General features: G+C 41.3%; 1 long non-coding RNA gene across 1 annotated transcript; it reads left to right on the forward strand.

Annotated features, from left to right (window-relative positions):
- The first annotated feature begins 43,051 nt into the window (after positions 1-43,051).
- LOC126956762 (uncharacterized) lies at positions 43,052-46,595 on the forward strand. Its single transcript, XR_007726464.1, has 4 exons — positions 43,052-43,206; positions 43,300-43,496; positions 45,214-45,275; positions 45,977-46,595. It is a non-coding gene; the product is annotated as an uncharacterized LOC126956762 (long non-coding RNA).
- Positions 46,596-72,089: the final 25,494 nt, after the last annotated feature.

The raw sequence follows: 72,089 nt of genomic DNA on the forward strand, positions 1-72,089 counted from the left end.
AAGTAGCTAGACCTGCAGAAAAACAAATGCCAGACCTTTGTCACAGCAACTTGGAAAACTTCCGTTTTCAATTTTATGGATATATTCTTGCTACTTAAAGTTTTGCATAAAAGGATGCTACTATAAAATGCATTCTAATTCTTAACTATAAACAACTTTTTATCATGTGCTCCAGTGGATGAAGCAAGTCATGAAGATCTACAAAATTAGCAAAAAGCTAATTATCTAAAGCAGTGTTCCCTGTGCACTCAAGATTATTTTAAGTGATATGAGAGTTGATTTTGGATGATTCATGAATATGGCACTCAATAACATTGAGCCTCATCGTAAAATAGTTTATTTCATTTTCCATTTTCTTTCAGTCTTTCTGACTAGACCCCCACAAGGAGAAAGACTCACTTTGCTACTAGTATATCCTTAATGACCTCCAGTTCCTATAAAAATCTCTTTATAACAGAGATAAAGAAGGCCTGGCATTCAGAGGCCTTCCACAAACCACAGTTTCTACTTAGAACTCAATAACATTATTTTATTTTTATTGTATCTATTTTTATGTTTAACTTCTATTTATGGCAAATGGTTTCCATTTACAGTACAGATATAAAACATCCTAAAATAAATTAAGAATTTTTAAATTAATCAGTTTCAAAGTTATTAAGTAAAAGATGGTTTTTGATGTCCAAAAACATGAAGATGATAGTTTCCACCAAGTAAGGTTAAAATCATGACTCATACACATACAAAATAACAACATTAAATCTTTTATTTATTATTTAATACATTACTGAAGTTAGCAAAACAGGCAGATAGCATAACCAGTTCAAAGTAGGTGCCAAAGACACTCAAATGTATATGGAGTAAAATAATGTTGAAGTGAATGTGGAAATTGATGTAAAACTGACTTTTCCACAGGAGAGAAGCATTGTCTCTTCACTGAACAGAACTGTTTCGCTTTGCTATTTGTTACCTGTAAGTTACAGAGCAATAAAATAATTCAATGGCAGTAAAAATCTCAAATCAAACAACCTGCAAAGTTGTGCTCTGAACAATGCATCGTCTTCCACGGAAGCACTGGTCCAAGTCAATTATAACCGAAATGCTAGGGAGGAAGCACTGAAGAGATGAAAAGGTACATAGTGGAAGGCTTTTCGGCCTCAAATTACTTATCTGTAAATGAAGGACCTGGACAAGATACTTTCTACGATCCTGTAAGTTAGGAAATTCTCATATTCATACTTAAACTCCCAGGACTTTAGCTGCAAAAGAGTGGCATTTTGACAGACTACTTTTTATTTGTGAAGCTCTCAGCATGGAATTAGACTGCTCACCCGTCTTCCCAAAGAAGACGACAGGAAGCTGTCTCCATTTACTCAGACTAGAAGTGTAGTCAATCAGTGATCACCATGCATACACCAGTGGCTTTGTTTGAAAGAGGATGTCTTCCTGTGTGTTCACATTGTAATTAGGACCTTGTTGAAATCTCACAAATATACTTCATTTATCATCATCCTTCTTACTACCATTAATAATCTGAGAAGTCCCAGCTTCCACCGGCTACCATAGTACATCATTAACTTCCTTCTCCCTGAGCTAGCTGCAGGTCCCACTCCTGCTCCGAAAGTTCCTGTGCCAGGGGAGGCATTAACATAGTTATTTTAAAAGTAATTTGATATGAGAATTTCAGAGATGCACAGTTCAATTTTTGTAGCCCCTTCTGAGTTTTTTTGGACAGCCATTTTGAGGAAGCTGGATTAATATAATTTTCATTAAGTTCAAATCGCTCCCTCCTTGAGTGACAGAGGATGGGGGATAGGGACAGGAGTAAAGGTTACCAAGACTATACTTGATGACCTTACACAAGAAAGAGCCCAGGAAGGAGAAAATACTGCCATTTTCTCCTCCAACACTACTCCTCTAATACCTTGGTTCCTTCTATGAGAGCTGGAGTCAGAATCCAAGAGAGTGGGCTTTGCTGCCAGAAAGTCTGGGATCTGCCACTTACCTCAAGCAAGTTCATTCATTTCTCTGCAGCTTCCTGATCTGCTAAATAATATAATAGTAGCCGGGGCCAGGCGTGATGGCTCATGCCTGTAATCCCAGCCCTTAGGGAGGCCAAGGTGGGTAGATCACGCTGTCAGGAGTTCGAGACAGCCTGGCCAACATGGTGAAACCCTATCTCTACTAAAAATACAAAAATTAGCCAGGCATGGTGGCAGGCATCTGTAATCCCAGCTACTCGGGAGGCTGAGGCAGGAGAATCACTTGAACCCAGAAGGCAGAGGTTGCAGTGAGCCGAGATCACACCACTGCACTCTAGCCTGGGCGAAAGAGTGAAACTCCATCTCAAAAAATAAATAAATTAATTAATAATAATAATAATAGAATCACAGAGTTCTCACAAGGCTTAAAGCTAGGCAAGCAAAATACTTAGCATGATGGCAGTAAGCACTTTAATGTTAGCTGTGGTGCAGTTGTAGTTCTATGTCACTGCCTGACTGTACTCGGTATTGAAAAACACAAGTAACCACAAAAATAAGCATTATTTCATTGTCATTCAACAGGCATGTCTGTCTTATCAATTTTTATTATTTTCCACTATAAAAATAATGAAGAGGCCCAGCATAGTGGCTCATGCCTGTAATCCCAGAACTTTGAGAGGCCGAGGCAGGCAGATCATGTGAGGTCAGGAGTTCGAGACGAGCCTGGCCAACATGGTGAAACCCCATATCTACTAAAAATACACACACAAAAAAAAATTAGCTGGGCATGATAATGCATGCCTGTAATCCCAGCTACTCTGGAGGCTGAGGCAGGAGAATCACTTGAACCTGCGAGGCAGAGGTTGCATTGAGCCAAGAATGTGCCACTGCACTCCAGGCTGGGTGACAGAGGGAGACCCCATCTCAAAAAATTATTATTATTATAATGAATAATACAAGTTTATTATTTTTGCAGTTGATGTTAGAAAGTATGTATACCAGAGTATTAGGACTAATTTCTGCAGCATGGAATTAAAAGGATAATTTTACTTTAAACTTGCAATGTTATAGATTTGTTGTTTCTTAACCTATGTGTGTTGTATATGTGTTTGTGTGTAATTATTATACATTTTTTAAGTAGGGTTGGACATGGGAGTTCACACCTATAATCTCAGCACTTTGGGAGGCCACGGCAGGAGGATCACTTGAGCTCAGGTGTTTATGAGACCAGCCTGGGTAAACTAGTGAGACTCCATCTCTACAAAAAATAGAAAAACTTAGCCAGGCATGGTGGCAAACACCTGTAGTCCCACCTACTCGGGGACTGAGGTGGGAGGATCACTTGAACCTGGGAGATTGAGGTTGCAGTGAGCCGTAATTGTACCACTGTACTCCAGTCTTGGTGACAGAGCAAGACCTTATGAAGAAAAAAATTGAGTTTCTATTTTGAAAACAACTTGCAGGAACACAAAAAAGGGGGACAAGAAGACTCATCCACCTACTACACCAGCTATCATTGTTCTAATGCCTTTGAAAACCCAGGGAGGTGTGACTCCTAAGGAAACTTAATTAAAGATCCTGGATACAAGTGTAACTGAGGGCTGGAGTTCTTAAAATCTGGAAGGTCATGGAGCCCAAAAGAATCTGATAAAAGCTGTGGATCTTTCTTCAAGGAATGTGAATACACAAAATAGCTGCCTACAGCTGCAGGGTGTCCTAACCTCTTGAGGTTCGTGTAGGTACAACAAACACTAACATCAATTCAGGTATACCACTAACAAGGTCCTTCCGCTACCTGCCTATTTGATGAAAGGTTTACCAAGAAGGTCCCATGACCAAAAATATCTTCCCCATGGTCCTGATACCAGTGCCTAATATCTCACTATTAGAAATTCTTTGGAGTCATAAATCATTCTATTACAAAAATATATGCACATGTATGACTATTGCAGCACTATTCACAATACCAAGACATGGAATCAACCCAAATGCCCATCAATGATAGACTGGATAAAGAAAACGTGGTACATATAAACCATGGAATACTATATAGCCATAAAAAGGAACGAGTTCGTGTCCTCTGCAGGGATATGGATGGAGCTGAGAGCCATTATCCTCAGCAAACTAACGAAGGAACAGAAAACCAAACACTGCATGTTCTCCCTTATAAGTGGGGGCTGAACAATCAGAACACATGGACACAGGGAGGGGAACAACACACACACTGGGCCTGTCGATGGGGGTGGAGGCTGGGGACAAAGAGCATGAGGAAAAATAGCTAACGCATGCTGGGCTTAACACCTAGGTGAGAGGTTGCCAGGTGCAGCAAACCACCACGGTATACGTTTACCTGTGTAACAAAACTGCACATCCTGCATATGTACCCTGGAACTTAAAACAAAAATTTAAAAAAAAATTGCTAATGGAAAAGGTGTTTGAATAAAATTAAAATGCAGTTAAAAAAACTTGTATTTATTTTAAAAAGAGAGAAAGAAACTCCTTTGTGTCAAGGCGTTATTACCTATAAAGCTGCAAGAAGTTCTGAGAGATTTAACACATTAAGCTCGTATCATTCATTCATTCATTTTACCAACAGATATTTACTGGGCACCTACTATATTCCAGGTGTAAACAAGACAGTTCTCTTTGAACTCAGAATCTAGGGCGTAGGAGAAAATGGGCAGAGAAATGGATAATAAATGCATAGACAAATGTATTAGTAATGTCATTGGTTGATGATGAGTGCTATGAAGGAAAAAAGACAAAGCCATGGAATGGAAAGGCTTGTCAGAGAGCACAGTCACATCGGGTGCTCAAGGAGCCTCCCTGTAGACCTGACAAGTGAGGATAAGCCAATGCATTGAAAGATGGGAGGAAAGGCAAGTCCATCATGGAAAAAATGTAATTGAAGCTGCACATCACATTCTCTCTCAGATGAGGGCAGCTTCTAAAAACAGGAAGGAAGCAAAGTCCAGAAAAAATATATATTGCAGAGAGAAGGAAGGATATAATCACAGAGAAGGCACAAATAGGGAAACACTTTGAAAAAGATAGGTAGGGAACAGAGTTAAGAGGCCAGACCTGATTGGGATTACACCTTGGAATAGTTAGAATCCTTTCAGCTGCAAGTGATACACATCTGACTCAAACTGTCTTAAACAATAAGGAATGTCACTGGCTTAGGCAAGGTGAAATTTGGAAGTGATGCAGGATTTGGGCGTGGTACCATCAGGGCTCTAGCTCTGTTTTCCTTGATTCTCAGCTGTGTCCTCCTCAGTAGAGAGAGAGGTAAAGATCAATATAGATGATAGGAAGGTATAGAAAGAGATACAGATAGAGCTGTAGGTATAACTATGCATCTGGTATTTCCAGGCTTTTCTATTTCTCTTTGTCCCCAAAATGTTTATAGCTTTGTTCACTAGGTTTCTTCCTCTCCCCAGCTCTTTGGGACAAGTCCTGCTCTCATCAGACTAGTTCCTTAGACTTCATGACATAAGGCAGCAGGGATAGATGAACAAAGACTAGAATGAAGATGTAATTTTCTGGGAACTTTATAAAATTGTAGAAAAGGAGAAGCCACAAGGAATGAAGGAATTAGATGATTAGACAAGAGGGGTATTTTTAGAAAAGCTTTTGTGGCATATGTATCCCCTTCCGAATGTTTGGGAAACAGACTCTTCAATAAATGGTGCTGGAAAAACTGGATGTCTACATGCAAAAGGATGAGACTGCACCCTTAGCTTTTACCACACAAAAAATTGAACTTAAAATGGGTTAAAATTTTAAATGTTAAGACTTGAAACTGTAAAACTCCCAGAAGAAAGCATAGGGGAAAAGTCTTTGACACTGATCCTGGCAATGATCTTTTGGATATGACAGCAAAAGCACAGGCAAAAAATAAATAAAAATAAATAAACAATGGGATTATATCAAGCTAAAAGCCTCTGCACAGCCAAGGAAACAATCAGCAAAATGAAAAGGCAACCTACAGAATGGAAGAAAATGTTTGCAAACCATATATCTGATAAAGGATTAATAATCCAAAATACATAAGGAACTCGCACAATCGCAAAAAAGCAAATAACCCAATTTAAAAATGGGAAAAGGATCTGAATGGACATATTTCCAACGAAGACATACTAATGGCCAATATATCTATGAAAAGATGCTCAACATTCACCATCATCAGGGAAATGCAAATCAAAAGCACAGTGAGATATTATCTCACATTTGTTAGCATGGCTATTATTTACAAAATAAGAAATATAACAAATGGTAAGGATGTGGAGAAAAGGGAACCCTGGTGCACTGTTGATGGGAATGTAAGTTAGTACAACCATTATGGAAAACAGTATGGAGGCTCCTCAAAAAAGTAAAAGTGGAACTCCCATATGATCCAGCAATCCCACTTATAGGTATACATCCAAAGGAAAGGAAATCAGCATCTCAAGAAGATACCTGCACTCCCATGTTCACTGCAACATTATTCACAATAGTCAGGATATGGAAACAACCTAAACATCCACCAGTATATGAAAGGATAAAGAAAGTGTGGCACATATGTACAATGGAATATTTTTCAGTTGCCATCTGTAGCAACATGGATGAACCTGGAGGACATTACACTAGGTGAAACACGCCAGACACAGAAAGATAAATACTGTACGATCTTATTTATATGTGGAATCTGAAACAGTCTAATTCACAGAAGCAGAGAGTAGAATGGTGATTATGAGGGGCCGAGGGGAGGGGAACATGGAAGGTGATGGTAAAAGGGCACACGGTTTCAGTTATGTCAGATAAATAAGTTCTGGTGATCTACTATACAGCATGGTGCCTACAGCTACCAATATGGTACCACATGCTTACAATTTGCTAAGAGGATAGATCTTATGTTAAGTACTCTTATCACAAAAATTGAAGAAAAAGAAGAGAGAAAAGAGCAGGAGGGGAAGAAGAAGGTTATAAAGAAAAAGAAGAAAGAGGAGATGACAAAGATGAAAGAGAAGGAGGAAAGGGCAAGAGGAAACTTGAGGAGGGGAGGGATATATTTATGGCCTTAAAGATGGCGATGGTTACACAGGTGTATACTTATCCCCAAACTCATCAAGTTGTATATATTAAATATGCACAGTTTTCAAAACTAAAATTGGGTTTAATGTTTTTTAAAAGGTTTGAGCAATCCTAATAAAGAACTTGAGTTATTTTGAATTGACATTTTTGGGTTTTTAACTAAGTTCTTTGATTGCAACATAGCTCTGAGACAGGCCTATGTAAGTCCTGGCTTCAGTAGGGTTACACACCCAGCCACAAACATACACACACACACACACACACACACGGCATAAGCTCAACAACCCTGTTTCCCACAACCTTTAGGGACAAGCTTGTCATGATCTGCTCCAATTCTGACCTTGTCTAGGCATGTCAAAAGGAAAAAGACTGGAATTTTGGCAAGCCACTTTTTAAAGGTCATTGACCTCTAGTTTACACTACAGTTCAAACCACAACTCTGTACCATAAATCATTATTATTAAAAGCAGCTTGGGTGCAGTGTAAAGGTCATGGATTTATAAGCAAGAGATATGGGCTGAAATCGCTGTTCTATAGCTCACTAGCTGAGTGATCGCTACCATGCTTCTTAACATCCCTTTAACATCTGTTTGAAAGGCATAATAGTGCCAACTTTAACAGGTTACTGCAAAACTGTGGACTCCATACATGTATGAGCTTTACATGTAGAATATTCTTTATTCGTTTTTGTATTTTTAAGACATAGCTCACGGATGGCAAATACACAGTCCTAATGCTGCAACTCCCTATGCATGGAAAACAAAGCTAATAAATAATTGTAATCTGTGCCACAAAATCTAAAATGTAGGCACATTAAATAAGGAAATATTGTTGAGCAAATGAATGAATGAGCCTAGTGCTCTAAGCAGTCACTACCAACTGATCAGAGCTGGCTTTTGAGAAGATGCACAATAGCTACCCTTGGTACTGGCCTTTATTCCAACCTTATCACAATGTATGTAACTGATTGCTTGTCCATGCCCTAGGGATCTACCACCCATTTTTGTAAATAAAATTTTACTGGAACACAGCCATACTCATTTGTCTACATATTTTTTATGGTTGCTTTCACACTTGTGTGGTAGAGTTTAGTAGTTATAACAGAGAACCACATAGCTCACAAAGCTTTATAATTTTAGCCTTTATTTTAAAGTTTGCAAATCCCAGCTCCAGACCATGACTACCTTTAAGGTAGAAGCTATGTGCTTCACCTTCTTATCCCTAGCATCTAGCAAACAGACCTAAAGGATAATTATTTTAACACATGTTGGGGACTCCAAGAACACTGATTACATATGAAATGATAAGTTCACTAGAATTAACCATTCAGATTCTTATCTGGGCTCTCAGGTGTTGAAAAACAAGACAAGCCACTTTCATCAGGAGAAGGGCCATGGCAAGCATCAGAGGCCCAAAGACAAACTGCCAAGTAGTGGTCTAAGGCATTTGGGGTAAGGATGTAAAACTGAGTGCGAAAGGAGACCCCAGACCAAGAAGACAGCATGGACGGAGTATGAAGGAGCAACTCCAAAGTCCAACCTGGTCTTCACTCTACTTCTGCTGAAAACGGGCACTGCCAAGTCTTTTGGTTGAGAACCTCAAAGTATCCTCTGTGGACAGTTTACATCAAAATCATCTGAAGAGTTTGTTCACGTAAAAATGCCTAGGAATTATCTGAGACTTGAGACTGTATAAACCCCAAGGGTGGAGTCCAGGACTCTGCCTGGTTAACAAGCTCCCCAGGTGCTTTTCCTACTCATTCATTTTTACAACCACTGACTTCAAGAGTATGCACTCTTCCCAAGTGAGAGTTCCTAATAAATATTTATCTCAAATGGCTCCCTTGTCACACATATTTTCATCCACAGACTTAAGAGCAATGCATTCTTCCTGAAGATCTGATTATTATTTGTTGAGAGATGCTTTTACTGTGTCCACACAATGCCAAATGCCTGCTCAACCCAACCAAAACTACCAGGAGAAGGTTTGCCTCAATAAACTGGCCAGTCAGAAATTGATTGATGATCCAAGAGTCTCAAGAAGACACAGGCTCGGGGAGAGACAAGGGCAATGGGGGGAGTGCAATGGAATGACTGTGTCTTACTGGAAAGTATCTTTTCCCCAAAATAACCAAGATAAATGATTTGTGACTGTGACATAGGACAAAGGATTTCAATATAACAGAGACGACTACGGAAAAAATGGAACCAGTATAGTAAATCACTCTGTGGAGAAAAAACAAAAAGGAAACAGTTCAGAATGAGTGCCTCCAGAGATAAAAATCACCTCTCTGAGATATTTTTGTGAAAAAAAATTCCTTTAGAAATATTGGGAAATAATTTATAGTAGGAAAAAAAAAGTCATTATAAACCAAATGGTCTTCCCACATGATAGCAAAGTATATATTTAACATGGGCTCATTATACTTCATTTACTATAAATTCTAACTAGGTTTTTCTTTGCTGCCAAGGTTTAGCCCCAAGGGTGTTAACTCTAAAGCCAACCCATTCTTCTCAAGGCTATAAACATCCATGAAAGGGGTTAAGAAATGAAAATAGACTCCTCCCCCACCCCTGCCCATGAGACTCATTTCTAGACTTTTCAATGGCAGCCATTCATTACTTGTGTACCCAGTATATTCATGCTAACTATCAACTATGCCCACTCAGACTCTAGAAGCAGAATTCAGAAACAACATACATGCCAAAACATTTTTAAAGAACTGCAAAATGAGTAAAATGGCATTAGGAAAAACTAAGTAATCGTCTGGGAAAATAATGTTTAATTCCAAAACCACTCCCTATACCTAAAAGTAGTTTAGACGAATCAAAGATTAAACCAGAAAATATGTAGCCATAAAGGTTCTAGTAGAAAACTTGAGGGAAAATGCTATAATTTTATCATGGAGAAAGCATGTCTGTGTGTAACATAAAATTCAGATGCCAAAATGAAGTATAGATGAATTTTACTCCACAAAATTCTACATAAAAGAAAATACTGGAAGAAAAAACAAGGATAAATAACAAACTGGAGGAAACTAGGTAGCAAAGCAAATTATAGATCAAAGACTATTTTTATTAATATACAAAGAGTTCTTAGAAATCAATAAGAAAAAGTCCAACTGCAGAAGGAAAAATTGCCAAGGACATAGATACTTCACAATTAACTAAAATGGCTTATAGACATATTAAATTTACTCAGTTTCCTTATAATAAGAGAAATGAACATTCAAAACTATACTGAAATACCATCTTTCACTGATCAGATTGACAAAGACCAAAAAAACCTTGTAGCAACTAGTATTGAAGGTGGGGAAAACAGTCCTTATTGATGGAAACGTAAATTGATTTAATCTCTGAGAAAGGCAATCTGGCAATGTGTATCAAAATTAAAAATGCACATATCCTTTAACCCAATAATTAAACTTCTAATGATTCATGCTGAAATTTACCTACATATGTGTATAATAGCGGGGATCACCATTGTATCACTGCTTATCATAGAAAGGACTGAAACAATCTGAATGTCTGTCAACAGAGGGCTGGTAAAAAAAAATCATGGTAAATACATACAGTAGAATACATTACAAAGTTACTAAAATTAAAGAAGTAGCTCTATGTAATTATGCAGACAGAAGTTCAAGTATATTTATCAAGCCAAACAGGTGCAAGATGATGTATTCATATATGATTATGTATCAGGAAATATTTCTGGCAGAAAAATTGAGAAACAGATAATAGTGGTTGCCTGTGGAGAGAAATGAGTGGTTGGTGAATAAGGGTGGGAGAGAGATTTTCTACTATATATATTTGTACTTTTTGAATTCTGAACCATGGGCATGTACTACCTATTCAAAAGATATTTTTTAATGAGCTGCAAAAAATCAGACAAAAATTCAAACCCTCTCATCGTATTCTAAAACGGTCGTGAAGGTAGGTTTAGACCTGCAGGATGTGAGTAGTATCACTAGGCAGGAAAATTTTTAAGATATTAATTAGTATTCTGCTTTATTTTTCCCTATTTCTCTTTCCCAAACACATATTGTGGCCCTTAATAACTCCTTGCCTTAGGGTGTTTTGCAGGATAGAAAGCAGAAGCTGCTTAAGTCAATGGTTCGTTCCAACTTTTGTAAAGCCTCAGCACTTTGAAGAGATTGGAGGAGGAGACTCAACAGGAAGGAGAAGGTGTGCATTTGAGGGTAATAAGAGAATGACCAGGAAAGAGGAAAGTTTTTGTAAGCGGAAAGAGATGACATTGGGCAACAGCAAAGCTCAACGGCTAAACATCCGGCAGGCTAAGGGAGTCTTAACCCAGGATGCAGGGGCTCCCAAAGAGTCCTAAACCCCAAGAGCCAGTTAACAAAAGGGCCAACGGAAGCAGTGAGAGCTGACCTCTATGAACCAATGGGGCCACTTCCAGCTGACTCTAAGAAAAAGTCTAGACTCTTGGGAAATTCCTGGTGGAGGTGAGGGGGTAGGGCACAGCAAGGAAAGTTAAACTCCCAGAGGGTCAGGTTTTCCTCTAGCCATTGGAATGCAGGACTTACAGTTGAATTACATAGCTGGTTTGGGGGGATAAAGATTCCTCCCCATTACATTGCAGGGTGCACTGTTAAGCAGCTGGTGGACAGTAGGTGCTCAACATATTAGTCCCACTGCCCAAAGTCTTTGATGGCACCATGTGGAAATATCTTTCTTTTTTTTTTTTTTTTTTTTTTTTTTTCGAGACAAGGTCTCTCGCTTTGTCACCCAGTCTGGAGTGCAGTGATGCAGTCTCAGTTCACTGCAGCTTGACCTACTAGGCTCAAGTGATCCTCTCACCTCCCAAGTAGCTGAGACCACAGACCTGTGCCACCACGTCCAGCTAATTTTTTTATTTTTTGTAGAGATGGGATGTCACCATATTGCCCAGGCTGGTCTCAAACTCATGAGCTCAGGCAATCCTCCTGCCTCAAGCTGCAGTGATGAGATTACAGGCTTGATCTCTTTTCTACTGTGTTGTGTACCTCTTCTTTTCCTTTGTTTTTTATAATCTACCTTGGCCTGTTTCTATCACTTTTTCTTCTCCTGATGCCCAGGATAAACACATACTAAGGAATGAGCAAGAATGGTTTACCACTATCAAAATCACACAAAGATGACAATGCTCTCTTGAGCTTACCGATTCTATGCCCAGAATCTAAATAATTTTCTCAAAATGGCTGCCTCTTCTTACTGGATTGCTCCATGAAGCTTGGGGGGATGTTAAGCCTGAGGCAGACAGTGCAGGCGACCCTCTGAGACAGCACAGGAGACTTCTAAATGAGCTATTTCTCTTTCGACCAAGTATAAAACAGGTCTGTGAATCTGGCACCACCACGCCTCTCAACAGGGGTTGAGGTCCATCTTCAGTAAGAGTCATCACAAGGACATAGGATGAGGGGCAGTGAGGGGCACCAGCGTCAGTCATCAAAGAAATGCTGCTTGGCTGTCTAAAGAAACATAATGGAGAAACGGGGAAGTAAGTGGGGAACTGAGACCCTGTGTGTAGGGAGACCGCTGCAATGCTTAATTTAAAAAACCATAAAAGACCCAAAATCTCTCTCCTGAGGACCGGAAACAGCACTCTAAAATCATATGGATAAACTTGCCTTTGGTGAAGGCAGTGCTTCTCACACTGAGCCCCATGTTTGTCCTGAGGACTCTGTGCACACTTTCTCCAGGACCCAAGAGTTTCAAGAAGATTTTTTCATCGTGTATTCTTACTTCAGTGAGAATTTTAAAAGGGGAAAAAAAAAAGTTCCAGCAGCTATAAGACCAAAACTTCTCCTTAGCACTGACAATTTGCAGTGGAAAGTTTCTTAACTAAGAGGTGGTTGTCTTCTCTGGAGTCAAGATAATATTTTTTCTTTAAAAAGAGGACATATGTTTTAAAAAAAAAAAAAGGGGGGGTGATCCCTCCCACACCCAGCCCAAGCCAGGCATGACAATTTTTCTACCTCAGCAAGCGGGGTAGGAGGCTACCAGTCCCCTTAAGCCTGAGCGGACTCATGGTCACTGCTCACCAAGAATAGAAATCTCATGGACCCATGACCCAGCCTCCAAGGCGGCCTCAGTGGCAGTGAACTGCCTCAACTACCAGTGGGGGACACCCCACAAGGTATTTCTGAGGCAGAGAGTTAAACAAGCCAGCACGGAGAATATTCCAGGAAGAGGACATAAGTATCACCTCAAATGCTCTGTGGAATGAGTTATTCTAAAACAAGTTACAGTGAACTGCATAGCTGAATTCCCTTATCTTACAGTGGGACAAGATACTGCACCAGAAATCAACGTCACATGTGAAGGAGAAATGGAAAGAGCCCAGATGGAGAAAACAACACATCTGATCAAAAACTCAAGTCCATGAAGGAATCACTAGAAGCACAAAATGTTCCAGACATTTTGAGAAATGTATCTCCAAAAATGAAGCCAGGTCAACATTTAGCCTGGGTTACCTGTTGTTATATAACATGGAAAATTCTACTGAAAACACCTGGTATAAAAGTGGTAAAATTAAACTGTCAAGAAAATGCAAAAAAATGACTTTATTGAATAGACTATAACATTCTACTTCATGACATTGCATCCCGGGACATTGATTCCTTGGCAAATGCAAGTTCTTTGGCACTGACAAGATGGTGCTAAAGTAAAATGTAATCTCTCTCTGCCAAGGGAAGTCAACTGGAATAAACAGAAACCCTAACACTGGGATGAAGCATAAACATGCCTATGAATGTGTGGATGCCAGTCTTCATTGGTATCCAGCTTAAGGGGACAAGCATATCTCAAAGTGTCACTTGGTATAAATGTCTTGATTATAGAACTAGATAGATTCCATAATACAAGGTGTCACTACGTAAAAAACATCTTCATAACACTAATAGTGGTATGTATATCCCACAATAAAATGTTTCCATTTCCAGCCTCAAAAGAAAAAAAAGGAAAAAGAAAATATGGCATATACAGAGAATGGAATACAATTTAGCCATAAAAAAGAATAAAATCCTGTTATTCGTGGCAACATGGATGAGCCTAGTGGACAATATGTTAAGTGAAGTGTCAGGCACGAGAAGACAAATACCACACGTTCTCCCTCATAGATGGAAACTTTTTAAAAATACGCTTATAGAAGCAGAGAGTAGAACTGTGGTTTTAGAGACTGGGAAGGATGGGGAGTGGGGAGGATATGGAGAGGCTGGTTAACAGACACAAAACTACATAGAAGGAATGAGTTTCCATGTTCTGCTGCTATATACGGTGAATGCGGTTAGCTATAGCGTATATTTTAAGAATACTAGAAGGGAGGATTTTGAATGCTCACAACACAAATGATAAATGTTTGAGGTGATGACTATGCTAATTACCCTGATTTGATCATTACACATTGTATACATGTGTGAAAATATCACTCTGTATCCCATAGATATGTACAATAACTATGTGTCGAATAAGAAGAAAAAGAAAAAAAAAATGGTCCATATATTACACAAGTTTAAGAAGTTCTGGTTTTAAGCATTGTCTTTTCAGGAAAGTGGGGTAAAATGTGAATGTTCCCATGATCTCCCGTCAGTAGCACTGACTACTTAATGCCCAGTTACAACTTTAGGTCGGTGCCTGTGGCACCCTAAACTTGAGCTGCGTGTTCCAACTGCCAGTGTGAACACCAGCATCCCATGAGCCCCAAATGTAAAATGGCCTTAGACGTCTGCTCTTCTTTCCTCCATCCGTTTTTCCAGGCCTGCCTTCTCCCTGACCGCATCCAACATATCTTCTGTGCCATATACTTTACCACTTATCCGTAAACTGTTTGAATTGCTCACTGTTGATCAACCTGTATTCCTCTTGTCTACCCAAGAAGACTGTAAGATCCTGTGTGTACACCCTAGAAAAGCACATGCTGTTAATAATAATTTCTCTTATTTTCAACTACAAAGCGCTTTCATGCATAGTCTCTCATTTTACTCAAACATCAATCCTATTGGGCAAATTGGACATGAATTACTATAAACTTCTATCAAGATAAGGAAACTGAGGTCCAGAAAAGTTTGGTAATTGGATTTGAACCCATTAAGTGAACTCACAAACATGCTAATAGACTCTGTAATCTTCTGACCTCCATACTGATCTGAACGTCTGTTTGATATTACCTGATTTCCCTTAAAACTATTCTTCAAAGAAATAGTGGACATCCAGTCCGGCAACCTCACTGCCGAGCCTTCATATTACTCATCCAGATTGTAACTATATAGTTATTTTCTGATTATAAGCCTGATCCAAAGTGAGTGCTTAATAAATACTTGCTAAATGAATTCTACCTCCTGCACTGACTCTAAGTTTTAGTAGAGTGATGGCAAACCTGCTTTGCTCATTATCAAATCCCCAGCTCCTAACTAGTGCCTCAGAGTAGGCCTTTATGAAATATTTATTGATAAACAAATGAATCAATCAATTAGTCAATGCCTAAGTGCCCTCCTTTGAAAAGCATCCATGAGGCCCACAATCAGATTTCTTTTAAAAATCCACTTTCTGTTAACCCCCCAAACCAGGGCAGTGAACCCAAAGCAGAATAAAATTACTTCTAAGAAAATGAACTGTTCCCCAGTTGCAAATTGGCTCTGGCTGCTGCTGCTGCTTCTCCCCCATTGACACTCTTTTCAGGCAGCGATTTCAGGTGATGGCATTATCATCGGCGGAATTCAATAAAGCGGCTGGCTTTCCCCCCATCCATGTTTATTTTCTATAATCCGTCTTACAGCGGGAGACCATTACCCAGTCAAACAACGTTCAATTTCATCGGCATTACCGCTTCAAGGAAACAGGCAAAGGGTTCGCACAAACGTGTGTGTAGTAAATTTAGTCTTTTAATAGGTTCATTCTTTATTAGGTATTTATTTCGGGAGGCAAAGTCCTAATTAGATTAAGCGGAGAAGCTAAAAAGCTATGGAAACCCACAGAGAGATTCCAGAATTAGATGGATTTGGTTTAGCTTTCCAGTTTCCCCTTTATTTTCTTCAGTTGGCTGGAGAAATCCACACAGCCGTCTCCAGCCCCTCAGATAAGAGTTTGTGAAATGAAACCCCGCCAACGTTTTGTGTGAGGAAGTCGCATTTGTCTTTCTCCTACGCAAAGTTATTGTGGGGCTAGAATCGAGGAAAAAGCAGCTCCCGGAGCCAGTGGTGAACCCAATTTACTGTGGCAGATGAATATAACAAAGGTGGTGGTCTAGATGTTTGGCCTCAAGGCACAATTCGATTTTCAGCTGTTTCAAAGCTATTATGTCAAAGGCTGTTTGCATAAACATAAAGTTGCCGGGGTGATCTTGGGCAGGCAGGAGTGGAGACGTCTGCCCTCTACTGCTCAAAATGGAAATAGCGGCTGGACGTCCCCTCAACCCAGAATTATAGCTACAAAAACGTCAGCAAGTCCCAAATAACAGGCCATCTCCAGAACCTTCTGAAACTTTTTCCCTTAAGCTTTAAAACCAGAGTGATTATTCAGTTTTGTGTCGAGGGGGGAAATGCAGTAGACTGAGGATGTGATGAGTTGATGGATGATGTGGGAACCTATGAAAAAGCTATTTCCCTTCTTAGAATTTGAAAGAAAATTCCTTTCACCCGCCCATCCACCCACACATACATATTTATATCATCACACTGATATTTAATATGTTTTTTTAACATAGAAAGAAGAAACAGACAATGACTCACAGGAAACAAATCAATACATTTCAGAATGGGCTAAAAATGTCACCATAAAAAAATGCTTAATGTTTATGAGGGCAAGTGTAAGGGCATATCTTCTCAGTTTCATGTTGGAATTTAGTAATTTCTTCATGTTCTGCCTCTCTTTGTTCTTTTGTTTAATAAAAACTGTGCCAAGCTATATGGTAAGCACCTTACACTCTCAGAGAGACACCAACAACGTGTAAATGTTCCTTCCAAATACAGATCTTTTTTGGTGAAATACAGCATGGGCCACTGCTGGGGGGGACTTTTCAGATGGGGTGCCCCAGACAAAGAGGAAGGTCAAATGCAAATAGGGGGAAGATGTGGTCTGAGGGACGCTGATGTAAAATCCAGGCGGTCCAGAACCAAACCTGGAGCAGAAAAACACCCATCAGATGACATTGATCCCAAATGGCACAGAATTAATCCCCAATTTGGTTTTGTAAACTAATCTTCCTATATCCAGAGTTATCCTTAAAATGTTTTATATTGTAAAATGTCTAATCTTTGTTCCTTACAAAACACAATATATTCCCTCGGGACACCCAGGTACCCAACAAGGCCCTGGCATGAAGACTGGATGACATAAATACACACGCGGTGCTCACATTCCAGTGAAGTTTATAGTTCAGTGAAAGAGACTGGCATTCAGCAGATAAAACAATCCAGTCATTTACGAAATGAAGGTGATTAAAAAATGGTGCTCATAAGCCGGGCACGGTGGTTAACGCCTGTAATCCTAGCACTTTGGGAGGCCAAGCCGGGCGGATCACCTGAGGTCAGGAGTTTGAGACCAGCCTGGCCAACATGGTGAAACCCTGTCTCTACTAAAACTACAAAAACTAGCCAGGCATGGTGGCAGGCACCTGGAATCCCAGCTACTCGGGAAGCTGAGGCAGGAGAATCCCTTGGACCAAGGAGGCGAAGACTGCAGTAAGCTGAGATCGCACCATTGCACTCCAGCCATTGCACTCCAGCCTAGGTGACAAGAGACTCCATCTCAAAAAAAAAAAAAGATGCTCATAGGGCATGTTTAATAGAATACCTGCACTAAGATAATCCCTAATATGGCAAAATAATGGTCTATAATAATTTTTAAAAATCTATTTATTGGTGTATTTCCTCATTCTAGGCACTGAGGTCTTCATATGGTTTTGGTTGAATCCTCACCACACCCCATGAGGTAAGCATATTATCATCCCTTTTTACTGATGAATAAACTGAGGTTTAAAGAAGTAACATAACTTGTCCAAGAGCATACAGCTAGTAGGTGGCTCATACCTGTCTAAGTCCAAACTCAACATGCTTCAGTGCTTCCTACTTTCCTAGTTAGCTAACTATTCTAGAACATTCAGTCAATGAGTTTCAGAATCAACACATTCCCATTAAGCAGAGCTACTGTATTTTCTTAAAGTTTCACAAGCCAAAAAGAGTTAACTATTTTCAAGAAATGGAGGAATGGGTGCTGACAGCTGGGGTAGTTAGTAGACAAGTATGGTTTCTAAGGCCAGAATGCTTGGATTCAAATCTCAGAGCTACCAGTTACTATCTGGATGACATTGGGGCAAGCTTTTTCATCTTCCAATACTTAGGTCTCCTCACTTGTGAAATAGGAATGATAATAATAGGATCTACCTTGTGGGGTTGTGTATTTGACGCACTTAGAACAGTATTTGGAAGACAGTACGTACCCTACAGGTGCTTCTGCATTTTGGATTTATAATGAAAGCACAGATGATGGTCTACCTCAAGGGGCTCTTGAGAAGATTAAATGAGATAACGTTTGTAAGGTGTAAGGAATATGTAACTGTTGAATGAAATCCTTCCCTGGCTGCCCATGACTGGGAAGAGGACTTGGTAGCCACAATCACCCTGGCGTCAGCAATCACCACTTTGAGATGAACCAGGCACAGGTCCCCATCTAGATGGTTGAGGCCAAAGGCTTTGGTCTAACTGAAGAATGGTCTTATGTTGCACAGTAATTTGCTTTTGTTAGCTAAGCCTCCAGTGTTGGGATTCTGCAGAACCACTCTGTGAAAAAAAATAACTAAATCACAAAAGGCAAGGGGTTATTTGCTTTCTTCCCACATTCCCATATTCCCAGTGGTCTACCTTACCCCCGCAACCCACCCCCCACAGAAACAGGAACTCAGGCGGTGAGTAAACTCATGTCTTCCCAGTTGGTACATTAAAGGATAGGAAGGCAGGACAGAATAGTAATCAGGGACATAAAATTCAAAGGCAGGAAAATTTGGGTTCAAAATTCAGTTCCACTTCTTAATTAGAGATGGAAACAGTATGTTTCTTACAGGTTTGATGGAAGAATGAAATATAGCATTAAAAAGTGCTCATCACTTAAAATAACATAAAAATAATAACGGCCAGTATTTACTGAGTGCTGACAGTGTCAAGAGCCTTCTATACCACATTTATGCGTCGCAACGACCTAGCACATATATGGCTGTTAGTCCCATTTTACAGATGATGTTTGGGATAATTGAGTCATTTGCTGCTACAGCCAAGATTTAAAGTCAAGTCTGACTGGGACTGGGACATAATATTCTGTAAATGATAGCTATTATTTCCCTTTGTGTCATCAATTCCTCAATTATTCAAACCATTAAATTTTTTTCATTTTTAAATTTGTGGGTACACAGTAAATTTATGTATTTATGGGGCACATGAGATGCTTTGATATACGCATGCAATGCATAATAATCATACCATGGAAAATGGGGTATCTATCCCCTCAAGTATTTATCCTTGGTGCTACAATCCAATTATACTCTTAGTTATCTCAAAATGTACAATTACATTATTGTTGACTATAGTCACCCTATCTAGCAAATGCTAGGTTTTAGTTATTCTAACTACTTTTTGTACTTATTAGCCTCCCTTCAACCCCGTCACATCCCTTCCCCTGGTAACCAACCTTCTATTCTCTATGTCCATGAGTTCAATTGTTTTAATTTTTAGATCCCACAAATAAGTGAGAACATGTGATGTTTGTCTTTCTGTGCTTTGCTTATTTCACTTAACATAATGATTTCCAGTTCCACCCGTGTTGTTGCTAATGAAAGGATCTCAATCTTCTTTATGGTTGAATAGTACCCCATTGTGTATATATACCACATTTTCTTTATCCATTTATCTGTTGGACACTTAGGTTGCTTCCAAATCTTAGCTATTGTGAACAGTGCTGCCACAAACATGGGAATGCAGGTATCTCTTCAATATACTAATTTCCATTAAATATTTCATTTGTGCCTTATTTGTGGAGCCCAGGCCTATGAGGAAAACCAGGCAGGATAACACATGGTTCTTACCTTCATGGAGCTTTTAGTTTTATTGTTTAGACAAGACACAGCACCTGATGAGTTACTGCTCCCATCTCCATATCCTCCCAGATATAACTAGTGTTTTCTACATATGCTATTCAACTTTCTCCCTCACAGTGGACTCCCAACCACCACATCTGTGCTGCATGAAGTTAATATCATTCACCATCAGTATATTAGTTAGGAGTTCTGAAGCTAATTCAATGTATTTGGGGTATGATGGTGAAACCATATATTCACCACTCTATGTGCTTAGCACAGAGATCTATTATTTTCCCCCAATATCTATACATCCTTCTCCAAGTGATAGTATCCCAGCTTTGCTCTGGAGCCTCCCATTCTCAGTCCATGAGCTTTGGGGAAAGTTGCTTCCACTCCAGGCTCCAACAGAAGGGGTTGCTGAGCACTATGTAACCGTGGCCAATCAAAAAGCTGCATTCTCCAGGCTAAACAATTGGTTCAAGGCTGGGCTTATAACCTAATCAGCACCAAAGAGGCTTTTTCTGAGAGTGATGAGAGAAAAGCATCATGTGTTCCCCTGGGTCTGCTAGCTGTAAGGAGAATTTGAGTCTAGAACTTCCAGGGCCATCACCAGGAACCTGGGAATGAAGCCAGCATGCAAGAGACACAGCTGAGAAATGAAGAGAAAGCAAGTCCTCATGACATCAGCTGAGCCCTTGGACCATGTCACTCCTAAAACATACCACTGGAGAGAGACAGTTTGTACTTTTCTATAGAAACTTCTTCTCTACTTAAGCCAGTCTGAATTAGGTATGTATCACTTTCAACCAAATTAACCTGTACTTAGAGTGTTCAATAGATATAATGCACATTATTAATAGTAGTAGAAGTGGAAACTGGTTTTATATAGTCTTCTACACTTATCATCATCGGTATCATTGTCACATCCCTGTGAAGTTTCTCTCCAGAGTTGGGAGTGGTGTCTGAAAAATCGAATGAGAAAATCTGCATCAAAAACTGAGTGTGAACAAACCAATTCCACTAAGCCTTGACTCCAGCAATGCAAAACATAATGTTGGCTTCAGCGTCCAACCGGTATAAACTCTTTCCATGCTAAGACAAAATCATGCAAGACCAAGACTTCTGTGTGCAATTTATGTTGAACCAAAGTAACTTAATTTCTTAATCCCCAAGCAACCGATTTGAGAAAAGCGAAGCCTAAAACCGAAAGCAGTTTTCTTTTCAGGAATGCAGACAGTGTGAGTGAAAGCAGTGTGTTTTTAAACAGGATGGTTGTTTGAGAAATTCACTGATGTGTTTTTCCTTCCTGTTTTTTTCTCTTTCCTTTTTCCTATGTCCAATCGTGGACTGAGCCCTGTGCTTTCTTGCCTAAGGGAAGGTCTGTAAACTGTAAAACACTTTCTTCCCTGGCTTTTATTTTCAAAAGGCTGCACTGGTCATGGTGGCAACATGGCAGCCCCTGGGTATTTTACTTTGCCCTACACAGAGTAATTTTAAATGTGTAAGCCAACATTTAATCCAAAAGAGATGACTCATTTTAAAAAAGATGGATTTCTGGCTTTTCTTGGAAAATCAGAAGACACACCAGCACAGGTCAGCATGACTGACAGCAGTTCACCAGGACTGAGTAGCAGACTCTTCACATGGACCAAGTGCTTTCTAATGTTCCAAGCCCCTGCCAAGCTCCTGTGCTCACTTCCATTCCTACCTGGCCTGTTCAGGCACTTAAATTTGCAATTCTTCATCTAAACCTACAGAAGAGAGTAAGCCAGGAGCCCTAGTGGATAGGAAAGTAGAGTTGGAGACTAGAGGAAATTCCTCTAATGAAAGTAAGGAGAGAAATAAATTTTTTCAAGATTAAGGAGGATATTCCCAAAGGCTGAGAGAGAAAACAAGAGGGATTTCGGACCCTGAGCAGCAGTGACCCAAGGGGACTGGCTGGTTGTGTTCCAGAGAAACAGCAAGACTTCAGAAAGGAATGGTTGTGTAGCTCTCTACTTTGACAGTGATTTTCTTATTCCAACTGTGGCACAAAAGCAGCAGGACAGGAATCACACCTCATAGAATGGGCTAAACAGTGTCTCAGCATCCAAGGCTCACTAATGGCCTATGACCTGGGGTCCTCCCAAATCCTTTGACTCTATTGCAGATACCCTTAGTCCTTCTGGGGATGGGGGAAAAGATGGTCTTTGGGACTAAGCAAGACTGAAGTTCTAGCCCACCAGGGAAATGTGGTTTGGGGTTGTTTTTAAGGAAAAAAGACTACAATATTTTTTGAGCATATGAGATTGAGAACCGCTGCAATTTGAAAGTGCTCCAGTAAGTCACATGCATACCCCCACCCCCGCACTCCAACTTGAGGGAAAAAAAAAAGTTCTTTCTCCCTTGGTTTTTCTCTGGTTTTTTTTTTGTTGTTGTTTTTAACACTTCTGGGCAAGTTTTCTCAGATGGCCATTCCTGTTTGGCCCAGCCCTATGGCTGCCATGGCCTTGGCCTACAGAAGCCTGGGTTTGAGAGTGTCCTTAGTCCCAAGATGTTTGGAAGTTTCTGTTGCTCTGACCTGGACACTGTGATCCTGACACAGAGCAACAATCCCCACATTCCTCACATACTGGACGAAGCCCAGCTGATAGCTTCTTAGCTGACAATAGAGTTCATCTGAGGCAAGTCTGTAGAATGGGATGTCAAGATACACCCTGCGATCTCTCTAGAAGTGAGAAGAAAGTGTAGTTTTCTCTGGTTGCTCAGGAAGCAATGTTTTCATGTGGGCATCAGGAGCACCAGCTTTAACGTCAGACAAACTGAGGTCAGATCCTGGATCTGCCACTTATTGGCTTTTCTTAACCTTAGGCAGCCTCAGTTTCCTCACAATAATAGTACTTGCCTCTCAGATCTGTTGGGAGGATTCAATGAGATGATGGATGGAAACAGTCTAGTTCAATACCTGTTCATAGTAAGAACTCAACAAAGGGTTAGCTGTTAAAATAATAATCCTTAATGGAAAACAGCCCAGGCCCCCCAGGAATTCAGAAGTTGGATAATGAAACCAGCTAAACCAACATCTGCCCAGTGATTTCATCTATAGAACATACATTAAAGAAAACAAAGGACACAGCACCAGCACGTGGCTGTTCCAGACTCTACTAAATCCAATATAAATATTGATTTTCCCCTCACTGCCCATAGGAGAGAACCAGAGCTTCGCTGCGCTCAAGGAAGATAGAAGCCAATAGATGTAAGGTGTCTAAGAAAGGAATTCCACAGGGCCCGTTGTCAGCTGTTCCAGAGAATAGGAAGGAGCCAAGCAGAAAGAAAAGATTAACCTGAAAGCGAAGTCAGCCAGGGGAGAAAAACAGTCAGGCCAGAGCCATCAAACAAAATTGTGGGCCAGGCATGGTGGCTCACGCCTGTAATCCCAGCACCTTGGGAAGCCGAGGTGGGCAGATCATGAGGCCAGGAGTTCAAGACCAGCCTGGTCAACATGGTGAAACCCCGTCTCTACTAAAAATACAAAAGTTAGCCGGGCATGGTGGTACACACCCATAGTACCAGCTACTCAGGAGAATCACTTGAACCTGGGAGGTGGAGGTTGCAGTAAGCCAAGATTGTACCACTGCACTCCAGCCTGGGCGACAGACCAAGACTCCGTCTCAGGGAAAAAAAAAAAAAAAAAAAAATTGTAAAGACCAAGGTTTTGTTCAGCCTTTTGTTATTCTCTTTCTTTTTTGATGTTAGGGCATGCCCTCCTGACTAGGCACCCAGCGATTCATGCTGCCCTTCTGATGACCAGGTCTGGAAGTCAGCGACATTCTCTCTCAAGCAAACTCACACACTCTGAACCTTCAAGAAACATACCTGTCCCCCGTCAAAACCTGCCACATGTTCTCTTTGCTTCAGATTCTGCTTCTTATTAATCTGAAAAATTAATGTATTCTAAAGTACTATGAAAGGATGGAGGTTCCCTCCACTACCACTTCTATTGACTCTGCCTTTTTTTTGTAGATAGAAGAAAAGGCATAAACATTTTCACTATAACGTGCATGCACAGAGAAATCACCAGAGAATAATTACCCAATGGGGTACAGAATAACCCAGTGGGGTTCAGAAGCTTATATACTCTTTTTCACAGGGGAGGAAGGAGATGAAGAATACAGACAATTCTTTTGAGGAGCTGCAAATGATTATTAGGGAATATGAATGAACAGAAATTAACTATAGATTCTCTTTGAAATTTGAATGAGCCCCCAGTGGCAGGCATTATCTTCCAAAAAAGTCCATCCAAGTGTGGTTGCATTCTTCAGTCTTCTTTTCTGAGATAGATAATGAGATTTCAAGGAAGGGAGGAAGATAATTGTATTTCTTTGCTTAGTTGGGGGTGAGGATGGGAGGCAGACAAGGTTAGAGGGGCATTGACTCTGAGGCCACTTCTAAGACCTTCCAGTATGTCCAGACTTCAAGGTATCATTTTCTGAACCCCAACATTACCTGTCTGAAACTTCCCTAGAAGTTTTGTATTTTAAAAGCTGAGTTAGTGGCTGTGCAGAGAAAAATTGAGTTAATAGCCAAGTGGCAAACGATCCCATTAAACCAGTCTCCCGTTTCTAGAAATAGGTCAGTTCAATTAAACAGTCATGTCTCATTTCAGAAGATGGCGCTGCAGATGGGCTCTCAAAGCTGGGCCTCTATATACAGTGCAGGCAAACAGATCTTTAATAAGAGGCCTTTCTATGGAAACAGAAGAAAAACAAAGGTGAAGGCCCAGAGTAGTTAATATGATTTGGATCTGTGTCCCCTCCAAATCTCATGTTGAAATGTGATCCCCATTGTTGGAGGTGGGGCCTAGAGGGAAGTGACTGGATTGTTGGGGTGGATCCTTCATGAACGGCTTATCACCATCCTCTTGGTGATGGATGAGTTTTCACTCAGTTCACACAAGATCTGGTTGTGTAAAAGAATCTGGGACCTCCCCCCCTTCTCTCTCTTGTTCCTGTTCTCACCATGTGATGTGCCCGCTCCCGCTTTGCCTCTGCCATGGTTGGAAGCTTCCTGAGCTTCGCCAGAAGCTGAGGCAACCTGCTGCCATGCTTCCTATACAGCAAACCATGAGCCAAATAAACCTCTTTTCCTTGTAAATTACCCAGTGCCTCAGGTATTCCTTGATGGTGACACAAAAAAGGACTATCACTGTAGTCTATAAACTAGTTTTTCTAGAGTTTCTGAAGTATCTTCAGTTGTCATAGGCAGGCAGTGACAATCTGACATATTTTCCTGGATTGTAGTTTGAATCAGATGTTCCAGTTAAGAAAGAAATGTGTCTCAGAGCAGTCTGAAGAATGTAAGCAAAATGTATCAGGCCCAAAGTGACAGGAGCATGAGACTTCAATCTGGTCCCTCACAGCTGTGCCCAGGGGTAATTGTTTCAAGCCATTTTGTTTTTTCTTTCTTTCCCTGTTGTTCCCAGACTAGCTGATAAATTTCCTAAAATGTTACCACAAGTTGCACAACATGACCCTCACCCATTATCTTCATGTTCCTGGAATTTGTGATACAAAGAACAATGAACACCAAATCGATGGCTTCTGTTATTTTAATAAACCAATGTAAATTCTTGATAAACAAGTTAAGAACTATCATTTTTTCGTTTCAAAACTCACTTGTAACTGCTGCTAATTGGAGGATATATTCAGGGCAACTTGAATTATGTCTTCCAGGCTGTAGTCTTCAAACTTGACACAAATAAACTCTCTACTTATATTAATTTTGCCTCAGTTGCTTCCATTAGGTCAATACAGTGGACTTTCTGAGTAGTTCATCCATCAACAAGCACAGAGGTTGTTTACGTGTAAGTTTCTGTGATGATTTCTCCCAAAGTTTATATAAAGTTGTCTAGCTTCAGTTTACAGGGCTTTAAAAAAAAAAAAAAAAAAAAGCACAGTTTTAATTTCTAGTATCAAATCTGCATTTTTTACAAGGCTCTTAGTACCCCCAAGAGCTGCTTTATACCTACCTCACAAGTGACTAAGGCTTGGTGTGAAGTGGACAGCCCTGGAATCACAGTTTGGTTATAAACTGTGAAGTGCTCCATAAACATGGCAAGGCACTTGCTTCATGAGAGGCATTGTTTTACACTCCAAGGCAGGATGCCCCCCAGCTCTGTGTAGGCAAAGCCTCCCATCCCAAACTCCTCCTAAACTGAGCCTCAGACATACAGAGACTACAAAGAAGACAAACTTGGCCTAACTACTGATCTCCTGTCAAGAGAATCCACTGCCCACAGAAAAACGCAACTTGTAAAGTCATCTCTCTGGTCTTCTCATAACATGCAAACATCTATGAAAAGATACAGGAGAATTTCCTTTTGAATTAACATCTAAGATTTATTTCTTTATGAAGTCATCTGGGACTTCTCAGGCCCTTTAAATCTAAAGAGGATTGCCTCAAATTCCCAATTCTTGTGGTATGGGGGAAGCCCTACATCTCCCCCAAGATTTCTGTAATTTCCAGGAGCTTACTCTCTCTTACCTGCTTTTCCCTGACTCCCAAGTCCAACAGATTATCTCTGCTATCCACTAAAGGGACCCAGATGTAAATTTCAGCCCCTCCTCAAGTTGCTCCCAAAGAATCCACTCAGAGAGCTAATGGTGAACAATGAGGATTTAACTGAAGATCTCAGAGAGAAGACAGCATGTGCCCTCCAGCAAGCTACATGAGAAGTCACATTGAATGACCTCTATTGACTGACCCACTGGATGAATCCATGCTACCCATGACCTTATACAACTTTTAACTGATGCCCCAATCTGATGCCCCAACTGGCTTGTGGCAGTTGTGCTGGTCTGGTGATTATGTAATTCAATTCAGTATAAATAAGCAGACAAAAATAGAAGTACGAGAATACAGCTCTCATTTCTATCAAAATGAAGTTGAATGCTTTGAACAGGCTTAGAGAATTTACCGTCAGGTTCAATCTTTGGGGGAAAAAGATCACTATAAAAGATAAGGGGATAAGAGTAAACCTCTGGAAGGATTCTGTCCTGAGATTATTTCTCAAGTTTTTTTTTTTTAAGTTGGTGCTCCAATTAAAAAAACTAAAAACTGGAATTCATAGATAATGTGTTACGGATGGAGTGCCTGCTGAAAGAAATTCCAATAGCAGACACTGGCCAGAAAACCAACTTTGGCCAGACATCAGATGATGAGTAAAAAGCACATACTTTATGTGTCTCAGGTTAAAATAAAACATATAAATGTGTTTCTTATGATATCCTGATTTAACCTTTTGTTTTCATTAACTATGCTACTGCTCCTGTCACATCCAATTGGAAGGCTTCTGCTAGTGTTAATTAATAGCTGACAGTGCTGTTTTCAAAATCCTTTTTCAGGCACCCCACCCCCAGAAAGTATCCTACCCAACTCTTTCCCCACCCAACACCCAGCTGCCCCCATAATTTCAGATCTTTGCCCCTCTGTCATGCAGAATAAGCTAAAACTCTCTGACTCCAACTCTCAAACTTGTAATCAGAAAACCTCACCAGGGTTTTTACTCAGCAGGAAAATGATAACAGCGAACACTAATGTAGTGCTCACTTTGTGCCAAGCTCTGCACTAAGTGCCTTATATTATATGTGTTAACTTAACAATCCTATGAGATAGGTAGCATTTTACAAAGAAGGATCTGATGCACAGAAAGGTTAATTAATTTGCTCATTGTCACAGAGCTAGTAAGCAGCAATTGTACCCCAGATCATCATCTTAATCATGCTGAGATGACAAAGATTTTCCACCCAGCATATTCTGCCTTCCTCTGTAAATGTCAGTTTAAAAACTGCAACAACCAAAAAGAAAAGAACCCCTCACTATTGTGCAATACATTGACATGCATATTTATTTCTATACTAATACTTATCAAATACCTACTATGTAGGTCAGGCACTGTATTAGTTCTGGGGACAGAGACAGACTCAGTATCTGTCCTCATAGAGTTTACAGACAGTTTGGAGTGGCAGACACTGAACAAGTAATTATAAATATGACAGGCACAAGCAGTTAACAAATTCTTCTTTATAAAGAGTGGCAAGAAAAGTCACAAACTGGAAAGAGATATTTGCTACATATATAAGCAAAAAAGCTAAGCAGAAGACCAAAAAAAGAGAAAATTAGCAAAAGACATGAACAAGCACTTCACAAAAAAGGAAACAATGACTAGCAATAAACAGATGAAAAGATGTTCAACCTTGTAAGTAATAAGAACAAAAGCTTAATCTCAGTGAGATACTGTTTTACATCTACTAGATAGTCAGAAACTAACAAGCCTGACCATACCAAGCACTGGTGAGGATGTGGAGCAATGGGAACTCCTCTACACTGCTGGTGGGGCTATAACTTCCATAAACACCTTGGAAAACAATCAACATCAAGTAGAAAATACATCTGTTCTCCAACCCAACAATTCCGCTCCTGAATGTACATGTTGGAGGAACTCTTGTCAATGTATGTGTACCAGGAAAACATGTTGAGAATGTTGATAGTATTGTTTGTAATCAGAAAATAAAGACAAAACATGAAACAACTCAAATGTCCATCAATGATATGATGGATAAATAGGTTGGATGTCTGTATTCAGTGGAGCACTGTACAACAGTGACAATAAACAGCACAGAGGTGTCTTCAAAATTGTTGATAACATTCTAGTTAAGCTGTTAGTGAATATGTGGTTGGTTATTTTATTAACACTCTTTTTACTGGCCTGATTTGTTATATTCAGTCATTTGTATGTATATTTCACTGTATTTTCTAAATACCAAAAAAAAAGAGAAAGATCTAGGCAAGCATATACAGTTTTCAATATTTTTTCTGTAATATCTCCCAGACTCTGATAGGTCCATGCCCTGCCTCAATTCTTCATATAGTGGAATAGTAAATAAGTTCAGTCAATTCAATCAATATGGACCACCAAACCAGATCACTGTGACCTTAAATTGGATTTGGAAGAAAGGCCTGAATTAATTAAGTGAATGAATTTCAACACAGAGTCTGCCTCATTTTATGCTACATAGACATAGGCTCTAATCTTCATTTTATTGATCAATGTTCTAATCTACTGAAAGCTCAGTTTGGAAGTGATTAGTGGGCCGCAGATCCCTTACCACCTACTTCCTGAGTTTCTTCATAAGATCTTCACAAGTTTTGCCAAAAGAATAAGTATTTGGAATCTGGATGATTTGGGGGAGCTTGTGTTCTTCACCAGGAACTCATGGATAGGCTTCAAAAAGTCCAAGAAATTCCTGAAAATGTATGTAAAACATTGCATGTGTATGTTTATGTTGAGCGTGTATCATTAGAGGAAGAGTGCCTGTTACCATCATTTAAGTTTCAAATGTGACGATCTAAAGAGTTACCAGAATTAATGGGGTGACCAATCATGCCTGTTTGCTTGTGGCTATTCCAGTTGTAGACTAAAAGTCCTGGGTCTTGGGAAACCCCTCAAATCTGGGATATAATCAGACAGGGTTGCCAGATAAAATGCAGAACACGTACTTAAATTTCAATTTAAGATAATGAATAATTTTTTAGCATAAGTTTGTCCTGAGAAATATTTATTGTTTATCTAAATTCAAATTTAACCAGGAAGCCTGAACTGTTTTTTGCAAAATTTGACAATGTTACCCTAATAGATTAAGTAGAACTAGTAATAGTAGTAGCAATAGCAGTAACCAACAGTTGAGTGCTTCCTTCATGCCAAGCACAATTTCTTTTTCAATCCTAAGCACATCATAGGGGATTGGGATTACCATCATTCCCTTTTTATGGGTGCAGTAACTAAAGATGGAAAAGGTGAAATAGCTTCCCAATATCATGCAGTTAGTCAGTGGCAAAGTCAGATTCAAATCCACCAAAATCTGTTCCATAAAAGGGGAAATGGGACAAGCTGTATCTCAAAATGTCAAAGGGCTGAGTTTGCCACTTGGACCTCCCCTCCAACTCCCCTTTAAGTCAGTAAGTCATCCCTAGGCTCTGAGCGCCCTGGAAGAGGCTGTGCATCAGAGGTTTCCAGACGCGAAGCATTAGCACCACGGCTTGGCAAGCATCCTGTTTCCCAAACTCTGCCTAACTCCCCCACTTTTCTCACAGGCTTTATCAGGGAGAATTTCCCTGATGTCTTTCAGCCCAAGAGACTTGACAGCTGCTTCAAACACCAGCTGAAATTCATTTGCCTCCTTGAGCTGCTTCCTGTTCTCCAAAATCTATTATCACTTTGCCCAGATATTCTGCAGGTTAGAATGGGACGTGCATGGGAGTGACCAGCTGTGCTGATTTACCCACAACTGAAGAGTCTCCAAGGCTACAAGACTTAAATTCCGAAAATGGAGAAGTCCCTGGAAGGCTGGGACAGCTGATCACCTTACCTGCCTGGCAGATTCACCACTCGCTTTCATTAATATTATCTCATTCGATCCTCAGCACAACCCTGGGACAAAACTCATTTTACAGATGAGGGAACTGAATCAGAGATATTCAGTAATTGCCCAATGTGCATGGTTGTGAAGCACAGAGCTAACTAAGCCTACCAGGTGTGTCTCCCTCAAAACTGGACTCAGACATGAATGCCCTGGGCTCTGGAGTCAGAATGCCTCAATCTGAACCTTGAGGCTCACCTTGGGTCACTTTATCAACCTCTCCTAGCACTCCAACTCCCTTATCTGTAAAAATGATTATATTAAAACCTACCATCCCATCTTGTGGAGATTGAAATAATGCGTTCAAAGCACTCAGCACAATACCTGGTGCTTAGTAAGTGTTCACTAACAGAAGCTATTATTACTCCAACCTATTGCTAAGAGAATGAAGTATGAAAACAGGTCTGTCTTCTTTAACACCATCCTCAAAGATTGGAAATATCCCCCAAAATGTCCTTCTTTCCCCTTACAGCTATTTATCTATCAATCATCAAAGTTGTTTCCTAATTTTTGTTTTTAAGAGAGAATATTTCTCTGTCCCCAAGGCTGGAATGCAGTGGCATGATCACAGCTCACTGTAATCTCAAGCTCCTTGGCTCAAGGGTTCCTCTTGCCTCAACCTCCCAAAGAGCTGGGATTACAGGTGTGAGCCGCCTCACCCTGCCTTTTCCTAAATATTTTTAAAAGTTACATTTTCAGCTTTTACTGTCTCTTGCAAGTACCATATTCTGATTGCAAGCTGCGTCTACCAGGGCTTCCTTTTATTTTACCTCTGTTTAGCTGTATCTTTCACAGCTCAAAGGGAGTAAAATGAGTCAGGGTTTACTTAAAGAACAAATCCTTCTTGACCCCACCCACCCCCTTACATAACCTAAGCACAGGACTACATCTGCCATAGCTGCTTCAATCAACTCTGAGTCACCTCTGGTGCCAAATTAATGCAAGTGCTCAATACCCTTTGGTTGACTTTATTAAATAATATCAATTTTACCATTATCAATCATTTTTGCTATTCTGTATCTGAAATAAACCACTCCACTTTCTCATTTCTCCTGGAAAATATGACCATATTCTATGAGCCCTGTTTTACAGTAATTTTTAATTCCCATCTTATGTTTCATAATTTTCAAATGTTTACACTCAGGTAATGCTATTCACCAACACACTCATAAGAATAAAATTGTTCAGAATAACTAGAAATCAAGGAACAAATAAAGCTGATGTAGAAGAAATACCAAACCAGAAGTCAGAAGAACTAGAGACCAGATTTGCCATTAACCAGATTTGCCATTAATTAGCTCTGTGTCTTTGGGGAGAAGAAAGGGAATGAGAACATTTGTGTAGCCCTTGCTATGAGCCTACTCTGTATTAAACACTTTCTACAGATTTTTTAAAATTTAATTCCCCTGCCAAGAAGCTATTTCTCTCCCAGTTTTTTAAAGTGAAGAAACTAATGCTCAGGGAGTTTCAGCATTTGACCCAAATTATACCCAGTAGGAAAGCCAAGATTTGAACCCATGTCTATTGACTAGAAAGCACAGATTCTTCTCATTTTTCTCACCACCACCAAGTTGCCTCCTTAAAATATGAGACTGTAATAAAAATTGTTTTGTTTCATCAGTCTCTAGCATATGGGCCCAACAAACTTCCCTTGAATCAGTTCATGTCATCAATGTAAGCCCTCGTTTTCCTCCAGATAAAATGATCTAGATGATGCCTTTTACATTTTAAATCCTGTGACTTGGTGCCAATGTGCTGAGGTTCACTCTAAAACAGGGCTGCTAGTTGGAGCCCTTGAAAGAAGGCAGCCTGTGTGTTCAAGCATCCATCCCTCTAGCATTATCAATCTGCCACATTAATACGCTAATGGCAAGGGAAGAACTGTGGAACTAATTCCATGTATCATTCAAGCAAAGGTATCCAGGTAGCACCAAGATTCTAGGGAATCAAAATCAACATGATTATGTGACTTGGAATGTGTTGTGGCAGGAGAACAGGAAAGGTTTTCTTCCGTGACAACTCCTTAACAGGTCGTTCACTCCAAACAGTCCAACAGAAAGAAAGCTCTTCTCCCCATTTTCTTCTGGCGTTGGCATTGTCCAATGGAGAAAGCGCATTGGCAGCCTCCGCCAGCCCTCCAGGAGCCCATCAAAAAGTAATAACCCGGATGCCTTGGGGCTGGGGAAATCTGTTGCTGTCAGAATCCCCACCCAGCTCTCAAGTGTTGGCTGGCTTGAATAGATGGGGCTAAAAGAATGTTCCAGTTGGCTTTTTCAGAATCTTGACTAATTGACCCATCTGGTGGAAGACAAAATCCATGTCATTTTGGGCCCGAGGATCTCAAATAAGCTGCCGGCACGTGCGGGATGAAAATATTTGTTGGCATGTCGGTAATGACGACAGGACAGCTTAGCACATCTGCCAGAATGGACCTTGATATAGAACATCCTAAATGTAAAATCATCCTTTTTCCCCCCATGACTCCTGCTCTGCCAGCCCCTAAAACCAAATGTATGCTTACTTTTATTTTCTTTTTAACATTTACTGCTCAAATAAGGGCATTCCTAACTTCCTCTTTTTACACAATTCCTTTACTAAGAACAAGCCTAACATATCAAAATAGTACATCACCAACATGATTCAATTTTCATGGCCCTTCAAAGTCCTCTTGTCTTAGGTCTCATGCCTTCCACCCACCAACCAAAAAATATGTTAAACCCTGGTCTGCCACAGTGGCTGATACTCCCATTATGTACTTGCTTTGGATTCAATGTGTATTTGCCTCTCTATGATGCAAAAAGCAGAATGTGTTACCTGAGATTCCTCAGAAGCTGACTCAGAGAGGAAGGTATATGGGCAAGAGATTTGTTAAGGAAATGCTCCCAGGAGAAATTGGTAAGGGAGAAGAAGGAAGTGGGGAGAAGCTGAGCAAAGGCTTGATTTCTGGCCTTCTCCCATGGAGAGCAGCTCCAACCCAACTCCACAGAGAACCCGGGAGTGAAAGTTGGGTACCTCAGAGTTTGTCTGCATTTGAGGCAAGGAAGATAGGCTTTTATGCCTCTACACAAGTCAGCTGTTTACTAAGAACAGCTCCTGGTGGGTAAACCCACAGGTGTTTCCACCTATCTGAGATTTGGGACAAAGCCACTTCAGTTACCCAAAGGTGTCCTTTGAAGAAAGTGACTGGAACAGGTCACAGAAGCAAAAGCAATCAGGGGAAGGAGAGGGAAATGAATCCAAAGGGATCTGAGTGGAGCCTGACAGTGTCTGCCACATACAGGAAGCTTTTCTCAACCTTCTGTGGGTTCATGGAAAATAACCAGGTTAGCCTTAAAAGACAACAGGATCCAGGAGGAAGGGCACAGATGGCAGGAAAGTGAAATGCAAGAAGTGTTTAATGTCTGTGTCTCTACTAGTCACAGGTCTCCTTGAGAGCAAGGACATAGAAATTTTAAAAGCTGACACACCCCTGGAGAAGCAGACAGGAAGAAGGTGACACCAATACTGCATGGCCTATGCCAGGAGTATTGATCCATTTATTCACTCACTCAACAACCTTTTCTGGAGAACTCACATGACATGTTGGAAATGCCCTAATGAATAATATAGAGAAGGTACCTACTCTTATGGAGTTTCCATTCTGGCAGGGGAAACCAAATGTAATCCAGTGAACCAATTCAGATAATGTAAGATGGTAACAAATGCTAGAATAGCAATAAAAAGGAGTAACAAGGTCGGGTGTGGTGACTCATGCCTGCAATCCCTGCATTTTGGGAGGCCAAGGCAGAAGGATCATTTAAAGCCAGAAGTTCAAGACCAGCCTGGGCAACAAAGTGAAAGCCTGTGTCTACAAAAAATTTGCTTTAATTAGCCAAGCATGGTGGCACGTGCCAGCAGTCCCAGATACTCAGAAGGCTGAGGCAGGAGAATCACTTCAGCCTAGGAGTTCGTGGCTGCAGTGAGCAATGCACACAGTTAAAAAAAAAAAAAAAAAAAAAAAAAAACAACATAAACAGTGATGGGGTGAGGTGGGGGCTGTTCTAGAAAGAGTGGGCAAGAAAAGGCTTCCCTGGGGGTGTCATTTGAGGAGAGACTTGACTAAAGTAGGGAACACATCCATTTGAGAGAAGTTATATGGTCTACTTTTGTTTCTTAAAACATTGCTGCAACTATTATGTGGAGGATGAACTGTTTATTGAAATGGAATAGAAATAGACCAGTCTGGAGATTTTTGCCCAAAAACAGGGGAGATGGTCATGCCTTAACTGTGGGTAACAGTCATGGAGATGACGAGGCGGAGAAAAGATAAAGAAACACACTGCAGAGAGGGAAAGGACATCACCCAGTATACAATCCCAGGAGCTGCATTTGAAGGGGAGGGTAATGGGATCCAAAAACTACTTTAGGGCATGCCAGTCCTCTTCCCTTAACAAGTCTGTGTGTCCATTTCAAAAACAATCAGGTTCATCAAGTCAAAGTCAACATCCAAATGCATCAACAGCATAAAGGATCTTGAACTCGGCTAGAGCCCCAGTGCTATCCTATCCAGAGCCCAAGTCCAAATTCCTGTAGAACAGGGTTCAGCAAGCTTTTCCTTGTAAAGGGCCAGGCAGTAAATATTTTTGGCTTTGCAGCCCTACGTTCTCTGTGACAACCATTCAACTTGAAGGAATGTAAATGCAACCATAGGCAATATGTAAATGATGGATATGGCTGTGTTCCAGTCAAACTTTTTTATGCACGATTAAATTCTAATTTCATTTTGTTTTCTCATGCCACAAAATATTATTCTTTTGCTTTTTTTCAACCATTTAAATTGTCAAAACCATACTCAGCTTATAGGATGTACAAAAACAGGCAATGGGCAGATTTGGCCCACAAGTCATAGTTTGCAGACCCGTGCTCTAGGAGATTGCTGGCCAGGAGAGAAGGACCTCTAGCAGCCCCCTCCCTATTTGTTTTTTTATGTAGCATCACTCCTGTGGGCCCAATATGTCATACTGCATATCTTACATATAAATATAAGCCAGATTTTTACTACCCTCCATGGAGTTCCGCTGGGGACTCAAGGGTCTAATAGTGAGAGCGAGTACATTTCGCCAACAATTCCCGCTCTCCATAATGGAATTTAATTATTTGGCCTGAAAAGCATTTAAGCCTCACTATACAAAAGGAGTCAGATAAATAAATAATAAAGGGGCACATTTTGATAGCACCTGCCTCAAAGATCTTAAAGGCACTGTCATGCCTGCTTTAATATTTTATGGTGTAGAAATGTGATTGTTACCAGGTCATAAAAATATACTGCTTTTTATACCAGGTCAAAATTGAGGGCCAATAGCCCTATCTTGTGGCAGGATTCAGAGAGCCAGCCAGGAAGGAGGATAGAGTTACCTTTTTCACAATCTGAAGGGAGCTATTTAAAGATATGTACCAGATAAATGCATATTGGGTATTTTTATTGTGTTTCTTTTTCCTTCTGCATTTTAAAACAGAAGATTTCAGAGTCTGCCAGCAGCTGGTGCAACATTCATTATTTACCACTGAAAAACCAAGAATCTCAGCCTCTGACCCTCTATTATTGCTTAGGCATATTCTGGGAAGAGCTGAGAGGCAGGCAGGTGTTTCCTGGAGCCAGTAACACATGGTTTCTCCTGCAAACACTCAAATCTTCAAGTTGGAGTGACGCTAGTGATGATCTACCCCAAGACCCTACGTCCTAGAAGGAAGACTCCTGCAGCGTCACTGACTGAAGACCATCCCGTCAAACGTAGCCCCTCCCTGGGCAGCCTTTGTCATCGCCAAAGAAAGAGCTGGTTGTTGTTAAATCTTCATAAAAATCCTGGGCAGTAGGAACAATTCCAATGTCTACTTTACAGATAAGGAAACTGAGGTTAGATAACTTGCCCAAAAGTGACACAGCTGGGAAGGGCAGGGCTGGAGTGGAAACCACAAGGAGACTGTAACCAGCCCGCTCACCATCTTTGCCTCCCACCCCCTCCTAATGATTTTGTGTAACAAGGCAAGATCCTCCTTCATATGTGAGCTGCCCTGGTTCCTACCCAAGGAAAATGACAATTTCCAAGACTGAGATGAAAAAAAGAACGAGAGAGTGGAGTAACAGTTCCCCAGCTAGAGTTAGGTATTCACAAAGTTAATAACTGATGTACAAGCAAGCAGAGAAAGGTTTTTGGCACCACTCTATATAACACAGAGATTAATTAATACTAGATTACAATGGAATTCCTATAGAATTACACTTGATCCAGACCCCAGAACAACAAAGGAATTCAACATGATTAATGCTTTGGATAGCAAGGAATGTCAGAATGATTTACCTCCTATTACTAAAAAGGGCTGCCAGATTGCTTTAAAAAAGCTCTGCTTGACCCAGGACGTTGCTATCTCCAGTGCAATCAGCGTTCTGAGTTTACTCATTTGACAGGAGCATGACTCTTTGCCAACTGCACTTGGTTTTATGTCTCCCTTTTCCCCCTTTTTCTTCCCTATCCCACCCTCTCTCCCAGTTTCATTCCAGGCCAATAAAGTGATGTCGGAGAGGAGGCATTGTGAAATTCCCAGCAAGTCCAGATGGGTAACCTGGGCTGTTCAGGACCACTTACAGGCACGGAGGCAGCACATGCAAAACCAGCCCGAACAGCAGTGCCAGCCCTTCCACCAGGGCTGCAGGGGTGCCTTTATTTTATCTTCATTTTTCCTCTTCTGAAAAAAATCTCTGCTGGTGAGTCATTTGTGGCTATAGGTGTTTAAAGCATTTATATGAGGAGAACGACAGATTGATGTCTTTAGCACAGCCTGCCTGCTCTGGTCTAGGAGAGGTCAGGAGGATGACAAGAATACTAAGGCTTAAGACGACAGAGTTGGCGCCAACATGCATTTAAGCAGAGACTAAGAGTCCAGAATTCCTGGACATCATAAAGAATCTATTATCATTGTGGTCACTCTCAGCAAGACTGATTTCATTACCATCTGTCTTCATCCACTGCTGCTTGGTGAATAAATATTAAATATGGAACTTTTCCTGCACTCAAGTCACTGAGGCCGAGAGGGAAGCAGTTATGTAACCATGTGATCCCCACACACCTCATAGCCAGGAAGAAAAAGGGGGTTGGGTTGGGAGACCCGGGGGAGGGAGACACATTGGGGTGAGGTAAGATCATTAGCTCTACCGAGTCGAAAACAAGAGTTCAGTTCTCGGTTGAGTAATAATTCTCTTCTCAAGGTGGGCGAAATTTAAGCAATCATCTCTCGAAAATTGGTCATTACCACTGGCTAATAACTGATTTGTTAGTTAATAGCCCAAGGTGAAGCCAAGGGCAGCAAATGCCGTGGCATACCATTTTTCAATGGCAAGATTAACAGATTTCAAGGGCATTATTGCTATTATGAACCATATTTGATTGATTTATAACAACGCTAATATGTTTTATTTTAAAAAGTGGGTGCAATGTCCTGGAAAAACTCATCATTGCCTGGTTTTTGAAGTTGAATAGTCACTGTATGATGTCCAAGAGAGACATCCTCTGGTCTGGTTCTGGGCATTGCTAAGGTCTAGGCTGGCCCTGGGTGGCTTGGATAGTGTGAGTTTAGAGAATTCAGGGAACCATTACTCAGAGAGGCCCAGGGTATTTAATTACAACAATGTCGCCTCTTCCCCTAAGCATATCCTGATTACATTTTTTTAAAACCTGCCATTATAAAGTCTAGAAGGATAAACAGCAAGATTTTAAGTGGCATCTCTGAAGAGTAGGATTTCTATAAGGGAAGACAAGACTTTTATTTCCTACTTTTCAACTTCTGTTTTTCTCTTGAAGTTTTAATAAAATTTTGGTTAAAAAAAAAAAAAATTACGAGTGCCCCCTAGGGAATCCTGAGGCTTGGGGTGGGCCCTAACATCTACTGGTAAGGCAAGTCATCCCACTGGTAAGGCAAGTAAAACAAGCGCCCCCAATCCCTAGGCCACACACCAGTACTGGTCCGTGGTCTGTTAGGAACCAGGCCACCCAGGATGTGAGCAGGCAAGTGACCATTACCGCCTGAGCTTCGCCTCCTGTCATCTTTTTTTTTTTTTTTTTTTTTTACTTTGAGGGAGTCTTGCTCTGTCACCTGGGCTGGAGTGCAATGACATGATCTTGGCTCACCGCAACCTCCACCTCCCGAGTTCAAATCATTCTCCTGCCTCAGCCTCCTGGGTAGCTAAGAATACAAGCACCCACCACCACGCCCAATTTTTGTATTTTTAGTATAGACGGGTTTTGCCATGTTGGCCAGCTGGTCTCAAACTCCTGACCTCAGGTGATCTACCCACCTTGGCCTCCCAAAGTGCTGGGATTACAGGTGTGAGCCACCACACCTGGCCTTACCTCCTGTCAGATGGTGGCGGCATTACATTCTCCTAGGAGTGTGAACCCTGTTGTGAGCTGCACGTGGTTGGCAGGGGAGGGCAGGGATCTAGGTTGCATGCTCCTTATAAGAATCTAACTAATGGCTGATGATCTGTGGTGGAACAGTTAAATCCTGAAACCATCCCCGCACAACAGGCTTGCAAGTGTGACTGAGCCCGAGGGAGAGAAGTTACCATGGTGTGGTAGGGCAGAGGGTCCCACTGGGAGCTGCCCTGGCCTTTGGCTGAAGTCGAAGTTTTCCCAGGGAGGCTGCAATCATATCCCCTTTGCTTCCTGCAGCAACCCACCTCTCCCTTCTTCCTTGATCACACAACTCCAGTTTCAGGCTTCAAAGGAAGCAGGGACCTCCCCATTCCCAAGGATAAATCTTAATGAATCTAAGCTAATCGTAGTAATTCCAATTACTTCTAGTGAGTGGTTTAAGGGTGGGCATGTGGCCCAGTTTGAGCCAGTAAGATTAAGAGAAGATCTGTAGAGGGATTTCCGGAAAAAAAAAAAAATTTGTGAGATGGAGTCTTGCTCTGTCGCCCAGGCTGGAATGCAGTGGCAAAATCTCAGCTCACTCCCAGGTTCAAGCAATTCTCCTGCCTCAGCCTCCAGAGTAGCTGGGACTATAGGCGCACGTAGCACCATGCCCAGCTAATTTTTGTGTTTTTAGTAGAGAGAGGGTTTTACTATGTTGGCCAGGCTGATCTCAAACTCCTGACCTCAGGTGATCCACCCACCTCAGCCTCCCAAAGTGCTGGGATTACAGGCATTAGCCACCTCACCCAGCCTGCAAAAAAGTTTTCTTACTCTTAAAAGCAAATGTGTGAGAAGAAAGCCCATTTTTCTGCTCACAGCATGGCTGGTGAGGAAGTGATGGCTGGAGCCACTGCGGCTTTCCCACAATCACGAAAAGATGTCAGTCTGAGGACAAAGGCAAATATGCTATACATAGCAGGGCAGAAAGATGGGAATAACCCAGGTGCTGCACTTGGTTGAGCCTCAAATGAACCCACCCTGCAACTACCCTATCTCCAAACTTACAATTCGACATAATGATGTCTAGACTGTTTACACTACTTCTCATTGAGTGTTTTTCCACTCACAGCTGAACATTTCCTGTCTGCACACTCCCCTAGTCTGCCTTAAGGAACACGGAATAAGGAAAAAGGCCTACAAAGAAGGAAGTGAAGACGGGGTCACAACAGAACCCGGGGGCACAGGGTTTAGAAAATCCAGAGAGCATTTTAGTGAGTTCCACACAACTGAATGATTCATTTATACCTTAAAGATTAGGTGGAGTCTTTTCCATGGCAAACACAAAATGAATGTGCACATTAGCCAGAAAAATAAACATCTACCTATGCCACAGCCCTCAAAAAAAGGGAAAAAAATCAGACTGCAGCCAATGGAAATCAGTTGGCACATCCAGCAAAAATTAAGTCAGGAGGAATGTGTTACAATCACTCTAGACTCTCAGCTTCACTGAATTTGTCTTTCAGAGAAACATGTTTGTGGGGAAATAGCATTTAGTGAATGTGGTCGCCTGGCTCTCCCCCAGTGAAGACGGAAAATAAAAGGTGAGGATTCATAAGTGATTCGCTCATTAAGTAAACATTTCCTCACTGCCTGTGTCAGGTACAAGTGCTGTATGTCAGGACAACTCAGGACAACGGAGTAATTGATGATGTCTCTGCCTTCAAAGAGCTCACAGTCTGTAGTTAGCTAATAAAAGATGGCTGGGGGCTAATGTAAAATAGAAGCTTTATTACACGGGTAAGCAAGACAGATACATACAGGTTACCACCGAACTCAAGACCACAGAGCCTATCAGTTACTGGCTAACAACTCACAGGTGCCTGAAATCAGCAGTTCTGAGTTCAGGGGATAGAGCAGTACTACTTTTCCTCTTTCTTTCTTTTAGCTCTAGCTGAGTCAGGCATTTTCCAGAAGCTGAAGGTTGATGCTGAACTGCTGAAGCTGGAGGAGCCAGATGAAAAAGAGCATGGTGAGGAGGAGTATCAGGCTATGACACACATGTTATTTTGGAAAAACTTTTCATATGATTATTTATTTTTCTAATCCACCATTTTTGGAATAAGCTGAGATTAGCCCAACTAATGTTAACATCAGTTCTAGGCTTGAATCCAAACAGACTTTTCAAGATCTCTAAATTCCTTCAGAGATGCTTAGAGGGATAGAATCCAGCTGAATCATAGTCTCCCAACCAGCTCTTCCTTACCCGTGGTAAGTACCCTCATTCTTTTTTTTTTTTTTTTTTTTTTTTTTTGAGATGGAGTCTCGCTCTGTGACCCAGGCTGGAGTGCAGTGGCCCGATCTCAGCTCACTGCAAGCTCCGCCTCCTGGGTTCACGCCATTCTCCTGCCTCAGCCTCCCGAGTAGCTGGGACTACAGGCGCCCGCCACCTCGCCCAGCTAGTTTTTTGTATTTTTTTTTTTTAGTAGAGACGGGGTTTCACCGTGTTAGCCAGGATGGTCTCGATCTCCTGATCTCGTGATCCGCCCGTCTCGGCCTCCCAAAGTGCTGGGATTACAGGCTTGAGCCACCGCGCCCGGCCAAGTACCCTCATTCTAAACATTTCCATCTCTCCTCACCCTCTCTGCCTCCATCAAAATTCCATCTCACTGTTGTGTCATCTCTTTAACATTGTATGTTCTTCTCAGAATCTGAGATACTAAATGCTACTAATAGGTATGAATTGGTTAATCTGGTACCTCCGCCAGGTAACATACATGTATTTTTACAGGAACTTTACCTGAGGTAGTTTTCTAACCCTCTGGTTAATGATTCTCATGGTGAGGATTTTTAAGTATTCTGGAAAATTAATGAAGAAAGTTGGGAAAATACTCCTAAAAGCACATCCGGCCAAGCCATTTGAATTCACTTATGTGTAGGGTAGGGTGGGTCACCTCCTGAGTTATCCAAATACATGCTGTGAGTTTGCATGAAACACTTCTCCTGAAAAGTAACTCACATGTTAACAATCTTGCTCCAGAAGATTCCTGTGCTCACCCAATGTTTGCTACGAGCCTAGGAGTGTGGCAGTCATAGAATGCACTGTTAAATTGAGTTTAGACATTCATTTCCCTTTAGGGGAGAGCAAGATGTTCTGCTTAATGATGGTTGCCTTCGCCTGCATATGAGACAGGCAAGCCAACCACGATAAACAGCACCAAAATCTCAGAGGCTTAAAACAGTAAAGATTTGTTTCACATGACATTTAAGCAGCTCTTTTCCAACTGATGATTCAGAAAGCAGGTTCCTTTGATTTGGGGTTCTGCATAAACGGACAAGTCTGCACAAATTCACAGCTTACAAAGTTTCCCGGGCTTCATTTCTGAGTCAGGGGTGCAGAGAAGGAAGAACAAGGAGTCAGAGGAGGTCTTAGAGGCCAGGACTGGAATGGGCAACATAATACTTCGACCCACATGTTGGTGGCCAGAACTCAGTCACGTGCACACCTGAGTGCAGAGGAGGCTGGGAAAGGTAGTTTCACTGTGTGCATGGTGAGGAAGTAACAAGAGTAAGTGAGCGGAACCTGCCATACCCTGAAACCTGGAGGGCTAATGGAGAACTATGCATTCCCTCCAAACAGGCCCCTTACTCTACTGACCCCCAGCTGCAACAGACCACATCTGACCAGACTCCAGTCTAATTTTTAAACCACTCCCCCGGCGAGTTTCAGTTTGTAAGACTAAAAGCAGGATCCTTGGAGAAATAAAGACTGAAGAGCTGGATATTCTCTTATGATAGATTCTTCTGACAAAAATTATCTTCAGTTTGAGAAAAATTATACGCCTTTTAGTGCCTTTCACTTTCCCAGAAAACATGATTTTCCTCTTTAGAAATCAATTCCACTCCCCAAAACTATATCCATGGATACCTAAGGTCTGAGAACCATATGCAAATATAAGATATTTAGGCTTCTGGAGAAACCGGCCTCAAAGCTCCCTGTTTGAGTTTGATTAGCTTTCCCTGCTGTGTACCAACAGAATTTTTGTTGTTGTTGTTTGTTGGCCACTTCACAGAAAACTACAGTCAAAGGAGGACTAATCCAAGGGATTGCAAAGACTCTTTGGTCCAGACATCAGTTTATCTAGGCAGTCACCACTGATGGTCCAAGTTCATCCACTTGGTCCTGAGAAAACCTTCTCAAAGTGCCTGGGGGAAAATCCGTGGTTTCACTGAGACACCAATGAGGTGATGTCTGGTTTGTATTCAACAGGATAATTATTCAATAACAAATTATTAATTTATGCCAGAAACTAAAGTATGGATGCTGTCAAATTACAGCATGAATAATAGGGAAGACGACACCTTGGATGACACTTTGAGAATCTGATAGAATTGATTCCCCCTCTCACCTGGCACCATCCGGGCAGAACCAAAGACCAGCTTGCCTGCTTGATCTGAGCAGCACAGAGTGACAGAGAAAACGACTGTTTTGTGAATGATCAACCTCACTCAAAGTTGACATTTTAACATTGCAGGTAAAGGTGAATTTGACTAGTGAAAATGTTACAAGCAAAAAATTTTTTGGAAGGCTTTAAGATTTAAAGGGTCTTTTTAGGTCACAAGCTTTTTATCTTTGAAATCTCTGGATTTAATGAGTACTTACTATTTGCCATGAAATATTCTAGAAGACTTTTTATTTTTATTTTTATTTTTTTAAGACGGAGTCTTGCTCTGCTGGCCAGGCTAGAGTGCAGTGGCACAATCTTGGCTCACTGCAACCTCCACCTCCAGGGTTCAAGCGATTCTCCTGCCTCAGCCTCCTGAGAAGCTGAGACCACAGGCGTGCACCACCACACCCGGCTAATTTTTTCTATTTTTAGTAGAGATGGGGTTTCCCCACGTTGGCCAGGCTGGTCTCAAACTCCTGACCTCAAGTGATCCACCCACTTCAGCCTCCCAAAGTGCTGGGATTACAGGAGTGAGCCACCACACGCAGCCCGATTCTAGAAGACGTTAAATGGTTTATTCCATTGACTATTTAGAGTAATCCAATGACATAGATACAATTCCTGTCTCCATTTTGCAGATGAGGAAAAATGATATATTCGTTTAAGGTAGCATTAATAATACCTCATATTTGTATCAGGTACTGCAGGTTATAAAAATATTTTTACTTGCATTATTTCTTTTGATCCTTACAACAACATAAGAGATAGATGAAGTATGTCATATTTTTCCATTTTATAGATGAGAAAACTGACACTAGGAGGAGTTTAATTAGCTGATCAACATCCCTTAGGAAATGTTGGGACCAGGACTCAAATCTCAATCTCCTGACTTCCAACCTCATTGCTCTTTCTACTACAACACACTACTCTTTTGAGAAAAGCACCCATAACACATTACTCATTAGAGAAAAGCCCTTTCTTTTCAAGAGAGTGGACTAAAGCAAAAAATTAAATGTGTAGCCTATCTTTGTACCTTTTAGTAGTGTCTACCCAAAGGTAATATGAAAAGAAAAGATAGACCATGCAAAATACTGTCTGAATAGTCACTTTCTTTGGTAGATAGAAGAGAATGTTCATAGGAGAGTCAGCTCCATTGGGTCCACCTATGAGCGCAAATGAATTGGACTCGATGTGGACCCACAAGCATTGAGCATATAGAGAACTCAGCAATAAATTTCAGAGCCCCACTGGGCAAAGTGCCTCACGCTTGTAATCCCAGCACTCTGAGAGCCTGAGGCAGGTGGATCACCTGAGGTCAGAAGTTCGAGACCAGCCTGGCCAACATGGTAAAACCCAGTCTCTACTAAAAATATAAAAATTAGCCAGGCATGGTGGTGAGTGCCTGTAATCCCAGCTACTTGGGAGGCTGAGTCAGGAGAATTACTTGAACCTGGGAGGTGGAGGTTGCAGTGAGCCAAAATCGCACCACTGCTCCAGTCTGGGTGACAGAGTGAGACTCCATCTCAAAATTTAAAAAAAAATTCAGAGCCCCAGAGGTATGAAATTCTGAATAAAGTCTGCCTCCCCTCCTGCAAGAAGGCCTTTTCAACATCCCCAGCCCACAATGGTCTTCCTTCTTATAAATGTATCTCTCTCTCAAAGTCTACACCACACAATCTACTGCCTGAATGATATCTGAGTTTTATCACCTTCTATTTATCACAGAAATACATGTCTAGCCAGACTGATTATTAACTCCTCGAAAGCAAAAACCATGTCTCTCTCTTACTTTTGTATTCACCAGATGATCAGCACCATTATGAGGCCATATGAGTAACTGCTAAAACTTGAGGGATATTTCTAATGGTAAGAGTCATTCCATCAAAATACTAATATTATATGATTAAAACTAACCACTTATAAGCTTATCACACTGTATTGAGAATTTATTCTACAGAATTATGTTTCAGTGTGTCTAATCTGACCCATGTTTTAGCCAGAGCTACATAATAAAGAAACATGTTTAAGACAGTTTCCCTGCATGTAGATAATATCATTTAAAACCTAGTACTAAATTTTGAACTCCCAGAAATGAGAGAATGAGAAGGCTGGTTAAATATTTGGTATTTATACATAGTACATAGAAGTAAATCATAATAAAGGTACATTGTAGACATTTTCATCCAGCAATTTTAATGAAAACAAGCCTTTAAATCTCTATTACTGTTTCAAGAAAAATGGCACTATTTTCACAACTTAGTTACCTAATGAACTGTGCATGTCTTTTCCTTTGTCTTGGAGGATGAGCAGAAATGAATAGGAGAAGCCATGCTTGGCAATAATATTACTGATTACTAGGACATCTTTTGTTACTGCCTTTACTATACAGACCTTGAATGATTTACACCTCAAGTTTGTGACCATCAATATATAAGAATATATAGTGGACAGCATAAAAAGGTTGATGGTCAGAAACAACCAGCAGAAAACCCTATTCATTTCCATTTATCATCCTAGGAACACAGGATAAGAACAAATAATAACTCCCTGTTCTTTATCTTCCACAGAAATGTCTTCCCATTATCTCTCTCCATCTGAGAACCAAGGCCATGTCCCTGGACATAAAAACCCACTTACTTGGGCAAAGCATCCTGGGTAACCAGAAGTCAGCATGCTAAACCTTTGTGTGGGTATATGCCTATTGTATGCACATCTGCCAAGATCTTAGGATGCCCGTAACTGCCAAATGGATATGGCTACATATTAAAGCTACTGTTCATAATCATACTCAATAGTACAAGAAATCATCCACAAGCAAGTTCATGACTGCAGTTCTTGACCTAACTAGTCTCTCTGACTCACTGGCATCATGAGCTTAGGAATATTTATGACCACGATCTAGAAATGCAAGTGGGAAGAAAAATAGACTTCTTCACGAAGCCAGGGCAAATCCCAAGTCTAGAGAATGGAGGCTGCCTGCCAGCCAGCCACAGGAAAAGGGTACACAGTGACCAAGATCTTTATTTGCAAAACTGAGCTTAAAAACAAAACAAAACAAAAACAACCAAGATTCTGCTACCTGTTAAATACTTATCGACAAAGAAAAGTGGTGGAGAAGTCTAGCAACATAAGTGGAAGATTACAGGACAGAATGTTATTCCAACGTAGCCTTGGGTTTAATTTAAAATGCGTGATCCGCAAAGTCAGCTTAGTTAGGGGAAAGAGGGAACCCTGAGTTTAGACTCTAGTCCTGACTTTGCACAAACTTGTTAACAGCCTTAAGCATGTGAGTGAAACTCTGTGCCTGTGTTGCCTTACCCTTCAAATGATAAGACAATAGAATCATCTACGATAGTCATTTGTTATTTTTTTTTTCTTTTTTTGAGACAGGGTCTCACTCTGTCACCCAGGCTGGAGTGCAATGCTGCCATCATGGTTCACTGCAGCCTCCATCTCCTGGGCTCAAGCAGTCTTTGCCACCTCAGACTCCTGAGTAACTGGAACTACAGGGATGTACACTACACCTTGCTAAATTTTTTATATTTGGAGAGGTGGGGTCTCACTATGTTGCTCAGGCTGACCTCAAACTCCTGGCCTCAAGCAATCCTCCTGCCTCAGCCTCCCAAAATGCTTGGATTTACAGGCACAAACCACTGCGTCTGGCCTCTGTTACATTTTTTAAAATATAATAATTATGCTTGTTGTCCAAAGGTTTGACAGTTTACCCAATGGTTACTTCAACATTTTGAAGTGGATGCCATAAAGTCCTACAAATTTCTTTTATTTCAATAGGTTTTTGGGGAACAGGTGGTGTTTGGTTATGTGAATGAGTTTAGTTGTTGTATTTGTCCATTCTTACACTGCTCTGAAGAAATACTCAAGACTGGGTAATTTATAAAGGAAAGAGGTTTGATTGGCTCACAGTTCAGCATGGTTGGGGAGGCCTCAGGAAACTTACAATCACGGCAGAAGGGGAAGTAAACACATCCTTCACATGGCAGCAGCAAGGAGAAGAAAGAGCTGAGCAAAGGAGGAAGTGCCTTATAAAACCATCAGATCTCATTAGAACTTACTCACTATCACAAGAATAGCATGGGGGAAACCACCCCCATGATTCAGTTACCTCCCACCAGTCCCTCCCACCACACATGGGGATTATGGGAACTACAATTCAAGAGGAGATTTGGATGGGGACACAGCCAAACCATATCAGTGGTGGTTTCTGAGATTTTAGTGCACCCATCATCTGAGCAGTGTACACTGTACTCAATGTATAGTTTTATCCCTCACCCCCCTCCCGCCCTTTCCCCAAGTCCCCAAAATCCATTGTATTATTCTTATGTTGTTGCATCCTCATAGCTTAGTTCCCACTTATGAGTGAGAACATACGATGTTTGGTTTTCAACTCCTACAAATTTTTATAGCCGGTTATGCCTTAAGTCCAGGATATTCTAAGACAGCATTTCTCAAAGTATGTGTTACAAAGTACAAATCCAAAAATAATCCACAAAACAAAGGCTCTGTGATGAAATAGATTTGGAAAACACTGCATATCATAACTTCACTTTTGGATATTCAATATCTACTTTAGCATATTAGAGGTTCTGAGAAGTCCTGAAGTAAAGAAATCACAGCTTTGTTTAGCTCACACCCCTGAGTCCTACTGACTTCCTTCTGTGCCTCTTTGTCTGAAGTCTCTGTTTCTCCCTCTCTCTAAGCCTTAGAAGGCTGTTCTGCCTGCTTGCAGAGCAGGCCTGAAATACCAAGAAATTAACACATACCCAAGAACACTCCTTAACCAATAACTGATGGGAGTTAAGGTATCCCAGCTCCCTTGCTTCTTCATGGGGATAACTGAGTCATACACTTAACACTGTCTCCTATCATTTCCTCATGCAGTTAAGTTAGTTCCAGCCACCCACAGTGGTTGCTGGCTTGAGAAGCTCCCCTTAATCAAGTGCCTTCCATTCCCTGCTTCCTCATTCCCATCTCCCAGATAAACTAACTACTAGCACACACATTCAACTGAAGAGTCTATTTCTGGGTCAGCCCAAACTAATATGCCCAGAATTTCTCACACATGTCTAATGATAGACCTTTACATCACACTTTTTCAATTAGTCAAAACTCCAGAATCAATCCCAAGTGGTTGATCCAAGTGGCGAGTGAGAGAAGCCCCAAAAAAACTGGTGAAAACAGAAAAAAAGTAGTTTATTTAAGACCAGGACAAGACTGGCTTTAGGCCTGGCAGGACTCCGGGGCTTGGACAGTATCATCATGACTCACTGTCTCCATTTCTGGACGCTACACCTTTGTGTTGCCTTCATTCAAGTAGGCTCCTTTCACAAAGCAGAAAGATGACCATCTGCATTGAGCTTACATTCTCTCTTTTCAGCAGCCCCAATGGAAAAAAGGGACCTCTCTCCCTCTCTCAATAATTCCAAAGAGCCTAGAAGAAATCTCGCTGGACTGTCTTTTGTCAATAGTCATTGCAGCACCAATTCTTGAGACTGGGGAGAAGGAATGTACTGACTTCATAGTCCTGAGCCACGTGCCTACCTCTGGAGCTGTGCATATGGCCCTCAGTCACACCCAAACCACATGGACCAGTGATGATGAGGGTTATTGCTTCCAGCAGAAGGAAATGCCTTCAAGGCACAAATAACAGACATCCAGTCTACTCTTTAAACTATGGGACTCACTTGGGGAGATGCTTTTCTACAGCATTCACAACTACTTCCTCCAAAATTCCTGAGAAAGTCTTTCTCAGAAAAATCTGAAAGTGAAGTTCAAAGAGTGAAGAATTTTGATAACTTTACATCACCCTAATAAACTTTTTATACATGATTTTATTGATACCACTAATTCTCTACTTGCTTTTCTGGTTTGGGTACATTTAAAGAAGTATTGATCATTACGTTTGGCATTGCTTGCCAAAAGAAAAGGTACTCCATCGATTCCTTTCCGTCAACCCTGATCCTCATGATTAATTCTTTACTATCCAGTCAAGAAAGGTGATTGAGTAGCCTTAAGCAAATGGGAGATACACACAGCAATTGAAAAAACTAAGAAAAATGGTGGTTAAAATGTATTCCATAAACCACCCATCCACTACTGGAAATGTTTTTGTTTTGTTTTATTTACTTTGTCTTTCCCACAGGGGAAAAAAAAATTAAAACCCAGCAAAGAAAAAAAAAAGATTTACCTGCACATTGTGGTTTTATTGGTGTTCCTATAATTTATTACAATGAAAGAAATTAATTTATAGATGACAAACATGGGATCATCACATGAAGCAAAGGAAAACACACCAAGAATGTTCTAATTGGCAAGAAAACATTCATCTGTGGCTGGAATAGCCAAAGAGAAGGGCAAGTTCTACATACCAGCCCTGAAAAGCATTATTGGTTTTTAAATTACAAGTCTTTCCAATTTTTTTTCTATCTTTTTTTCCTCTCTGTTCCTATGGTCTCCCCACAAAGGAATCCCACTGAGGAATCTTGTCTATATTATCGGGGGAGCTGTTATACCACTTCCTTCCAACTTCCTTTGATCATTTTCTACTTTTCAAGAGAAGGGCCCCCTGGCATTTCTATTGACTCCCTTGACAAACATACTATTGATGTTTATCATAAAAAAGATTCAGTATTAAAATTACACGATTTCAGAGTTTCTTGGTCTACCAATATGGAGCCTACCAAGGTCAATTCGATTTTCAAACAGAAAGTGGGTCCTCTTTGAAATTTCAGTTGTGGTCTCCACTATGCTCACACATGTGCACACTTGGCTAGAAGCATGGATTAAGTGCTACTGCCCCAAGTGACTGCACCCCTGCCACCCAAGTGCACTCTATATGAGCACACCTTCATGTTTATGAGACTCTACTTTCTCTCAGGTACCTTGGAACAGCCTCACCAACCAACCTATGTAGCCCAGGAAGGAGGAACTTACATATGAAAATATGAAAAGGTTCAACCATACTCCAAAATAAATGGGACATCAGTTCCATTCAGCTACTTAAAAGCATTCTTTTAAAGAATATTAATGATATAGGAAAATGCCAACAATATATTTTTTTTAAAGACTGAGAAGAAAGACACAAAATATTAACTGTAACATTCTATCTCTGGGTGATAAAAGTCTCAGTGTTTTTTGTTTTCCTCCATGGTTTCCTGATTTTCCCACATTTTCTGCAATGAGTATCTGTTACTTTATAATCAGGTAAAAATAACAAATACTAAATTTTTTTAGAGATTGAAAAGTACAGCAAGCCTCTGATAAAAGTCTATAGTCTTTGACATTATAAAAGTGCTACAACTGGTGAGACCAAGCAGGTCATCACTACAAAAATCAGAGCCTTGGACCGGGTGCAGTGCCTCACACCACTGGGTTCGGTGGCTGAGGCAGGTGGATCACCTGAGGTTGGAAGTTCGAGTCCAGCCTGGCCAACATAGCAAACCCCATCTCTACTAAAAAAAAAAAAAAATACAAAAAAAATTAGCTGGGCATGGCGGTGGCACCTGTAATCCCAGCTACTCAGGAGGCTGAGGCACAAGAATCGCTTGAACCTGGGAGGTCATGCCACTGCGCTCCAGCCTGAATGACACAGCAGGACTCCGTCTCAAAAAATTAGAAAAATAAATCAGAGCCTTGGATTCCCTTCCATTATATCAAATGCTTGTCACCACACCCTGTTATATAGCTCCCCAATAATACTGCAACCTCCTATCAATATCATATCTCAACTTTATTGTCCCAAAAATGCTTAGTGCTTTGCACAAAATAGGTGTTCAAGAAATGTATTGTGAATTAACTAATAACATCATGGTGGTAATAGGATAGGTGTCTACCATCAGGGAATAGTAAGAACTAAGGGTACAGGGACACTGGAGCCTTAAAACTTTAGGTAAATGGCCAGGTGCAGTGGCTCACACCTGTAATCCCAGCATTTGGGAGGCCAAGGCAGGCGGATCACAAGGTCAGGGGATGGAGACCATCCTGGCCAACGTGGTGAAACCCCGTCTCTACTAAAATTACAAAAATTAGCTGGGCGTGGTGGCATGCGCCTGTAGTCCCAGCTACTCAGGAGGCTGAGGTAGGAGAATCTCTTGAACCCAGGAGGTGGAGGTTGCAGTGAGCTGAGATTGCGCCACCACACTCCAGCCTGGCGACAGAGCGAGGCAAGACTCATGGGATTAGGGGGTTAAAACAAGCATCTAGGAAATCAGTTGAATCAACGGCCCTGACAGCCAAGATAGCAAAGCAGGCTGAGTCTGCTTTTGACTTTTTTCTAAGCAGGGTGGTCCCAGGAGCAAGTGTGCTTTGTGGTTACCCAGAGTGGCCCCCTGCATACACCAGTTCCAGATGGTTTGACTGAAAACAATTTTGCCACAGAAACTGAACAATTCAGGCCAACAATAGAAGACTCGTTGAAACAACCCAGTCCCACAATAGAATGCCTTTTGAAAGGTTTTTTATTGTTTTCCCCCATTCCAAAAACAATGCATTCTCATTACAGAAACATTTAGATGACTAATAAACATATCAAACTTATGTCCAAAACTGAGCTCCTGATCTTGCCTCCTGAACTTTTTCTTACTATAGACTTCTCCATTTCAATTAACTTAGTTCTAACCTTCTATTTGTTTAGGCCAAGAAACTTGGATTCCTTTCTGACTACTCTATCTCATAACTCCATGTTCTGTGTATGTAAGCAAGTTCTGCAGACCATAACTTCAAAATATATCAATAGTGTAACCACTAACCACTGTTCCCCACTTCCACTGCTATCACCTTGATCCAAGCCCCCACCACCTCTCACCCATAGTATCCTGCTTCCACCATTGTCCCCGCTACAGGTTACTCCCAAAGAGGCAGTCACAGTGATACACATAAAACATAAGATAGATTATGTCACTTCTCTGCTCAGCACCCCCAATGACTTTCTAGCTGGCTAAGTGAAAGTCTAAGTCTTCACAATGGCCTATAAGGCTACACATGTCCTGGCTCTCTTGTTACCTCTCTAACTTACCTTCTCCTACTCTTCCCCATGGTTGATTCTGTACCAGTCCTCTGACCTCCTTGCCTCACTATACACAGACACAGACACAGACACAGACACACACACACACACCAGGCATGCTCCTCTAGCAAGGCTTTTGTACTTGCTATTCTTTCTGCTGGCTCGCTTCCCCACCCCCCACCCCCAATATCCACCACCTGGTTCAGGCCCTCATTTCCTTTAGATGTTTACTCAAAAGTAACCTCAACAGTCAGACCTCCCCTGGTGACCCTATTCAAAATTGGAATCCCTCCCCAACATGCTGTAGCCCCCTTCCCTGCTTCATTTATCTTCTTAGTGCTTGTCACTGTTTAGTCTATGATATATCTTACTTAATTCTTTTGTCTGCTTCCTAATCCTACAAGTATGTACCTTCATTTGGGGCAAATTTTTCTTTTTTCTTTATTGTTATACCCTCAACATAAAGAATATGGCTGACATTTAATAAGAGCTTATTAAAATTTTGTCAAATTGATTAAAAAATATATAAATAAGCAAAATAATTCCACCCACCCAAGGCAGACACTATTCAGACCTTGGTGTATAATTGTCCAAATAATTTTTCTGTACACTATAATTATTCTACAAATATAAGCTTATATAATACTTATGTTAGAAAGCTGTGTATTTATCATAACTTGATATTTTGGATATTTCAATTGAGTCCTATTATTCTAATTTTTCATTTCAACAAACACCAAATAATTAGGAATGATGGACTAAAAATAAATTTGAAATATGATAGTAAATAGTGGGGAAACAATTGAAAAGTTAAAATTTTTTTCCAAGATAGCATCTCACTGTGAGTGCAATAAAGTAGTGTAATCATGGCTGTCACTAACCTCAAACTCCTGGCTCAAGCCATCCTCCCTCCTCATCTTCCCAAGCAGCTGGGACCATAAGTCCATACCACCACACCTGGCTAATTTTTAAATTTCTTGGACAGACATTTTATTAGTCCATTTTCAAACTGATATAAAGATACTAGCTGAGACTAGGTAATTTATAAACAAAAAAGGTTTAATTGACTAGGCTCTGTGTGGCTGGGGAGGCCTCAGGAAACTTATAGTCATGGTAGAAGGCAAAGGCAAAGCAAGAACCTTCTCCACAAGGCGGCAGAAGAGAGAGGGAGTGAAAGGGGAAGTACCACTTTTAAACCATCAAGTCTCAAGAGAATTCACTCACTATCAGGAGAACAGCATGGGAGAAACCACCCCAATGATCCAATCATCTCCCACCAGGTCACTCCCTAGATACATGGGGATTACAATTCAAGATGAGATTTGAGTGGGGACACAGAGTCCCTTTGTTCTGGTGTGCTTTCATGGTGACTGGCCAAGGAGAAGCATCCCTCTGCACAGAAGTAAAATTGCTTTGCTGAAAATCATTTGTTTGAGTGCTCAATTTCCTTAAGATCCTGAGCTTTATTTCCAACAGAGCCAAACCAAACTGTATCATTCCACCCCAGCCCCTCCCAAATCCCATGTCCTTTTCACATTTCAAAACCAATCATGGCTTCCCAACAGTCCCCCAATGTCTTAACTCATTCCAGCACTAACTCAAAAGTCCAAGTCCAAAATCTCATCTGAAACAAGTCAAGTCACCTCCACATAGGAACCTGTAAAATCAAAAGTAATTCAGTTTACTTCCAAGATACAATAGGTGTACTGGCATTGGGTAAATGTTCCCATTCCAAATGGGAGAAACTCACCTAAACAAAGGGGCCATAAGCCCCATGCAAGTCCACAACTGGGCCAGGCAATCATTAAATCTTAAAGCTCCAAAATCTCTTTTGAGTCCATGTCTCACATCCAGGTCACACTGATGCCAAGGTATGGGCTCCCACAGCCTTGGGCAGCTCTGCCCCTGTGGCTGCTTTTATGGGCTGGTGTTGAGTGCCTGTGGCTTTTCTAGGCACATGGTGCAAGCTGTCAGTGGATCTACCTTTCTGAGGTCTGGAGGATGGTGGACCTCTTCTCACAGCTCCACTAGGCAATGCCCTAGTGGTGACTGTGTGGGGGCTCCAACTTCACATTTCCCTTCTGCACTGCCCTAGCAGAGGTTCTCTAAAAGGGCTCTGCCCCTGCAGTAGACTTCTGCTGGACATCCAGGCATTTCCATACATCCTCTGAAATCTAGGTGGAGGCTCCCAAAGCTCAACTCTTGTCTTCTACTCACCCACAGGCCATGTGGAAGCTTGGAGCTTACAGCCCCTGAAACAACAGTTGAACTGTACATTGGTCCCTTTTAGCCATGGCTGGAGCTGGAGCAGCTGGTATGCAGGGCACCAAATCCTGAGGCTGCACAGAGCAGCATGGCCCTGGGCCCAGCCCACAAAACTATTTTTCCCTCCTAGGCCTCTGGGCCTGTGATGGGAGGGGCTGCCATGAAGAGCTCTGAAATACCCTGGAGAAATTTTCCCCATTGTCTTGGTGATTAACATTCAGCTCCTCATTACTCATGCAAATTTCTGCAGGCAGCTTGAATTCCTCCCCAGAAAATGGGTTTTTATTTTCTATTGCATGGTCAGGCTGCAAATTTTCCAAGCCTTTATGCTCTGCTTTCCTTTTAAACATAAGTTTCATTTTCAAACCATCTCTTTGTGAACACATATGACTGAATGTTTTCAAAATCAGCCAGGTCACCTCTTGAATACTTTGTTGGCTAGAAATTTCTTACACCAGATACCATAAATCAACTCTCTCAAATTCAAAGTTCCATAGATCTCTAGGGCAGGGGCAAAATGTCACCAATCTCTTTGCTAAAGCATAGCAAGAGTGACCTTTGTTCCAGTTCCCAGTAGATTTCTCATCTCCATCTGAGACCACCTCAGCCTGGACTTCATTGTCCATATCACTATTGGCATTTTGGCCAAAACCATTCAACAAGTCTCTAGGAAGTTCCAAACTTTCCCACATCCTCTTGTTTTCTTCTGAGCCCTCCAAACTGTTCCAAACTCTGCCCATTACCCAGTTCCAAAGTTGCTTCACATTTTGTGGTTATCTTTATAGCAGTGCCCCACTCCCAGTACCAATTTTCCATATTAGTCCATTTTCACACTGCTATAAAGATAAAACCTGAGACTGAGTAATTTATAAACAACAAAGGTTTAATTGACTCACAGTTCCACATGACTGGGGAGGCCTCAGGAAACTTACAACCATGGTGGAAGGCAAAGAGGTTATAAGCACCTTCTTCCAAAGTAGCACAAGAGAGAGAGCATGCAGGGGAAACTGCCACTCTTAAACCATCAGATCTCATGAGAACTCCCTCACCATCATAGGGACACCATAGGGAAAGCCACTCCCATGACCCAATTATCTCCTACCAGGTCCCTCCCTAGACACATGGGGATTACAATTCAAGATAAGATATTTGGGTGGGGACACAGAGCCAAACCATATCAGACATGATCTCCCTATGCTGTCCAGGCTGGTCTTAAACTCCTGGCCTCAAACTATCCTCCCACCTCAGCCTCCCAAAGTGCTGGGATTACAGGTGTGAGCCACCATGGCTGGCCTGTTGAAAAGTTAAATTTTAAATGGGCAAATATCCTTAAAGATAAATAAAGATTACAAAGTAGTTGCAATCACAAACAAAAATTGTCAAGGCTTTTGGATTAATATCTGAGAAATAATTATGTTTTTCTCTTTCACCAAATAGTAATGTTGAACAGTTTATTTTTTGCTAAATTGCTTTCAGTTGAATAATCTGGAGTTGGTGCTGGCAAAAGTCAGTAGAGACAGAGCTCAAAGCTCCCAGGAGCATCCTGATTCTTGCAGGAGCAGAGAGTTTAGAATCATGAGAAGATCATCATAAACACCCTTCTTGGAAGATCTCAGGACCTCAGACCACAGAAATTACCCTCCACTTCAGTTTTGCCATCCATCATACTAAGACAGAAACACATCTCACCTTCCTGCTACTCAAGAATTGGCAATAAAGGCAAAATCTCCCCCCTCTGTGAGATTCTCAAAGAACAGTGTTTGACTCTGTTCAGTGGGCTTTTCCAGAGCCAAAAATGCCTGTGGGATTGATTTTGGAGTCCAGCGACCCTCATCTCTTAGTCCTTATATTGCAAGCAGGTCCACAGGAGGAGAGGGTTGGCACTCAGAGGATCACAGTTTCTGTCCCACATCATCACTCTTACTGACCACTCTGGCTTTGGGGATGCTGCATCTCTCTGAAAGCCACCCACTTGTGGGAAATACTGAGAGTTTAGGCCTACTTCCCATTATCTGAATAAAATAGGTAACATTGCTTTTTCTTTTCCAAGAAAATGGAAATCAAGCCCTCTGTTTTGTGTTATCAGTTTAACTGCTGAGTTGAAGTGTCACCAGCAAGTACTGAGCTTTAACTGTTTCCAAACGGGGCTTCTGAGAGGCACTGAGTTGGCACCTACCAAGGACTTGGTCTTCACACAGAGGGAAGACAGAGACCAGGAAACACTCATCTTTCTGAAATTCAACTCTGGGCTCCATCTTAAAGAGAAATGAATGCATGAAGAACATTCTTAACCTAGTATGTCTACGGCCATACCACCCTGAACATGCCCAATCTCATCTGAACCTAGTATGTGACATGCCCTACGCTGATGTTTTCCTACTTGTTACCTTATTTAATCCTCATGACTTCCACATTAATAATAATTATCTATGATGTGAGGGTCATTATACCAATTTTATGAAGAAAATATGGCTCAAAGAAATAATTTTTGAGTAGTAACACCAACATTTGGAATCTTCTTGAAACTTCTAACTCCTAGAAGACCACCATGCTGTATTTTTGGTCTACAAATATAAATAGAATAGTAGTATCTAATGTTAGGGAAAATGGGAGGAATGAAGGGTGACTGCTAAGGAGTATAGGATTTTAGTGGTGACGAAAATGTTCTCAAAGTGACTGTGATGATCATTGCTTAACTCCATGAGGACTCTAAAATTCATTAATTCATTGAATTGTATATTTTAAATGGGTGAATTGTATGGCATGTGAGTTATACCACATAAAGCAGTTACCAAAAAAATATTTAATGGAGGCCTCTTCCCACTCTACTATACAATAGTCACAAAAACCTCTCAATTTTCCCATATATCCTGAAGTAGAAGGGCTTGCCTGATATCTCCTTGTAATTTTACATAGTAGACAATAAACAAACGGCTGATTGTAAAGATGAAAAAGATCCAAAATTCTCCACTCCAGTTGGGGGAGAAATGCCCAGTTATAAGCAGCTGAATGGAGGTCAGAGGAGAACCATAATCCCAGATAAATAAGCAGGCAAAATTTTCTCTAGCACAATCCCTCTCTCATTTCAAGAATCTGCCCACACGCTCCTCACACCTCCTCCTCTCCTGTCACTACCACCATGATCTTGTGGTTATACAGTTTCATTCAGAGTCAAAATTAGAAATTAACTAAAGAAGCTATGGTGTGGTATTTTATTCTAAGATGTCATCTCTTTTCAAATGAGTCATCAATTTAATAACAATTTTCCAAGTGTTAAAATGTGGGGCAAAAACGCATTTTAGAATCAAAGAAATGTACTAATTCCTATGAAGATGGTAATCCAATTAAAGTGTACTTTCTTCATATTTGAAGACATTTTCAGTGCATGAAAATGCTTTTTAGAATCAGAGGGGTGATGAATCTTTAATGATGTAAATATATGCCTGACACAATAGAAGAACGACTGGTGTTTATTGTTTAGGATGGGGGGGGCGGGCAGTTTCCCAGAATCTATCAAATGCCCAAAGCCTGTGCCCTCCCCATTCATTTTTCTAGGCTGAACCCTCACTCTCATTTTCAAGGTTAACAGGGGAAGTAGAAAAGGGCATGAGCTGTCCTTTAGCAAGGACATGGATAAAGCTGGAAACCATCATTCTCAGCAAACTAACACAGGAACAGAAAACCAAACACTGCATGTTCTTACTCATAACTGGGAGTTGAACAATGAGAATACACGGACACAGGGAGGGAAACATCACGCACTGGGGTCTGTCGGGGGGTGGGGAGCAAAGGGAGGGAGAGCATTAGGAGAAATACCTAATGCATGGGGGGCTTAAAACACAGATGACAGGTTGACAGGTGCAGCAAACCACTATGGCACATGTATACCTATGTAACAAACCTGTATCCCAGACACATGTATCCCAGAACTTAAACTTTTATATACATATACATAAAAGTTCATACACACACACACACACACACACACACACACACATATTTAAAGATAAAGAAAAGGGCATGAGCACTGAAATAGGCATCTTCTCAAAGGCCTGGAGAAGTAGGTGTGATTGCTTCAACTTCATGTTGCCAGAATGCCGCAAAGCTTTCAGCAAAGAATTGGTAATTAGACCACCCAAGCTCTGAGGAACTATGAAGCCTAGATTCTCTGAAGAGGTACTGTCCACACGAAAAAGCAACTGAGAGGACCAAATCCTGTCTAAATGAGTGCTTTGGTCTCTAACATTGGTCAGTCCATTTTGGGTTGGAGGTGGTGGGGAAATTCTAGTATCTCTGCTCCTGGCTTATCACAGGAGGGATTTGCCCAGCCTAGTGCCCCTTGACTCCATCCTGCCTTTTAAGATATTAGAACCTGGGACCCTCAGGTTCTACCTCAGCAAATTAGACTAAACAAGACAGAGAGTAAAACTCTCTGTTGTGCAACTCTTGCCAACAACTTGATTCTTCGATTCTGGACTACCTACACTCCCCGCCTTCTGCCCCGTCTCAGCTGCTCAGATCTTACTAGATTTGAACCTGCTCAAACATCAGGTATTTGTTTGGTGGCATCCCCAGGACAACTCCAGGACCATACACACATCCACATAATGAATGTTTCCTGATGACAAAAAAATAAATAAAATAAAACACAAAGTTCTAACCAAATGTTGGTGATACAGGATGAGACTACTGATAGTGAGTTCCAAGCAGGCAGAAACTACCACATTTGGTGGAAAAGAAGTGCAGAGCAATTTTGCATAGAGATTGTCTGGGGGGAAGTTTTTAATTACATTTGTAACATATGAACTAATAGTAGCTCTAAAGTAGAAATACAGAGGATATTTTGTTTTATAAATACAGAATATTGGAAAATCAGTAGGAAAGCATATTCTGGATATTCTCTTAACTTTGAGAAAAATTGTAAACCAAAAAGCTAGGCTGGGCGTAGAGACCCACGCCTGTTATCCCAGCACTTTGGGAGTCCAAGTTGTGCAGATCGCTTGGGCCCAGGAGTTTGAGACCAGCGTGGGCAATATGGCAAAACCCCATCTCTAAAAGAAAACCACAAAGATTAGCCAGGTGTGGTGGTGTGCATGTAGTTCCAGCTACTCTGCTGGCAGACAACACTCTGTCCTAACAAAGAAGTATGAGGCACTCATGAACCCACACTCACAAACACCCCTATACACATAGAGGCTCAAGGCTATCTGCTTTACACATCAGACTTCTGGATATTTTGTTTCCTGGGCTTAAAAAAAAAAAAGAAAAACCCTTGGGATAGATGACATCTGAGTTCAGGGCAGCTCTAACTTTCTCTCATTCTTCCTTCCACACTGCCATTTAGAAAAACTCACTCAAAAAATAATGAATGTTGATGGTATCTATTGTGACCGTTGGAAAACTCAACACTCAGCTATCAAGCACTGCTGGAATTAAGCCCCTCTCAACACACAAGATCCCTCACAACTCTATACATGTTTAAGATTTCAAATGAGCAGCCTAATTAGCAGAGAAATTTTAAAAATTAAATTTTAAAAAAACCTGGCTGCTTAACCTAACTTTGGCATTGCTTTCAAATTGTATTCCCACTTGCAAATTTTACCACTGGATTTTTTTCACATATAGTTGACATTTTATTCCCCTGTTAAAGCCAAATTCAAGAAAAAAAGAACAAGAGAAGGAGAGAGAAGGGGGCGGGGCGTGGGGTGGGGGAGAAAGAACCAAACAAGCAGCCACATAGGAGGATAAAGGAGAACAGCTTGATAAAGATCACCAGAAGAGTGCGGCCTCTAGAAAGTTTGGGAGCCTTGTAATAACTCTGTATACATCTAAAGAGATCTGAAATGTTTAACTAGTTTTTCAATGTGAGCAACACACACACATACACGCACACACACACGCACGCACACACAGAGCAGTCTAATATGCTTTTGCTTCATATCCTGAACTCCATAAAAATGTCCTATTATTGGTATTCACAACAATTTAATGGCTTAGATAGATTATATTCCTTAGGGGCAGAAGGCAGCTACAATACGAGGCTCAAGTTCCTGAAGTTCAGATAGTTTCAGGGCATTAAAAATATTTCCCATAGGAAGAATTAATTTCTCAAGCAAAAAACAAGGAGTGAGAATTTCTTCAATTAATCCCATGCTTTGGACAGAAACAGCGGAAATTCTTGGTCTCATAGGTGACTTTTGCAGAAAGGCTTAGACCAGCATTTTCCCAGGAGGCCATATCCAGGTCTGTTAGAAGTATATAACCATGAGAATATGTAAGAAATTTGCATATTCATTGTGCAAAGTTTACATAGACTGACAAGGTCCATGCAGTTGATTCTCGGGCACTTTTCAAGTTTTCACATTTGATTGCTGCTACCTTTAAGTTAGTCTGTTTGAAAGTTCACTCACCTATATTCCTTCTCCCTCAGCTAACATTACTGTCTTGGGGTCCCCTGAGGGAAGGCACATTACTCAATTCTTAGAATCACAGGTAGGATTATGAGATATGAGAGTTGAAAAGGTTTTGTTTTCGACTTTACATACAGATTTAGAAAAATGACGGCAAGGTCATTCAAAATTTTCCTATGGACCCCCTGAGCTGGTGAATCACAGTTTGGAAAACATTGCCTTTACAGGGAAAATGCATAGAAACCCACCTAACAGTTTAGAGCAGACATTTTGGAGTCAAATAATCGTGGATCCTTATCCCAGTCCTGTTTCTCACTAACTGAAATTCAGCAAGTTATTGAACTTTGCAGAGACTTTATTTTCTCATCTGTAAAATTAGAATTATAGTAAAGATTGCCTCATGGGGTGTGCAAATTAAAGGAGATGCTTTTAAAGTGTTTATGATGTTACCTGGATTTAGTTCATTATTGTTTTAGAATATTAACTCTGTCCTTTCCTGCATGGCTTTCATCTTCAATAGCATCAAAGGTGTCCTACAGATAATTTTTCCTGAATAAACTTTCATAATCAAACCTTTCATATTCCACATCAGCACAAGAACTAAGGTTATTCGTGGGGTGGAATTTAAATATCCTTAAAAAATTTTTTTAACTTGGCTGGGCACAGTGGCTCACGCCTGTAATCCCAGCACTTTGGGAGGCTGAGGCGGGCAGATCACAAGGTCAGGATATCGAGACCATCCTGGCTAATACAGTGAAACCCCGTCTCTACCGAAAAATAGAAAAAGTAGCCGGGTGTAGTGGCGGGCGCCTATAGTCCCAGCTACTGGGAAGGCTGAGGCAGGAGAATGGCGTGAACCTGGGAAACAGAGTTTGCAGGGAGCCAAGATTGCGCCACTGCACTCCAGTCTGGGCAACAGAGCAAGACTCCATCTCAAAAAAAAAAAAAGAAATTTAACTCAAGTTATTAATCTCATTGCCAAATCACCCGCATCCTCATCATCCTTCAGCAGTGAACTAAGGTCACCATGCTTTTCTGCACCACCTCAGAGCCCCCCAATACATTTCATGGTCATTACCTTTGTTCGTACCCACTCTTAAGAACCACATGGGTCTAAGCTGTGTCAGGAGTAAGGTACAGCTAGGTATTTCTTTTCCCCCTTCTAGCTCTTCCATTTACAAAGAGGGGATAAAGAAACAAAACTCAGCAACTAGAAGAAGAGAGGATGTTAATTCCAGTCCTTGGCTGCTTTTAATTTGAGGCATTTCAGTATGGCTATTTCTCAGAGTCATTGAGGGCTAATGGTGCAATCTGATTTTGCCTAGATGAATTTCCCATGACAAACGATATTGGCTCATCATTTGTGGTCATGATGGAGTGCCAGGATTTTTCTTCCTCCAAAGCTTGGGTAGGACGGCGTGGAGCTCTTATGTTTTTTAGGACATTTGTTTCCAATTTTGCAAACACTGTGAATGTGGTTATTTTTGTAGCTCTGTTAGGAAAGTGCATGGTATTTGGTTTTTCTTATTGGAGTTAATTATAAATCATTAGATTTCCAGTGACCACAACAAAGTCCTTAGACCTTGAAGCTCAATCACTGGTGATTGCGATAGTCCTACCCACAACCCCCACCTCTTGCTAAATCTCTCCATTTCTCATTATGGAGCAGGAGGGAGAAGAGGGCGTTATTTTAAGATGTTTTTATTGGCTTCTACATGTGAAGCTTTGGTTCCAAGGTCTTCTTTTTTCCCAGAGCAAGATAAACTTTTGGGGGTTGTAAATCATGGGACTTTTGCATCATTTGACAGGGTCCATGTTTAAAAGTCATTCCAATCGCCTCGCTGATGACTTAGGAAGCCAAGAGAGTTGCCCACGCATCATGAAAAGGACCCTTTCAGTAGCACTGGGCCTATGCCCAGATCTGTTGCTTTAGGACAATAAATCATTTCTAGTTTCACCCCCTCCCCATCTCCATCCCCATTTATAGAAAACAGCATTGTAACCTGACTGGTAACTTTAGGGCCAGCCATTGGCAAAACTGGGAGGCCCAAGATAAGGAGCCTTCCTCTACCTCTGAACAGACCCCTCTTGCCGCCCAGAGTAAGGCACCCACATCTTTATACCACCCTGAGCCTCCTGCTGTAATTACCCATCCCATCTCACTCTCCAGAACAGCACCCAAAGTACCAAGATTTTTCCCACCAAAATGCCCCTATCTTGAGTGTTATTTTTCAACAAAGCTCTGTTTCCTGCTAAAGAGTAAATGGTTAATCTAATTTTAAAAATAAATACCAGCACTCAAGTGTCAATAAGTGCCAACTCTAATGACGTGAGAGGAAGATTTATTTTCTACAATTAAAAAAAAAAAAAAAAACTCCAAACCCTCCCTTCATTCAAGCCCTTCTTTGGTTGAATCAGGATGGGTAGCTGAGTCTCTTGTTCACCTCTCCACCCTCAACGCCTAGAACAGTCCCTGGCACACAGTAGGCTCCCAGGACTATCTGTGAATGGGTAAGAGCCCACCCCGCTTTCCATTTCCTACCCCACCTGACACAGATCCTGAGCGGGACCTTGAAAGAAGAGCCTGCAGCCAATGCACTTGATTCATCAACAGATTCATCAATTGATGAAATAGGTTACCCTAGAATCTTGATGCCAAAGACCACTTAGTTCAACCTCTCCACTTCATAGATGAGGAAACCAAGGCCCAGAAAGGAAAAGTCTCCTGCCCCAGGTCACACAGGGAGTGACTCTGTTATAGCATCCGATCTCAGGTCGCTAGACTCCCAGGTCAGGGCTCATCCCCTTCGGTTTTCTGCCCTGTTCTTTACTTTTCAGGCTAAGACTTCTGAAGAAGGTTCTCTTAGAATCACTGAGACAGATGTCCTTAACAGCCTCCTAAAGAGCATCTCTCTTTTTTTTTTTTTCTACTTTCTAAACTAGAATTCCAAGTTTTGATGTTACTTGAAGACAATTGGCAGTATGAAAAGAAAATCAAGTACATTATCCCTTCCCTTTATTTCCAATGCAAAAATATGTTTTTAAACATTAACATTGCATCCTAGCCCACTGCCAGGAGGTGCTGGTAAGAAGATGGGAATCAGAGGATCTGGGCAGATGTTTCAATACTGGTTCATGGCCACCCTCTGTCAAATGATATTGATCTTTGGTTTCGATCTCCACTTACTAAAAAACCAAACTAGAGAAATTTGCTTTCAGTGACTTTGTGTTTGTCTGAGGAGGAGGAAGGCTGAAAAACAGAGATAATCACTAATTCATTCCAATATGTGTTTGGACCCAACATTCCATGTAAATAGCCCATGTGAGTGCAACCAAAGCTCTCCTCACTAAATCCAAAGAGTATTCCGTAATCTTTTCTTTTTTTTTTTTTTTTTTTTTTGAGACGGAGTTTCACTTTTGTTACCCAGGCTGGAGTGCAATGGTGTGATCTTGGCTCACGCAAACTCCGCCTCCTGGGTTTAAGCGATTCTCCTGCTTCAGCCTCCTGAGTAACTGAGATTACAGGCATGCGCCACCACACCACACTAATTTTATATTCTTAGCAGAGATGAGGTTTTTCCATGTTGGTCAGGCTGGTCTTGAACTCCCAACCTCAGATGATCTGCCCACTTCGGCCTCCCAAAGTGCTGGGATTACAGGCGTGAGCCACTGCGCCCGGCTATTCCGTAATCTTTATCTTCCTTCTTCTCTCAGCAACATTGACACTGGTGATCCCTCTTCCCTTCTTGGCACACTACTTTCCAATAACCAATGAGGATCTACTTTTAATCAAACAGACAGACAGACAGACAAACACACACACACACACACACACACTCCCCTAGCCTTATGATTATGAGAGGAGCAGGGTAACTGAAAATGTAAGTTCTCAACCCCCCACCCCTTCCTTTCCACTCCCAGGAATCCCCACAAGCAAAAGACACAATAATGACAATCAGCTTGAAAGCCACATACAGAGCTTGAAGACTGTCTCAGGGTGGCTCCCCCTCCAAAGCAGATGCTGAGGTGAGGATTTCAGGACATGTTTATGAAGGTGATTCCAGGAAGCACCTTGAGGAAGTGAAGCAGAAAGCAGGCAGGAAGGGAGGAAAGCCAATTAAAGACATCTTTCTAAGGTAGCTGGGTCCTCTGCCCCATTTGGGACCCTCTGAGAGGCTTCAAAAACATGTCTGAGAATTGTCCCACTGGAGGGTGAGGAAGCTGGGGTATTTATCCTCCAACTCTTGTCCCACATCAGTAGAGAATCCACAAGGGCTGCCAACTCTCCCACACCTCTGACCTACCCCCACGTATCCCCCATAGTCTCTGCAGATGGCAAACCCATGCAGGCAGATGCAGGATGGCCCTGGGCCTGGAAGGAAGCTGCCTGCAGAAGTTCTCTATGGAGGGCTGAGGGGAGGTATGCAGGCACCAACAGCATCTGTTGCAAAGAACAAACAGGTGATCAAAAACTACCCACTACTCCAAAATTGAGTGACCTGCTGTTGAGAATGGAGAGTGCTGTGGGAGGTTAGAGGTGGGGCATTAGCTGCACAAAGGAATCACATGAAACCCAATGGGAGACTGCCCTTTTCCTCTAAATAGTAACCTTATTCCTAGAAGGCTCTTGCCTCTGCTCATTCTTCATCCCAGCTTTAAAAAAAAGAGTTTCTTGAGGAGGCCTTCCCTGACCTGCTCTCATGCCCTTCCCTCCAGTAACACTCGAGATGCTTATAAATCAGTGTCCATCTTCCCCCAAGGACTCACATTCTCTTCGTGCAGGAATACGTCTGCCTTACTCACTTCTGTGTTGCTGACACTTGGCACAGAGCCTGGACATGAAAGACGTTCAGTAAATGTCTGTAGAGGTGTCGCTGGAACATATATTTAATGTGGCCTGATTGTCGGTCATATTGTGTTTAGTGTGAACGGATGGAGTTAGGCCTCCTGACTCATTTTGTCTGTTTTTACTTGATCACTGCCCCTCTTCTGTGGATGGTAGGTGACACTTTACAGCTCAAGTCAGTAAAAACGCAGGTAAGAAGATTCCATCAAGTTTCATCAAAGGAAATTTGCTAAAACTTCCTCCCTCTAACCTCCTTACTGTCACAACTGATTTAGAAAGAATGAGGGCTTACGACTATAAAGGATTTAATCAGGTTTCCTCTTTTCTTGAGAGAGTGAAAATTCAGCTTCCTTATAGAGTGAGCTGTATGATGTTATCACTGTCTGTTCTGGGAAGGACAAGCCTGTTCCACTTAATGACTAGCATTTTCTCAGGATCTTATTTCCTTGGAGCTTTTCATAGCAGTTATAATGTAACAGTTAATTAGCCAGGCATGATGGCGGGTACCTGTAATCCCAGCTACTCAGGAGGCTGAGGTGGGAGAATCGCTTGAACCCAGGAGGCAGAGGTTGCAGTGAGCCGAGATCGCACCATTGCACTCCAACCTGGGTGACAGAGCAAGACTCCATCTCAAAAAATAATAAAAATAAACAAACAGTTATAGGGAGGAGACTGGCAAATTCGCTGCCCTCAGACACAGTAGAGGGAGACGGGATAGCAGAAATGGAAGAGGGACATGAGTCACTCTTAGAGAACTATCCCCACTTCTCTGACAATGTGTTTTCCATCAAGACAAATGGCAGTAGCTCACTCATATTAACTCAAGTAAAGGGTGGAGATGGTTGTAAGGAAAAAAAAAATGCCTCATGGGACCCGGCACAGTGGCTCACACCTGTAATTCCAGCACTTCGGGAGGCCGAGGCAGGAGAATCACTAGAGCCCAGGAGTCTGAGATCAGCCTGGGCAACATGACAAAACCTTGTCTCTGCAAAAAATAAGAAAAAAAATTAGCTAGCCTTGGTGGTGCACGCCTGTAATCTCAGCTGCTAGGGAGGCTGAGACAGGAGGATCACTTTAACCCAGGAGGTCGAGGCTGCAATGAGCCATGATCACACCACTGCACTCCAGCCTGCGTGACAGAGGGAGACCCTGTCCCAAAATGAAAGAAGGAAGGGGAAGGCGAAGGAGAAGGCGGAGAAGGCAGGAAAGGTAGGCAAGGTAGGCAAGGCAGGCAGGAAGACAGGAAGGCCTCACGGGAAAGCAGAAAAATTTGAACAACCACACTCAGGAAAGGCAAGAAACAAGGCACATCTAGGGCTAGGCCTCTGAACTCTCTCTTTTTTGTTCTTTATATTCCTCTAACAATTACCTTCCTCATTACTTCTGCATCATTCATGTGTTCCTCTCTTCATATGCTAACATTTTAATTCTAGCTCCTACAGCTAACTGGTAACGGGATCCTTATTTTTCAGTTTCATATCACAAAAAAGGAACCTAACCTGCCCTGCTTATTTGAATTGAGACAAATTCTAGTAACAAGTCATGGGGTATTGACAAGCCCATAGACAATGCTAACTTTGAGACAGAATCAATGTGGTGGGAATAAGAATGGGAAGAGAAGGCTGGGCATGGTACTTCATGCCTGTAATCCCAGCACTTTGGGAGGCTGAGGTGGGTAGGCTGCTTGAGTCCAGGAATTCGAGACCAGCCTAGGCAACATGGCGAGACCCCATCTCTACAAAAAATACAAAAACTAGCCAGACGTGGTGGCACACGCCTGTAGTTCCAGCTACTCATGAGGCTGAGGCGGGAGGATAGCCTGAGCCTGGGGAAGCTGTGGCTGCAGTGACCTGTGATCATGCCGCTGCACTCCAGCCTAGGTGGAATGAGACCCTGTCTTAAAAAAAAAAAAAAAAAAAAAAAAAAAAAAAAAAAAAATTCAGAAGAGAGAGTTTTAAGGCATAGAACATAGACATACCCACTCAGGTGAGTGTGAAGGCAGAACTTCCTAAGAAAGTAGTGTAGACTGTATAAATAGTGCCTTATAAAAATTAACTGTCTTAATCCTCCTCCAGTAGAGACTGGTAGCTGGTGGCTTAGGATGCAGAAATTTACATTTGTTTTAAGAGAGTCTCTTCTTCACTGTTTCGTGCAGACCAATGACTTCCAACTGGGAGAGTCTTCAACTCTCTGCCTGAGGCTTTTGCCAATCATAGCTCCACTCAACGCTCAAGGCAAGCCAGAGGTGCCTGGGAGTGGATGGCACCAGCTGCAGTCTTCAACGACAAATGGGAGTTGGTAAATACTCCAGAGGCTTTGGCCCTTAGGCGGGGCAACTCTGAGGCTTGTTCTGTACTTTCTCCCAGAGATTCAGGGAGCAACTGAGCCAGTTTCTCACAGAAATAAGCTGTTCCATAGCACACGCTATAACGGCCTCCTCCCTTCCTCGTCTCACTTCACACTACTGCCTGTGCCTCGGAGATTTACAAATCCTAGCTCAGGGGGTGCTTCCTGAAAACTCAACCTATGGAAAGAATTTTCCACATTTCAGAGATTGAACCAATACTTTTTCCAGATCTGTGCTCCAGATCTCATTCTCTTCCCACTCTGCCATGGTTCCCTGACCCCTGTTCTATGATACAATCACCTCAAAACACACAGATAACAAGGCAATAAAAATCCACAGATTTATCATTTCCTACCATAAGATGTGTTTGCTCTAGTGATAAAATTGGACAAGCAAGTGGTTAGCTCCCAGATTTTCTGAACTTGTGGAATAGGTCACATCTCAGCAATTAAAACAGTAACTTAACAGTAGCTTTCTTAAAACAGCTTAAGAAATGAATTGACCAGGCATGGCGGCTCACGCCTGTAATCACAACACTTTGGGAGGCTGAGGTGAGCTGATCACTTGAAGTCAGGAGTTCAAGACCAGCCTGGCCAACATGATGAAACTCCGCTTCTACGAAAAACACAGAATTAACCAGCAGTGGTGGTGCATGCATGTAATCCCAGCTACTTCGGAGGCTGAGGCAGGAGAATAGCTTGAACCCAAGAGGTAAATGTTGCAGTGAGCCGAGATTGTGCCACTGCACTCAAACCTGGGTGACAAGAGCAAAAGTCCATCTCAAAAAAAAAAAAAAGAAAAAGAAAAAGAAATGAATTAAGTGGTCCAGCCTCAGAAATTTGTCACAGTCAGAGAAATGCAGTCAACAACTAAAAAGGTGATTTTAAAATGAAATAAGCCCTTCAAATGGAAAGGTAGCTTCCGTTCTTGCTTAAGAACTCAGCATCAACATCATAAACATTCTGCCAAGTTAATATATAAATGTAATGCACTCCAAATAAAAATTATAAGCAGTATTTTTTAGCTATTTTCTTATGGAAAAATAACTAAGTAAAATTAGCCAGAAAAATTATATTTTAAAAAAGCAATGAAGGAAAATTAGCCATGCCAAATATTAGAATATAATATAAAGCTACATTAATTAAAGCAACATAATACTGCCCCATAAATAGAAATGTCAATGGAATAATCCAGTAATAGACCCCAAAGCATACTGAAATTTAATATATGATAAAGGCATAGTATTAAAGAAATGCATTCACACAACGGGTAGCCATATGGAGAAAAAAATTTGAATCCATTCCTCTAAACTTAAAACAAAATAAATTACAGATGGAGTAAGTATTTAAATGTAAAAAATGAAAACCACAAAATTATTAGAAAAAATAGAAGAAATGTTTGTATAATCTTGGAATGAGGAAGGCCTTCTAAGCATGACATGTAAATCAGAAGTCAGGGAAGAAAAGGCTGTTAAGTTTGACTGCACAAAATAAAACATTTTTGCACACCAAAAACCGCCATAAGTCAAAAGAATACATGGCCAAAAACATGATGTAGTTTTGTGCAATTAATATCACAAGTGGCTTAATTCCCTAGCACATAACTAGAAATTTTATGCAAAATGAACAACTTAACATTTGCTAATAAATGTGCAAAGGATTCAAGCAATCCATAGAAAAAAAGTAAAAATTCTCTTAAAGCATGATTGGTTTCAGTCATAATATGAAATGCTTAACCTTACTAATGATAATACAAGTACAATTAAAACTATAATGAAGTTCCATTTTTCATCTATCAAACTGACCACATGGAAAAGTTCAGAATCACTGTTTTTTGTTTGCTTGCTTGTTTGTTTTTAGAGATAGGGGTCCAGACTGGAGTGCAGTGGCATAATCACGGCTCACTGCAGCCTCAAACTCCTGGGCTCAAGTGATCCTCCAGCCTCAGCTTCCTGTATAGCCAGGATTACAGGAGCGTGCCACTACACCCAGCTAAACTTTTTCATTTTTTCATAGAGGGGGATCTCACCATGTTGCTCAAGCTGGTTTCAAACTCCTGGCCTCAAACAATCCTCCTGCCTCAGCCTCCCAAAATGGTAGGATTACAGGCGTGAGCCACCACACCTGGCCCACTCTGTTTTGTGGAAGATGCTGGAGAACAGGCAGTCTCACACACTGCTGGAGCAAGTATGAAGGACACTATCTACTAAAATTATAAATGCACATACTCTTTGACCCAACAATTCTACTTTTGTGGGCAGTTCAGAACCCTCTCTAGAACAGGGGTTGGTGAACTTTTTCTATGAAGGACCAAACAGTAAATATTTTAGGCTTTGCAGGCCATGTGCTCTCTATCTCAGCTACTCAATCCTGTCATTGTAGCATGAAATCAGTTACCGACAATATATGAATAAGCATGGCTGGGTTTTAATAAAACTTTTTTACAAAACAGGTTGTAAATACGATTGGCCTGCAGGCCAGTTTGCCAACTCCTGCTACACGAGAGCATCAGGAGCAAAAAGGCTGCACACACCCTTGCTGTGGTAGAGACCACTGGCTGTTCCCAACTCCATTTCTTGCATATAGTAAAAGCTCTGCAGCTAGAACTTGGGTGCTCAGTCAGGAATTGCATTTCTCTGTGCACCTTTTTGGCCACATAACTAAGCTCTCCGTGATATATGAATAGAAGTATAACTTCTGGCTCACTTGCTTAAGAAGAAATCTCTGTTGCTGGACCTGTTCTTTTTCCCCTTCTCACGGGCTGCTGACAGTGAGGAGGACATTAAAGCCAACACTTAAAATGGCAGCACTGCCATCAACCAGGCTACTGAATTACTGAATGGGGCAGAGTGATCCAGGGCAGGTCAGGTTTGCAACATAATAAAACATAATAAAAATTGTTGCAAACTTGACCTGGGAAAGAAAAATCTTTTTGCTTCACAACCTTCTTCTGAGAAGTTAACATTCCTGATAAAATGCTTAAGCAATTTTCTGTGAACTTTAATAGGATTAAGGTTTGCTCTGGCAAACCAATTACCTACATGCCCAATTACCCACACACTCAGTGGCCAACTGTCAATCAAGAGCCTAGTGATCTTTAACCAGACTTTCTTTTCTTTCTGTGTCTAGTCTAACAATGATTATCTAACCATCCCCTTTTCCTATAAAATGTCCCTGCCAAAAGTGAACTGCGGAAGTGGCCTTCTCAGGTTCATTTCCCTTTTACACATGATCATCATAAAACTTTAGTACATGCTCATAACCAAATTGTCTGAAAAGTTTCCTCTAACACTTGGAACATTCACATGTATGTTAGTCCATTTTGCATCACTATAAAGGAACACCTGAGACTAGGCAATTTATAAAGAAAAGAGGTTTAGTTGGCTCATGGTTCTGCAGGCTGTACAAGCATGGCTCCAGCATCTGCTCCTGGTGAGACTGCAGGAAGCTTCTAATTATGGTGGAAGGCAAAGGGGGAACAGGTGTATCACATAGCAAGGGAGGGAGAGAGCACGTGCAGGAGAGGGAGAGAGAGCGCCCGCGAGTAGAAAAGAGGTGTCAGGCTCTTTAAACAACAAAATCTAGTGTGAATTCAGAGCAAGAACCCACTCATTACCTTGGAGATGGCACCAAATCAATTATGAGGGATCCACTCTATGACTCAAACACCTCCCACCAGGCCCTACCTCCAACAATGGGGATCACATTTCATGTAAGATTTGGAAGGAACAAAACATCCAAACTATATCACTATGGTCTTGTAATGTAAGTGAGAAATACATTTATTTTTA

The sequence above is a fragment of the Macaca thibetana genome, chromosome 6, assembly GCF_024542745.1.
Source record: "Macaca thibetana thibetana isolate TM-01 chromosome 6, ASM2454274v1, whole genome shotgun sequence".
NCBI lineage: Eukaryota > Metazoa > Chordata > Mammalia > Primates > Cercopithecidae > Macaca > Macaca thibetana.